This window comes from Protomyctophum parallelum (assembly GCF_964188405.1).
Source record: "Protomyctophum parallelum genome assembly, chromosome: 10".
Taxonomy (NCBI): Eukaryota; Metazoa; Chordata; class Actinopteri; order Myctophiformes; family Myctophidae; genus Protomyctophum; species Protomyctophum parallelum.
Genome location: NC_139704.1, coordinates 9,103,383 through 9,161,796, shown reverse-complemented (window position 1 = coordinate 9,161,796; position 58,414 = coordinate 9,103,383). Strand labels below are relative to the sequence as shown.

The window sequence follows — 58,414 nt, the reverse complement described above, 5'->3', positions numbered from 1 at the left end:
GAGTGCTGTGCACTCTGCCCGGGCTCTGAACCTGATCACCCCTATATCTCCATATATGGAGCTGGCCTGTTCTGACATCACAACACTTTATATTTGGGCATGCCTGACACAGAACTCCATATATAGGAATAAAGGAACACAGAGAGACCGATACAGAAACCTCCATATATGGGCCTCAGCGGTCCAAGCACCTTGGCCGGTAGTCAGAGTCTGGCAGTGTGCCGCGGGTTGGCCGGTAGTCAGAGTCTGGCAGTGTGCCGCGGGTTGGCCGGTAGTCAGAGTCTGGCAGTGTGCCGCGGGTCGGCCGGTAGTCAGAGTCTGGCAGTGTGCCGCGGGTTGGCCGGTAGTCAGAGTCTGGCAGTGTGCCGCGGGTCGGCCGGTAGTCAGAGTCTGGCAGTGTGCCGCGGGTCGGCCGGTAGTCAGAGTCTGGCAGTGTGCCGCGGGTTGGCCGGTAGTCAGAGTCTGGCAGTGTGCCGCGGGTCGGCCGGTAGTCAGAGTCTGGCAGTGTGCCGCGGGTTCCACTCCCGATCCCGACGGCCTTTACTGCATGCCACTCCCCCATCTCTCTCCCCCATTTACGTCAGCCTATACTGTCTGTCTCTCTATAAAAAATATAAAATAAAAAGGCGAAAGCCGCAAAAAAAACATTTAAGAAATCTCCATATATGGGCATAAAAGGGGCAGACAGATGGATGGAACGGGTACCCTGACACGGGTACAACGGGTATTGCCTAGCCGGGTGGGGCATGGATCTCCAACCTCCATTGTTACCGACTCAGTGCTCTACAGCCGGGCACTGGTCTTGTAATTATCCCATTCTGACCTGAGATCAGATTCATACGAGGTTTCCGCCGGACACACACTGGTCTGATTCACCCATTCTGACCTGAGATCAGATTCTAGAAATGTCAGTCGCTCTTCGATTTTTCAAAAATAGCAGACCTACAAGCTCCTATCGCGCCACTCGGTGGCGCGATATGAGCTTGTAGATCTGCTATTTTTAAATAGCCCGCCTGCCCGGTCAGAATGGGTTAAAAAAGAAGCCTATTAGATAGGGCAGGCCATAGTGCCTTACTTATGTGTTCATATAGCCACCTACTTTGCTAGGGATATAGATTATGCGAATTGCTATGAATACCATAACCAACACATCATATTGAACAAATGCGTGATGAATTGATTAGTCTACTTCCTCTTAATTCTGTTTGACATTGGATGCACATTTTGTAGGAATGGAAAATGTATTTATTTATTTCAGTTTAACTGTTGAAGAGCTGCTCCTGTATATGGATGGTTAAGAATTATATTTAGATAGCATGTTGTTTGGACAGATTCTAGCCTAGGTTTTTGATGTTTACATGGTATCCTACTTTCTTTGAAGCACTACATTGTTTTCTTTGCACTATATATTTTTTTGTTCATGCCATTTATTCTTATTTCACATTGTAAGTATTTCCTAAAAACCATAACACTCAAGTAACATCTTTTGAGGGAGGACTTTGTGAATCAAATAAGCTTTCTCTTTAATTGCCTCATTAGTGACCAATAGCCTTCCCCGGAGCTCAATTAATTATTGATAGAAAATACTTGAGAAAGCTCGACTCTACCTATCGTATGGGACCATACAGTACAATATGCACATAACAGTATGCCAGAGGAGGACTCAAAGCAATACTTTTATTTCACACCACATTTACTGTATTCACAGCCACCATGTTCCCTGTTGTCAGCATTTTCCTGAACGTTGAGTGTCACTATTCACAGTGTTGTGTTTCTGTGTTAAGATTTGGTGGTTGGCAGATAAGGTTGCAAGAGGCCACAAATAGTGCAAATGGATTGGTTGGCATGGTGAAACCCACTAGAAAATAACAATCTAGGTGCCTGGTGGATGTTCAGCCAATGTGCGTGTACTGTGGTGTAGCATGTAAGGAGAAAACTGAAGAACTCTTCCTTAGATGTCAATGCAAGACATGATCAGATTTCGTCAGCAAGAGCAGTACGTCAACAACTACATAGAAGCATGCCTCTTATTCAACCTACCTTAGAGTGACCCTTGACAGGACCCTATAACCTTTAAGGAATATCTAAGAGGGAGAGCGGAAAAGGTGAAGTCCAGAAACAAGCTCACTGGGGATGGCAGGCCTCCACACTTTGCAGCTCAGCACTGGTCCTTTCATGATCTGCAGCAGAATATTGTACCCCTGTCTGGTCCAGGTCATCCCATACACAACATGTGGACTAGCTTAACACAACCATGAGAATCATAACTAGGACTATTCGTTTAACACTACTCCCCTGACTCCCTGTCTTATCAAACATAGCCCCTATATCCAGCGAGTAGCATATACTCAAAGAATGCTTCAAAAGGTCAAAGACTCTCCCCATGCAGACATATACAACCCACCCATTGCTCGACTTCTAGAAGAAGACCAAATTGAATGCTCTCAAAAATGTCATTGGCTGGGATGGCGGTTGGCAATGCAAGCATGCACAATCACGCACGAACGCACGCACGCACGCACGCACAGTCGCACACACTGCACAAACACAATCACACATGCGCACGCACGCACACATGCATGTCCAATGGATGTGAGATCAGACATCCTACCAGTTTCTCGCTCTATTTATCTTTTGTCCGTCTGTCACACTCTGTGTCATACATTCCTACATCATTCCTGCTTTCTCTCACATCCACCATTCCTCCCTCTTTCTCCAGTCTCCATGCTTCCTCTCTCTCTTTGTGTCAGACCATGAGAAAGCAGAAAATATCTCATTATCTCTCATAGATCACAGAACATTGGCTTAAGATAGATTGTATCCCTCCCCCCCACACACGCACGCACACAGTGTTGCCCCCTCTCTTCCTCCTTCCCTCAGTCTTTTTCTCTCTCTCTCTCTCTCTCTCAACGTGTCTGTCTGTCTGTCTGTCTGTCTGTCTGTCTGTCTGTCTGTCCTTCCCCACACACGCCCGCACGCTGCGCGCACACACACACACACACACACACACACACACACACACACACACACACACACACACACACACACACACACACAAGGAAATGAAGAGGTTCAAGTATTGTTCTTCAAGTGACTTTCATTTTGAATAGCCTCTTCCTGTTCAACTTCTCTGTCTGTCTGTCTCTATCGTCTCCATTTATCTTTTTCTTCCTGTTTTTGTAACAGTGAGTTGTCTGTCTCTCATCTCCCTCCCTCCCTCCATCTCTTATCGTTGTCTACCCCCTCTCCATTTAAATCAGATCCCAAATAGCTGTGATGGTGGAATGGGAAATCTAACCTACAGTCTAGGTCAGAGCCTGCGTCAGTGGTATTATTGTAAAGCTTTCAGGAGAACCGAGAGAGACCACATACACAAACAGTGAAATGGAGCGTGGCAGTTATAGGTGGTTAGGGGCGGTGTCTGGGGAATTTCCCTCATTTGACTGTCTACACATGGTGATCTGGTGTATCAGCATATAGTCTAGTAAGTCTACTATATACTATTTTACTAATATAACAACCACTCTACTTCACTACTGCTGTATCTCAAATAGGCCTATAAAAAATCAAATTCAACATATTCTGAATATAGATGTAGCCTAGGTTAAAGTGGTTGATTCTGATGCTATAATCTTGCAACCAAGGACCAGGAATCTTCAAAAATAACGTTCCAGCCTGTTGCGTATTCAATGATTAATGGGGACCCCCTGGAAACTCCTCAATGTCCCTTGGGGGTCCCCGGACCCCACTTTGAAAACCACTGGTATAATGCACCAAATACACTTAGTGTATGTCTTTATTATGAACATGATCTTCTATCAATCCAATGGTCAGATAAGGTTAAAGATTTGTTTTGTTTGGCTTGGCCTTATCACCATAGAAATGGTTTCCTCTTCCTACCAGAGTGGAAAGTAACAAACAATAGTTATTTGGTGAAAGCTCTGATCTGTTGAAAATGGACACACATGCAGCCACTCGTGCACACATGCCTAATGTTGCCTCCTACAAATACACCAGGAACATTTATTATTGCAGCTATTACTACATCATGGATAAAGAATATAGAATAAAGTCCAGGTGTGACTTGGAAGTTTGAGACAATGACCACTCATTGAAATATTATACAACTATACAACCAATATTCTTTAATGTACTATATCAGGTCTTTGTGCACTCGTTTACCAATATACAGAGGCAAATTCTATACCCTAATTTAACCATTTTCAACCTGCGTCACTATTTTGGGCATATCATTACAGAAAGGTTAACATTTTAAATAATGTCCTTTTATATTTCGTCATTTATTTTTCTCAAAGTCTGAACTGCACAAATAACAGATCTACAAGACAACATATTACAACATGATGCGATCGAGCTTGTGGATCGGCTATTTCCACTTTCCATTTTAAATGTTTTTAAAACAATAATAAAAAAGGGAAGGTTTTGGACTATAAGTGTGTATGTAATGTGCACAATAAATATCGTTTTGTGACTGAGGGAGAGGGACAAAGCCAGGTCATTTGCCAGGCCTTTGTAAGATAATACAGTGCGTGTATGATGTTGGATTAACCAAGTCCTACACTACAGTATAGGTCAAATATCAAATGTAGCCAATAGCCATAGTCGTATTGCATCACAAGTCACAACGCGTTGAGTCTGTAGATCTGCTATTTTCACTATTTTAGAAAATGTTCAAAATGGGGAAAAACATGTTCAACTCTTCTGACAACGTAATAAAACAATTGAATGCTAAAAAAATGCTGTTGTTCATTCTTTCACAATCCTGACCTCCCAGTGGTCGATCACCAAATGTTCGCCCTCAGCATAGGGATGGCTAGCTTTCAAGTGGTTAAAAGCTATTGATTGAGTAGGTGTTTTTTTCCATACAGGTCTATGGTTAACAATTGACATTTGCTTAACAAAAGGTCCTCTTCATTTTGTTCCACCTCCTTGTGTGTTCACTTCTCACTTTCACTTCTGCAACAGTGAACACTGTGCACCACATTTCTGTGATAGTTATACGCACATTGCACTTTCATTGATGCCGAGCCAAACTGAATTTTAACCACACACACACACACGCCGGCTGGTGCATAGGGCAGCAACAAAGTTCCTCCTCCACTTGTATCTGTCTTTGGCCATCTTCTCTATGGTCCCCAGCTCTGATGTTGTTGCTGGAGCTCCTTCTCCATCGTCCTATACGCCAAGTCATTTTGGGCCTGCCTTTCTTTCTCTTTCCTTCTGGGGTCCAGTGTAGTGCGACTCTTGGTATTGCGTTGATGTCCATTCTGAGCACATGGCCAATCCAGGTCCACCTGTGTTTATTGATTATACTGTGCATGTTGTCTTGTTGGGTGATGTTGAGGAGGTTATTGTTTGAGATATAGTCTTGGGCCAGAATATGTGCAGGATCTTTCGCATGCATGATTTGTGGAAGGTGGATAGTTTATGGATGTCATTTTCTGTTGTTTTCCAGCATTCTGCACCGTATAGTAGTGTGTTGAGAGTACGCAGCTTTGGTAAATCCGGAGTTTTGTTTTTGTGCTGTATTGTTTTGATCATATTTGCTTAAGTCTTATGAAGGTTGTGTATGCTTTGTTGATCCGGTTTTGAATGTCCTTACTAGCTCCCTGAGTCCCCCATCGTGGTGAATGATGCTTCCAAGGTATGTGAAGTGATTTGTATTCTCCAATACCTGCTCCACTATTGTTATATGTGTTGGTGTACTGGTGTTAATGGGCATGATTTTGGTTTTATTGTTGTCGATCAGTCCGACTTGCTGGCCATAGTATTGGAGTCTGTCTGTTTTTTCCTGAAGATGTGTGTGTGTATGTGACATAAGGGCAAGGTCATCCGCAAAGTCAAGGTCTTCAATGGTGGAATGCAGGGTCCATCGTATCCCTCTTGCCTTGTCTTCTGTGGCTCTCCTCATGACCCAGTCTAGGCAATGTAGCTGTGAATAATGGATTCTGGGATGGAAATACACTGCTGAGCTCCTTGGAGGTGTTGCAGGCTTACTGTGGGTTATCTAAGGCCATGTCTGGTTTGCGGTTTCTAGACATCCTGTGTACTGGTAATCTGACATGCCATCAGAGGCAACGTCATAAGTCATATGTGTAGGTCTGTTTTCTAAACGAAAGCTATGAATAAAAATATCTGCAAACTTGCCTTTATTTCAAATGCATATATTACCAAATCTTGACCTATATTGAGAGCAATGGTCACACATAGCTATGGCCATTTGAAGTGTTAAACACTGCAGTAACACTGCTGTAGCGCCCCCTGTGTGTGGAGTTTAGTTTTCTTGGTGTGACCATTCTCATGCCAGACCACTGAACAGTGTTTGTGCCACGTTTGGTGTGGATTGGAGCCAAAGCGTGCATGTGGCCCCTTGTGTAATCTCACAAGACAGATACTGTTAATGAACTACTGATAATCATGATAAAATACCACTTTTTTCCCCTCTATGTCTCATAGGAGAGCTGTGGGCAGTTCAGAAACCCATCCCACAGTGAAATCATCAATCCAAGCTAATAGAAACAGCTGGCTTTCTATTCCTGAAAAGTTGCAATGCGAAAATGGAAGCCATTGTTCTAACGATAATACAAATCTAGAAATCTAAAAATCTTGTTTAAAAACAAATCTATACTATAATTAACATAGGCCTATATGGATGAAATTCAGCTTGGTTGCTAAAAGTTGCTAAAAGTTATACATGTTAATGGTATGGTCACATATTATGCTAATTACTCAAATTGCTCAACGTGCAACTTTTAGCAACCAAACTTAATCTCATCTGCTAAACCTATAGATGACATTTGAATCATAACATTTTATACTAACCAACCTTTTTGTTTTTTACCGAATGGGTTCCCTTGTGTGACTTTTCTCAGGGCAGACACCTGAACAGTGTTGTTTGTGCGAAGTGCCCTGGATTAACTATTGTCATGGCATACCAGTGTATGTCTTAAAAAAGGATTATTACAGTCTCTTATCATCCATATTTCTATACAGTCTAAGGCCAAAACGTGAAGCAGTCTGTTATAGTGCCACCATGAGAACAATTTAAAGCATTTGGGGTGGAGGGGGAGTGTGCATGCAGAGTTTCATGGACGGGCAGGTCCAGCATGGTGTAGAATGTATACTAATCTCTATTCTGTTCTCATTGCTGGATTGCAAAAGTTGAGGCATTCTGTCGAAAATGTATCTATCACATGAGTCTATTTATCTTGCCAATGTCATCTATGAAGTAGCCTGACCTAAGCAGAGACATTTCTGGTCTAGAGGGGCTGGTCGCGCCTCAGAAATGCGCGCACCCTGATTGGATCTCATCGATCTGTCCGTCACCCCCGGCCCCTCCTCTCCCCCCTAGTGCAGCGCTACTTCACATCATTTAGAGCGACGCCCACCCGGAAGGGTTGACTCCCACTTTTAGACTGGTTCAGCCCACGGCTTTTTCCAGGCTTTCATCTTTCGCGCAGACGAAATGAAAGCCTGGGTATCAAGGCTATCTATGAAGTAATAACAGAATTTCCTGCTCGCAACTTCTCTCTCCAAATGTCCAATCCATTGGTGCAATTACCTGGACATGCAGCTGAATTTATGTCTTGTCATTTTGACAGGTGGTCATTAAAGTAGCGGACTTGTGACCACACCATCAACTTTGAAAACATTGACATCCATCATTTGTTTTACATATGAACATAACTACAATTATATGTTCTTTATATAAATGGTCAAATAGCATATATTGAATGAAACGAAATGAGAATGAACTCACTCGCTGATCTGTCTTTCACTTCCTGTTCCAACACACACACACACACACACACACACACACACACACACACACACACACACACACACACACACACACACACACACACACACACACGTTTTTTCCCAACATTGTTGTGAGGTTTCGTTGTTTAGAAAAATAAAACTACTTTTATAAAGTATGCATATCAGAAAACTGATAGTGAGTGACATAAATGTCTTTGTCATTCAAAATCAAAAGACTTTTACAGACTATGATTCCAATTTAATCCTATTTTGACAAAAGGGGGACGGACGGACGGACTGATCCTTATAAATGTTGATGCAGTTTATATCAACACGTATCCTTAACAGGTATACATATTAGGGATGCACCGAAAGGAACCGAATACTGAATATAGGAAACAGTTGGCCGAATACCGAATATCCAAATATGATCCTACCATTGCCGTCATGGCCGTACCTATAAAAGCTACCTGATTTATGGCAAAACTTTACTTAAATAATAATCATTATTATGGGTCCATAAAACATTTATTCAGCTCTTTTGAATGCATTAATTGCATATACTATTTGGTGATAAATTTTCTGCCTATTAGGGCCGAAACTGAATAGGCCGAAAATGCATTTTTAGCCATTTTCTGCTGAATATTTTCTGCAGCCGAATATTCGGTGCATCACTAATACATATGCATACATTCATATGGTGTATATCCATTGATGTCAGCCATATTAATTTATTCATTATTGATGGATTGTTAATAGACAATGCATACACCCCTCCATACAGCTATTGTAAATAGACTATATTATATATTATCTACACACTCTAATAATGGCCTGTGCACTGCAGTATATTCATTTATATATTCACCGGAAACTATTATTGTATGTATGTTCAGGAACCCAGCGCCGATATCTAAGTCTAACTATATTATGTTATAATCATTTATCTTTGGTGTGGCCTTCATTCTTTCTCACCTGTACCTGTGTAACCGCTGTAACGCCCGGGAATCGAACCCCGGTCTCCCATGTGGCAAGCCATCATCTTAAGCTGAATTCCCCCAGCCAGGGGAGATATCAGGCTTTTGTTCATCTGGCAGAGGCTCGGAGCCACTACTGCTATACTCTTATCTTATCTTATCTTATCTTATCTTATCTTATCTTGTGGAATTGATTGAGCTGAAAAGTAAGTACACAATCTCAACCTCGCACAGTTCAGTCCTCAGTGTTAATGTATCCAATTGAAACTCGTCCATTTGCCATTTGGTTACGTTTGTATACTCTCAGAGTTAAATTAATGCTCTTGATTTGACAGTATTATGTGGATCTGATCCCGTCTATGGTCAGATGACCTTGTGATCTGCCAACACTAATAAGTGCAGAGGAGGGTTTGCTTTGATTGTAGAGGATAAATAGACAGGCGGACAGAGTTGGGTGGACAGAAGACCAAGTCACCAGATTCGCGGACGTCGCTACCAGGATCTGGTCAAAGAGCTACAAAGCCTCCATTGTTACATCACGCGGAACTTAAAAGCGACAATTGACACAGAGAATTTCAAAACCTCATTTCATTCAGCTGGAGACATTTGCTGAGAAAGATTCCCTAAACTAATGTGTACCGTGCTTAAATGTTAAAGGGTTGCTGATATTGAGCACCCTTTTATAAGCCTTTGTGTCTTCGGAATGTCCATGTCTGACATTGCCACTTCCCTCAAGGTCACAGACCTGTGTGTGTGTGTGTGTGTGTGTGTGTGTGTGTGTGTGTGTGTGTGTGTGTGTGTGTGTGCGCGTGTGTCAGACAGGAACTTCCTATCATAAACATGGATTCTCTGAACAGTCCACCTCTCTTTACGACTGCCTTTGTTCAAAAGAGAATTATTGTCTTTTGAGTAGAAACAGTAAAACAGGGTCCACCGACCGACGGAACATATTTCTTGTTCTGGTTTGTTAGGAATTTGTTTAAAAAACATCAGATAAGATTACACACTGGAGCAAACATTTGACTAAAATTGCAGATCTACAAGATCATGATCTTTATCTTAGGATATTGATATTGAATAGCTGTTTGCCTGTTTTGAATTGTCAGACATTAATACTAAAACATAATATTAGAGGTTTGTCTGGCTTTCAACTGCAACCTTCGTGAAATTAGTTTCATTTCTTTTGTTTCAGGAAATGACAATTTATCATGATGTCACGAGTGACTCACAACCCTCCTCGTGTCATGACTTCTCAGCATCCTATTTTAGAAACCCAAAAGTGAAGGAAATGACTGCTCTTGCCATCCAAGTCCCTGTGTTTAGAATTTCGTTTTGAGTAATGTCATAGTGCCCTGGGTTTAACATTTTACTTTGTTATCATATGTTTCCACAATAATGGAAGATATTTTGTACACAGAAGGGGGAGTTTGAGCATCCAATTAAATGCACGCACGCACACACGCACGCACACACACTTAACATACACACCTTGAAGACCCTAACAGGAGCCCACAAGGTTTCTTCGACTATGCATGCACCTCTTGGTACCACAGCACCTCAAAGGCCCTTAAAACAAGGCTCCAGACTTCCCAAAACAGACTGGTCAGGCTACTACTTGGTAGCCTAACCAGGCTACTACCCTGCCCACTTTGACAGGCTGCAATGGATTAGGGTTGACGACAGAGTACAGCATCTTGCAATGGGTCTGGTCCACAAGATTTGATACACCACCAAGATACCCATGTACCTGTCTAAAATACTTCCTTAATGTCAGCGAAGTCCACATCCACAACACCAGAGGGAGTTCAACAAACCATGTGCAACCCAGATTTGGCACAAACAAATTAATTTCGCTCCTATGCCACCAAAATGTGGAACGCCCTACCAACAGTCAGGCATGGACAGTTCGGTGGTGTGGTGCTTCTAGCACCCAGACACACTACCTCAAAACAGTTCCCAAACACTGGGTCGGGAACCATTTGTGCGTCGCGGACAGATTTGTCCCTTTATTTTTTGTTTCCTACATTTTCAAAGAATATTTCCAAAAAAGCTAATATTTTCATGATTTAAAAACAAAATGCAATGATTTTCATGAAGAAAGCAAAGAAAAATCTAAGAAATTCCATCAATTATAAAAGAAATGTTTAAGAAGTAATGAAAATAGCCAATCTACTAAGCTCGCAACACGGTCGCGAAGGCGAAGTGATGCGTTGTGAGCTTATAATCTGCTATTTTCACTAGTTTGGGTCCCAGGGAGACATTTCTCTAAAAAGTAGCTAGAAATAGCTGGTGTATGTGGGAATCAAACTTGCGACTATATCCATTATCCACATACAGGACAGTAGACTACCTCTAACCATCAAAAACACTTCCCCAACCCTGCACCAATTTCTATAAATTGAGTTCATATTTTATACACCTATTAACTTTTATCCGTTATTTTATAATCTGCATTATATCTGCACTGCGTCCATGTAATGCACCAGGATTATAGTGTGTATGCATGCTGTTTTATGGTGACATATGCTCTATGCCATTTTACACTGCATGACCACCATCTGCTTCTGTCAGTCAAGTCTCTATTGTATAGGTTGTATAGTCCTCTGTATAGGTTGTGCGTGCATGCGTGCGTGCGTGCGTGCGTGCGTGCGTGCGTGCGTGCGTGCGTGCGTGCATATATGTATACGTTTTGATGGCAAAAGCAGCTTCCAATTGTGTAATAGTTTAATGTCCCATTGGTATGGGGACCAACCGCGAGGAGGAACTACAGTATATTTATTCTGCATTACTGCATCGTCTGCTATAGTCCTGGATGTTTTTAATCAAGCCATCAGTGGATGCTGTTTGTGTCCAGCCATTTCAGGTTTTCAAATGTATAAAGAAGCATCATTTTGTCCAGAAGCATCATTTTGTCCAGCCTCGGACAAGATTATGCCAACCGAGGGACCGAGGCCCTCGGTTGGCTTGTGGCACGTGTGGCATGCCGGTATACCGGTTAAACCAGTCCTCACCAGCATTACTCATGCATTTTACAACCTGTTGAAGTCCAGTCTGAAAATGTCCTCCTGTGACCTCCCTACCAAGAAAGAATACATTAAAAACATTTGGGAGAGAAAAAAAAGAACAAACGGAAACGGTGTTTCCCTATCAGATTTCTCACTGTCTGTCTGAATAAAGAAGATATCCCATGGGGGGAGGCCTGGAAGAAACTAAACCAAAGGGAGGCTCTCAGATTTTGTGTAGCAACATAAAATGCTAGGTTTCCCTACACCTCATACTTTGGATGAATATCTTCTTTTTTCTAAATGGACCACACAAGAAAACATAAAAGTTAGCCCGGGTCACATTAATGAACTGCTTCATTATTTCATTTCACCATGATTTGTCCTATACTGATGAATAGCATATAGTTACAATAAAACCTTTGTCCAATATTGATGAAAGCCATCTAAAACATGTGTGACCGTTGAACTAAGACACTGGGGAGCCTTCATTATGTTAATCCTCTTGAACAGCTCACATGTCCAATCACCGCTCCCTGCCATATCCGATATCGGCAACGCCAGTAGACTTTTTGTCACTCCCCTGCATCATGTGATGCAGGCAAACAACTCAATACCTCCAGGGGCAGTTGGGTGGCGAACCTGTGCCAGCGTGAGCTCTGCAGACACCCTTGAGTGATTGCATACAAGGCCCACGACGCTTCACTGGCCATCTGAGACATGGAGAGGTGAAGGTTGGGAAGGAGAAGGGACGACACCTGAGCCCTATGGCTCATCGTCTGTGCCTTCACACCCCGACGTGGGGAGCTGGTCACCTAATCTCCTCCTCATATCCGTCTTGTTAGTGTGGTTAGCCAGGGTTTAGCACGGTCAAGTCATTGGTCTAGTGACAATCGCATCAGTGTCTTATCAATGCAAAGCAATGACCACACTGCAGGGTGTATGGTCGTAATGGAGCTATATTGCAGTGCACGTCACAGTACGGTTACAGAGATTAATAATGGGGATAAGGTACTTGTTCAACCATTTTGTTCATACTGCTCAATGCTCATGATACTGGCACATATACCTAACCACAGCATCATGTGTCACTCTACTCCAGTGATTCTCAATATTCTTCATTTCAATGACCCCCAGTTTGATGGCTATCAGGTAAAAATAAGATGGTGGCCTGACAGCCCGGGTATCGAAGGAGACTCAAGGCTATCTTCTTCACTCTCCCAATGACTTATTGTGGGCGTTAGCAGAGATGGAGTACTCGTAGAGATCCTGGGGAACTGGGAATTGGCTTAATTGTCAATTGGGATATAAAGGGGAGATTTCTTTTCCCTCTTTTGTCTGGGAGGGGCGTGGGGTGCTCGGCAGCATAGTCCTTTTATCATTTGCCCGCCCCTGAGAATTCTGTCATTGAATTTCAATACAAATATTTTGAAAAGAAAGATATGCATTGGGGCCACACACAATAAAATCCTCAGTGCTGATTTAATGTCTAAATGGAACCCTTTGTACTCTCTCAGAGTTACAGGCCCGTAAGTGTCCATTTTGACCCCTGGTGGTTGCCGGACCCGACAATGAGAAACAGTGCTCTATTCTTTCCTATCATTCTTCATCATGCTATTACTCATCATACTTTATGAGGTAATTAGTCTAACAGGAGGATTAATGATTAAGGGAAAATATGAGCGTAATGTAAATTATGGTGCCGGGCTATAATGAGCCATATGTGGTAATGTAATCTTGTGTAAGACAGTGGTGTTACATGAGGGATTAAACATAATAACATAATTAACATAATTACACTCTAGAGATAAGAGGTGGGTAGGAGATATGACCATCTGGAACCATTTCTAATGAGGAGAATAACATTGGAGAGTTGATAGAGCATCACAAAATCACCATCACAAAATCTCTCTCTTAGAGAGAGTTAGCGTTAGGCTAAGAGATAGTGCTTGACTGCAGCATTAAAGGGGTACTAGTATGTAAACTGCAGTTCTTAATATAACGGTGTAAATACGAAAACCTTGCAGTTCTCTTAAAGCTTCATGCTAAACTGCAAATAGTTTTCATCTGCGTCAAGCTTTCTTGACGCAGATTGACCCATCTCAGAATCCAGTGGAACCAAACTTGTAAACTTCCACTTTAAAGGTGAAAGCCCTGTTCAGTAGTTACGTATACTATAAATTAATAGTCTTACAGTCTTGTGTGAATGGGACAGACATGAGCCGTTCAATAAGAATGTTTCCGGTGTAGAGTCTACTTCATGGTCCACATTGTCCGTGTCGATCCTCACCTCGTCATACAGTGGTATCTCACCTCGTCATACAGTGGTACTGGTACCTCACCTCGTCATACAGTGGTATCTCACCTCGTCATCATCACTCATCAAATTTGACATCCTAAGTTAGTTCTGGCTGTTCTGGCTGGATGGAGACTTGTGTTGTTCCCCACCCTGTCCTCAGGTCCTGTCTTTATACTATAATATAGTATATTATGCTAAATCTAAATAAAGCAAAAATAAATTCTTAAAACAAAAAATCAAACAGATTAGCTATCATTTCTAAGGGATTAAAAATGTATTGATTGATTGATTTAACAACAGTTTACAGATTTAGAGTACATTTCAAGTACAACTCAATACAAAAACTGACACCATAAAGCATTGCACTTATTTACAATAGAGCCCACCATTTTCAATTCATCAAAACATTTAGAGACGTACGAATATACACAAGTGTGAGGGGGAAAGGGGGTGGGTGGGGGATTCAGATTTTACGGGGGCCAGTTTCAAATTGTAGCCGTCCATAGATGCCCTTTGAGAGCAGTTTTGAAGGAGTCAAGGGATTCGCATGTCTTAATGACTGTTGGTAGGGCGTTCCACATTTTGGTGGCATAGCAGCGAAATTAATTTAGTCCCTTGTTTGTGCCGAATCTGGGTTGCACAGATTCAATTTGTTGAACTCCCTCTGGTGTGCTCGGTGTGGACTTCGTTGACATTAAGGAAGTATTTAGACAGGGGTATCTTGGTGGTGTAGCGAATCTTGTGGACCAGACCCATTGCAAGATGCTGTACTCTGTCATCAACCCTAAGCCATTCCAGCCTGTCAAAGTGGGCTGGGGTGAGGTGGGTTCGGGGAGTGAGGCCAAGTAGTAGCCTGACTGAGTCACAACATCTGGGAGTGCAGCTTTCAGAACAAAAATTCTGAGGAATGCGTTTCAGAAGTTGCAAGTGAAATCATGTTGTAGTTGTACCGGAGCTTTCCGACAAAAAGTTCGGTGGTCGGAGAGAGTATATGGACTGCCCTTTAGAGGTGCTGTGGTACCAGAAGGTGCATGCATAGTCGAAGAAACCTTGTACGAGGGCTCCTGTTAGGATCTTCAAGGTGTTTTTGTTGACCAGTGAGGAGATCCTGTATTAGGAATTTTGTTCTTTGGTTGACTTTTTGGATTACGTTGGTGGCCATTCTATCACCGGAAGGATTTGCCTCCAGGATGGAACCTAGGTAGGTAATTTCATCTTTTCGTGTCATAATGTTGTCACCCACTCTAACCAAGAAGCCATCTGCCATGCTGAGATTACTATTTGATCCAAATAGAATGGATTCAGTTTTTCCCAGGTATAAAGATAGTTTGTTATCAGCGAGCCAGGTGCAGATTCTACCGAGTTCAGAGCTGAGGGTCTTTTCAACCTGCAGTTTGTTCCTGTCCGAGACCAGCAGTGCTGAGTCATCTGCGAACAGGAACTATAGCACTGGATAGGATTTTTTTTAACTTTAAAATATGGCCAGTGTTTGTCAGTTGCATTGTGCACTTCAAGTGAGAGTTTGAGCAGCCTAACTGCATGTACGCTGTACAGTAATCCGAAGGATAATATATGATTATGTATGAGTGTGTGAATGCACATGCTGGGTTCTATTGTCTCCTTCGAGGGTCGCAGCTGTGGGTCTGTTAAACAGAAGGGTGCAGAGACATCATTATGTGTGGATAGATTGGGAAAGGTCCCCTGCTGCTGTGAGACTCTCATTTCCCCCAATGTCCCAACTTTAAGTGTGCAAATGCAGACATGTAGCCTACCACGCACGCACACACGCACGCGCGCACACGCACACACACACACACACACACACACACACACACACACACACACACACACACGCACACACACACTCCAAGCCAAGTTAGGCTAGAGGTTGCGTGAAGGTTGGTTAATGTGTGAGAAACTGGCTATTGACCAGACGGCTGCAGATTGGATTCATTTACTTGAGTTTTAAGTTTCATTATTAATTTGCACAAGAACCTTCCCTCTGTAGGCTAGATAAGATAATGTTGCCGTGGCTACGTGTTAGCCATGGAACACACTGTGACTGGACCGTCTGATACAGATATGATATGAGTAGAGATTCAGTTAAGATTCAAGATATACAAAAGAATAAAGAAGTAGTAAGGTAAAAAATATTATATGGGTAAAAAATATTATATGGGAAACAAGTCTTGGGTTGGCTGACCAACTGTTAGCAAAGTTATGGAAATGCTTTAAGGCTCTGATATGAGCCATGAATCTTAATTAAAGGTAGGGTATGTGATTTTCTTTGGATAGTATAGGCTACTCATTGTTACGCACGCACGCACGCACGCACGCACGTACGCACACACACACACACACACACACACACACACACACACACACACACACACACACACACACACACAGGCCCCTGGGCCGGTAATTTTTGCAGGGCGTGTTTTTATCACCTTTTTGACCTAAATTTAACAAAATCAATGACCAATGAAGGGCCCCAGGAGCCCTTTTCAGGGCGTCAAACCCAGTACCTCACGGTCCAATTTCCCTGAAGGCCCCCTGAGAGCCAAGGGCCCCTGGGCCACGGCCCCACTGGCCCAATGGCTAATTTGTCCCTGACACACACACAAAAGTAGGCCTACAGCATATTTCACTTGAGTTGAGTTTGAGTGACTCTGCTGTCTATATCATTAGGAGGATTTTAAGAATGATACAGGAGCACACACGTGTGTTGTTAAACACACACACACACACACACGCACACACACACGCACGCACGCGCGCACACCTGAATTTCCTGAAACCGTCGGGCCAGTTTGTGATGAACCAGATATCTGTCCTGGCAGGCTGGCACCCGGTCTTGCACATTTTTGGTGCTCAGAGTGAGAAAGGCAGAGAGCGAGAGAGAGCGAGAGAGAGAGAAGGTGAGAGACGCGAGACATAACAAACGGGGGTTTGGGGAAGAAAGACAGACAGACAGACAGACAGACAGACAGACAGACAGACACTTAAAGAAGAAGGCCGGGCTGTAATTTTAAGGTAGTGCCCCGCCCTTTTTTTTCCTCCTCCTTGTGAACAACAAAAGCTGCGTCACCGTTTAGGAGGAGTCTGCTCTGCTCTTTTGCTTTCAATCATAACCGCCGAGTCCATGAGGTAAGGAGCGAGCAGCAAGCATTCCAGTCAGTACAACATAAAGTCGATATTTATCCTCTGAGACCCATGGATTTATGGAGTCGTGCTCCGAAAGTGAGAGCGGAGCCCCAGCGAAGTTTGGACGTGAGCGTTTGAAGTGAAAATAAGAAAAAACTAGTATATTTTATTTTCTACGCCGGTGGATGTTGGGGTTGGACTTTTCCTCAAGACGGACTGATCGAGACCAAAAGGAATACGTTTCTTAAACTGTTGAGTGTGCAATCCATGTCGTGTCGTGGGAGCTAGGGGGAAATCCATTTTAAACTACAAGGTATGTTCTCTGTGTGTATATTTATGTGTCCCTTAATCGCCTACAATGACAGTCTTCTCTGGGAAATAATATTCTTTGGTGCGCTAATTAGATCGGCTAAACTTTTCTCGGAAACAAACAGCTGTTGATCCCATCTGATAAAAGTAGCCTGGCATTTGACGCACCGGTGACGGACCACTGAATAGTAGCTTTGTTTGTCTTTTATATATTTTTTTCTAACCCATTTTGGGCAACAAACCTGCCCCAGTGCCCAGTCCCCCCGCCTGTGTCTCTGCCTTTCACTTGGTGATGTCATGGGCTACCCCAACATAAGTTTATTTGAAGTCATTTGCGTAATAAAACCATAAAGTCATTGCGCAGGTGCGTAAAGCTATCATGGCCTTTAAATTGAATCTTAACTGTACCGTAACCAAGAAACGTATACAAAATGTAGTGTTCGTACACTGTATAGACTTATAGAGTTATGGCAGTCCCCTTTACAACCTCGAGTGGAGTCTATCTACTTAGACAGAGTTGATCAGCTGTAGGCTAATATGAAGGCTGAAGGGTCAACTTTTTTTTTAAAGCTCAAAATATAGACCTATAAATGATTTGTATTATTATTATTGAATAATTATTTTCTTTTCATGCCCAAAGCTACATTGAACACATCATACACATGTTAGGTGTATGAGTGAGTGAGCCTGAACATTTCTCATCAATGGCTCTATAGCTTGGTTAGCAGCAAACAAATCAAAACACAAACCAACACACGAATGAAGGGGTTCATTCTAAAATACAATTGCTAAACCACCTTTGGACATGTCTACCTTTGGAAGTTTGGACATGTCTAGGATTGATCAAAATAGACCACATGAAGTGAAACAATTCAATTAATTGATGAGATAGGTCTCATCAGTGAGATAAAGTAAAGTATGAGAGGTGAGTTATCAAACTGGTGGAAAATGGGGAGTGACTGAGTCTGCTGTCCTGACTGAGGGCGTGGGCGAGTTAATTCCACAGCTTGAGATCTAGGATGCTTTGATCGATGGCCAGGGTGTATTAGGAAAGGTAGTGACAGGCGTCCTGTGTTAGCTGATTATTAGATCAAATAGAACGGGATGTCTGGCCAGGGTGTCATTGGGATGGGAGGGATGGACGTGTGGGGTGGTCCCGGGTGGATCATGTCATGGGGGTGCCATCATGGCACTGCCAGATCCCTGATTTCCTAGTCTAGTGGTTATTGAATTGGGGTTTTCTTTGTAGTACATTGGAACTAATCATAAAATAAATGTTAGACCCAGTAATACTAGAGAACAAGAGCGGTGCCTGTTGGGCAATGGCCTACTTGAGGAACGATGCAAGTTGAAATGCATGCCTCTTCTCAGTTATTATGTCCGTGTCCCTTATATGCCCATATATGGAGTTATTTGTCAGGCATGCCCAAATATGGAGTCTATGCAGATGTCAGAACATCATTGTGATGTCAGAACAGGCCAGCTCCATATATGGAGATCTAGGGGTGATCAGGTGTGATCAATTGGCTAATTGGCTTGAGTTACTTGGATTACAGACGTACAGTATGTACACACACGACACTCGTACAGAGACTTGGTGCATTTATAGATAGATAGAGATGTAGAGAATGTGACGTTCAATTCTGATGCACTGAGATTGTTTAAATAACGTTTTATTAAGAGCTTATGCTAACAAAATGCTAGCTAATGTCACTCATTATCAATTATCAACATTGTGGTAATAATAACACATGTGTAGCTATGTGTAGTTACTGTGAGCTTTAACTATACAAATATATAAACCATTTTATTATATTATAATTTAATGAATACATACTGAATATCCCCTGTCACTGCTGCATCTGTCACATTTATTTGCACTAAAATCCTAGTAAGTCTTATTTGTTGCACTGAGCCTTGTGGAAGAAAGTTTTGTACTGCACTGCATATCGTTGGAATGAATACACTTGATTTGACTGCAGTAAATATTTATCTATCTTCTTTAGATTGAGATATGAGGTAGATACGATGAACTCCATGCAGGAGAAAGCCTATTTTTGCTTGAGATGAAGTTTGTTACTTCAAAGATAGCATTAGAGGGCCTGGGCCGTGGCTCAGCGGTCCAGGCACCTTGGCCGGTAGTCCGAGTCTGGCAGTGTGCTGCTGGCTCGACTCCCGATCCCGACGGCCTTTACTGCATGTCACTCACCCATCTCTATCCCCCATTTCCTGTCAGCCTACTACTGTCTGTCCCTCTATAAAAAATATAAAATAAAAGCGAAAGCCGCAAAAAAACCATCTTCTTCAGGCATTTTGGTTTGCTGTGGAGATTTGGGCCAAATGGAGATGAGGGGAGAGGAAAGGAGATAAGAGGAGACGAGGAAAGAAGGAAGGATGAAGTGCAGATGTAGGAAGAGATGAAGAAATGGAGAGAGGCTGGGAGAATGGGGGAGAGCACTCGGAGCAGATATGAGAAAAGACATAGGAGAGGAGATAATTTGGAATGTTAATTGTTTAATTTACTTTGTTGAATTATATTAGTAAATAATTCCAATTTTGTCAATGTTTTTATTCTTGTAATTCTCCAAAGACAATTTTGTATATTTACGGTAGTGTTCCCAGTAACGGTAAGCGGCAGTGGATATTGGATAATAAAATCACACCTGTGTGAATTAATGACGTAAATTAGACACTATTTGATGTAAAATTGTCCATTGTCAATGGGAATTTAATGTTTGTGTAGGACAAGGTTTGGGCACACATCCCACCCCAAAAGCTGGATTTAGGAGGGGCTAGCACCCCTCAATAATAATCTGTGTGAGCAGAGCAGCGCTGTATGTAATATGAAATATTGGCCTGTATATACAGTCATTTTCTTAATTGACTAATTCTAAACAAATGGCTCCTGATACAGTTGGGGCTGAGATGGTTTGGACATGTCCAGAGGATGGATTGTATACCGGTGGCCTAGAGGAAGACCAAAGAGAAGATTTATGGATGTAGTAAAATAGGACATGAAGTTAGTTTGTGTGAGAGAAGAGGAGGCAGATTGTGATAGGGTGAGATGGAGGCAGGTGATTCGCTGTAGCGACACCTGAAGGGAACAGCTGAAAGGAAAAGCAGAAGTCTTTGTGTTGGGCCCCTAGGAGTCATAATAACAATATGTCATGGCTGCTTTTATAAAACGGTTATGGCAAAATATGACAACATACATATCCCCATTAAAACAAAATTGGCAAAGCAACAAGCTGGCTGCAAGCCGTAGCGAACCACCCCATAACCACATCATGAACCCATATCATCCCTATTATGGACATGTCATAATAGGCTAACATTTGGTGAAAATAGATTCACCAAATTCTGAAAACAGGATATCTACAAGTTCCCAAGTGTTCCAGAGCGACGTGACAGTTGCCACACACATTGTGAGCTTGTAGATTGGCTATTTCTGGCGAAGTGTTTTGGGTGGATGGATGGGCAAGTATAGACCCCTGGGGGACCCCAGGCAACAAAGTATGTTGTTTATTTATTTTTTATATAAATTAGCCAATTATCTTCATCCCTTTTGTCTCCCAATTTAGTCGCCATACCAATTCATTCCAACCACTGACTGATTGCCATCTGCCACTGCTGTTGTACTCTACTGGCTCACCTGTCAGTGAGGGGTCTCTAACGGCAGGACGTCGTGTCTCCATCCTAATCCCCACCCGTTCAACATTCTCCCTGCTGACAGGCGCTGCCTCAGACCATAGGGTTATATGCAGTGACAAAGATTTCCCTCCCCCAAACACGGACAATTGTGGTCGTATAGATGCTCTCAGTCTGCAAAAGTATATACTGTAGGTAGGGTAAACTTTTAAGTTCATTGAAGTGCAGTATGTGAGCGAGCGGCAGTGAGCCTTACAGCCTAAATACATTTGCTGCACAATTAAACCTACATGACAACATATGCTCAATTTACCAAACATTCAGAATGGGGACATGAATATCTACATAACCTCCTTGTCAAGTCTAGGCATAATATAACCAAATGACTCAATATGTCATGACTCATGAGATCATGTGCCTCTTCTGTATGCTGAGTTTTTAACACTGCTGTGGACCGGTGTCATGACCTAAGGCAGATGACCTATGAGGAACAATGTCTCATGACTGATTGCATCAGATAAAGTGTGTGTGTGTGTGTGTGGGGGGGGGGGGGTGGTATCTGTGGTATCCTGTTGCCTTCCTTTTTAAGATTTTTTTTTTGCGGCTTGCGCCTTTTATTGTTTATTTATTTATTTAAGGGACAGACAGTAGGCTGACAGGAAACGGTAGAGAGATGGGGGAAGACATGCAGTAAAGGCCGTGTCGGGCTTGGGAGTCGAACCCGCGGCACACTGCGACTGGATTACCAGTCGGGTGCCCAGACGGTTACGCCACCGCCTGGGCCCCTGTTGCCTTCCTTGACTGTAGATATCTAATGAAAGTGTCATAAGCGACAAAAGAAGGGAATTATTTGAACGGTATGTATTGTGAATATATATATCCAAAAGATTATATGGCAGTGATGTAAATAGGTTTTCAATGTAATGAGTCACGGGACCCAGGGTGGTCTTTTAGATGGGTCCCAGGGACATTGCATGAGTCTTACTTCAACAACGTTAGAGTACAGTACTGAGTACAGTACATGATTGTTTGTGTCCTTTCTCAATAGAGCACCGAAGTCTGACGTCAATATAGGTAGAGGGAGCAAATCCACGGGTTCATGGACTTTTTATTTGCATTGTAATCTCCATAGGGGGATTTTAGACCGCCTCATATAAGAACTGTTTGAAGAATAAACATGTCATCCCGGCCGTTACACTCATATGGATATGAAGAATCAACTGACCGAGAGAAAACGCTATTGTTACTGCTACTGAATTAGTTCAGCATCATATATGAGTGACTGACTGTCACCTCCCTGACAATGCAGAGACAGCTTGTTTATTTTCGAACCACAATGCTTATATGAAACGATTTTAAGATGACCCCCATGTTGTTCTCCATAGAGAAATTACTTCCGTGAACCAGGCAGGACCAGGTGATGAGTGAGTGACGTCAGGACTCCGGCGCTCTATTCAGTGAGTCTTAAGGATGCAGGCTATTTGCATTATTGTAATATGGCCTCTGATAATATTCACCCCCTTCTCCCACCCTTGCTTGCTATTCATCATGGTGTAGTCATGTGTTCTATGCATTCAGATTGACCACATGCCTATTAAACAAATTAAGTAGACTAACCATTCCATTCTGTGGCCCAAAAGTAAGCTCTGCCTTCATGACATGTCGTCTACACTGCATTTTGTAGTAAGCATTTTACAATGTTGATTGTCTAATCATCATGTGCAGGTTGGGGAAAAAGGTAGGGGGTTATGAAGAGGTGGGGAGTTATGAAGAGGTGGGGAGTGGTCACTTGTGTAAGGGGGGAGCTGTCATTTCCTCTCTCTTTGGCCTGCTGTAATACCTGGCCTCCTCTGTTCTGTTCCGCCTTCGCAGAATGTTCGCGCCAGAATAGGGACGCTAGGGTTCGTCACATCATGCATCAAATGTAACATTATACATTTCTGTCCAAATAAGTTAACCCACCAACCCCCAATCCTTTCTACAATGTCTCACCTGTCCTGAGTTATGACTGATTAGGATGCTTTTACCTTTACCTAATTTGTGACCGTCGTCCTTTTCAACCCCAAAACGTATCTTCTAATTATGGCAATGTATTGATCATTTCAATTACTATACCTATCCTGTATGTGTTTTTCCATGCCAGGGAAATAATCAGGTTAATTAATTAATTACTTACTCTGTCTAGCACAGTTAAGAAGCATGATTATAAACTACGTCCGTCTCAGACATGGTAACGCCCTGCCTGGCTCCTGCCTCTGATTAGCCTACCGACACTGCCGGTCTTCACCAGACTTTCCTCCGAGGTGGATAGCTATGGTGGATAGTCTGGTGACAGTGACACTGACGCGAGGTTACTCCATGGTGGGAAATAATAGTACGGTATAATAATACAAGGGACAGAGAATGACAGCTTGGCACGCGCGACAGATGACGCTCCAGAATGTAGCCTTGTAACTTTTATTTTTGTAGAGGAGGCAAACTAATATTGTTTATGCTGTTTGCTTTGCTTGAATAATTGATTGAAAGCGTACGCCATAATATGATTTGATTTGGTTGTGTTCTAAATGAAGTGTTTTTGATTATCGTGTATTAATGCAATTATAGAATAGTAAACAAATACTATTATACTAAAAAGGATAAAGATGAAGGGAAAAGGGACCTTTTGACAGTACAATAATGTTTCAGTTTACACATACAAATAAATTACATTAATTAGTGCTGCAGATCAAAATTAAGAACTTTGCGAAATGTATCAAGTCTCTGAGAGCCGATGGAGATCAGATGCAGGCGGGGCGTTACCAAGGGCGGGTCTCTGTCTAGAGACGGACGTAGTTTAGAATCATGTTTTGAAGAATACTGCATCAGTCCAGAGTTTTCATTGGGATTCATATTTAATTATAAGATATTACTTTCAGAACAAAGATTTGTAGTTCATTGTTCACTCGCAGAGCCCCCGAGCATGAATAATGAGGAAGAGATATTGGTTCAAAGGTGGCATAACCGTTACCTTTCCAGTTCAAGGTTTTTTTTAATGGCTTGGCAGCAGATTTGAACCGGAAACGCATAAAGGTGTTGCATGTTTCCAGCGGCATGCCATGCCAAAAATAAATCAACACAAACAATGCAACATGACTAGTCTTGTGGTTAGTCTCTGGCTGTTATTAAGCTATAAAACCCTGACATTGATCCTTGCAAGAATAGACCTTGTAGTAAAAGTGACTTACTTGAGGTAATGTTACGCTAGCTTGTAGATTGTGACTAACACATTTTTCTAAAGTATTGGCATGTATCGTAAAGAAACATTTCTTGGTATGCATGATATTCATTTAGCTATTTACTTAAATCGCCCCAGGCGTGTACCCAGGTGTGCATGCATCCGTCTGGGTGACAGCAGACTGCTGGGCGAGCGCTGGTGCTTTGGAATGGGGGGTCAGATCAACATATCCGCATGGGTGACAGCAGACTGCTGGGCGAGCGCTGGTGCTTTGGAATGGGGGGTCAGATCAACATATCCGCATGGGTGACAGCAGACTGCTGGGCGAGCGCTGGTGCTTTGGAATGGGGGGTCAGATCAACATATCCGCATGGGTGACAGCAGACTGCTGGGTGAGCGCTGGTGCTTTGGAAATGGGGGTCAGATCAACATATCCGCATGGGTGACAGCAGACTGCTGGGCTGGCGCTTTGGCATGGGGGGTCAGATCAACATATGGAATGAATTCTGTACTGGCCATATATGGAGCGTGTCTTGAGTGTACTGAGGTAAGATCAGCATGGAATGTCAGAACAGGTCAGTTCCATATATGGAGATCTAAGGGTGGCAGCAGGGGCAGTGTCTTGAGTGTACAGGGTTTGATGATGGCCCAGGTAGGGCCAGGCCTTAATTTTCGGGCCTGTTGAGAACTCTCAACAGGCCGGGAGCTGCCGGGAGATTTCATTGGGAAATCTAAAGGTCAGAGATCTTTTGCCGAATGACTGAGAGCTTCAGTTCATGACCGATTCTCACGGCACCTCTGCCATATTGCCGAATCTCGTGGAAAACAACAGCACAGAACTGCCAAAACTGCGAAAAATGGCGGAACCTGTACGAAAACAATAAAGGTGCGTTCAGACTTGAATTTAAATATTCGCCTAGGTTCATCCCGTTTGTGCTGCGCCAGGTCGTGCCCGTTCACAGCGCTCGCGCAACTTCTCGTCTTTGCATTGACTTTGCATGTAATCGCGCCGCTCTAACCATCCTGACTGATCCTGTCTGAACACATCTTAAGGGGGCTTCGCCCCTTTCGGCTTGACCCCACATTAGTTTACACTAAAAAGTAAAGTGTTTAATTTAGAAAATGTATACAAAGTTGGTGCAAATTTCCATATAGATGAAGGAATAAACAACTACTTGCATTGCATCCTGTATTTTGGTAGATATACCTTCTTTCAACACTTGGTGGTTGTGTAGTGACAGTAAATAGTTAAAGAGTTAGCTGCTCAGAAGTCACTAATCTTCCTCTCATCTCACTATTTCTTCCTGCCTTCTACCAAGGGAGTTGTTTGGCTCTTTACAATTCATAACATAGACATAACCTACGTAGGCCTACTGTGTGTTTATATACCAGAACCAAATTGGCACTATTTCTTATTTTCTTTTAGTTTTTTTTCATGAAATTACATTGATTTTTATTTATTGATTTATTATTGAAAAACGAAGATGAGGAATTAAGAATATTCCTTTAATTATTGAGAGAGTAAGAAGGGTCAGAGCAGGAGAGAGGCTACACTTTGTTCAGCATCTTGATCCCTACACCATCAAAGCCACAGAACTCCTATTTATTTAATATTGGTGGTTATTTGCAGAAATTCATCTTCGTAGCCATTCATCATCATTGTGTCCGTAATGAGTGTTACGTGGTGCTTTCTGTGTGTGTACCAGATGTCCTCACAAGGAGAAAAGGGGTAAAATCCTGGAAATTTAGGACCTCACTGGTCCTCATTTTCCATAGGTCTTTGTTCGGGTTAGAACTTGATTGGATGCATTGTGAGCTTGTAGATCGGCTAATTTTCAAATGGCCAAAGTATATATAGGGTTGAATTGTTTAATGTAGGTTTTGTAATATTCATCAAAATCTACAAAGTAACTAGTAATAATTGTGGTAGTAATAATGGAGCTTAGCTTAAAAACATGGTGCCAGTGTTGCAGCCTTTATGGTACAAAATGTTGTGTACAAGTCTGACCAGTTGCAGCTACTGCAAGGATGCAAGTGGGTTCTAATTGAATATTTTACAGACCCTCAGGGTAAGACAGAGTGACAGACAACATCCTCCCACTAACACTGAACCGCAGCAACACTAGGGAAGGCTAAGGTGTGTTGGTGAGTGAGGTGTTGACAACTCGAAAACACATATCCATTCATTGCTTAAGCTAAACACACACAATTCAATGGGCTTTATTGGCATACACACTATCCTCTGATATCAATGTTCTCTCCTCTAGTATGATACGGTACTACTGTATGTGCTCAAATGGGGAATAATTCTGACTGTATGTTAGGTACACAAGCCAAGCATTATTCATTCAGAATGACAACTGACTGACAGATCTTTACATGACACGTTTATCATGAGTCATTTACCAGATTTAGACTTGTTTGTGTTACTGGCCCAGCATCACCTAATGAGTGGTGAAATAAATATCACTGGCTAGCTACTGTCTTCTACGATAACAAGCTGCCTACAGTATATCTCTCACTATCTGTCCCTCCAATATCCTATCTGTCTTTACCTCACTCTCTCTCACATGCACAAAAGGCTGATGACAGATCGTAAGTTAGTACAATATGTCCCTTTTGGCTAGAGCTGACATTAGCTACATATTAAGTTACCAGAGGTCTTCGATAATTAATAATTCGATTCCAGGACATCAATCTTGTCTGTGTGCAGGGGTGTTTGTCACAGTGTCTTGTACAGTGATATCGGCTATTTACTTGCCCAGCCAGCCAGACGTTTGTCATTAACATTCAGCTCACCCTATTATCCAAATTATATCAGACCTATGAGTCTATATGAGTCGATATTCATGATTTTAATTAATATCGGTATCAGTGCTAAAAACAAATAATCGGAAAAAAAAACTGCCGATTATTATATTTCTCATAAATGCGCAAACATGGTAAAACAACCACTTTCTTTGAAATCCGGTAGAGTACGGTTGTAAGGAAATGTATAGCTGCGTGTCTGACTCTCCCAGTGCTCCACCCCCGGAGGAGTAGACACGGCTTAGCTCCGCTCTACCATAGAGTATATATATCTATAGAGAAGACACCCGAGTTCTCCTCCCATCCACTTGCATTGAGTTGCTCAAAAGCGCATGAGGTGGATTCACTCCTCCTTCCTGGTAGGAACAGAGTGCATTCTGGGACGGAATTCTGGCCCCAAACACATGAACGCGCTGCTGTTGAACGCGCACGAGCGTCGTCCGTCGTGAACGTGTACAATGATAGTCAACGGACAGCGCGTTCATGTGTTTGGGGCCAGGCTGCAATACCTTCATTAGTTCATTCGGCCACTATGTCCATTTCGCCTCAAGATTTCCTCTGGGTGCCTTCTCTATAAATATATATACTCTAAGCGCTCTACAGACTGACGTCTCCTCTCTCTCACACACACACACACACACACACACACACACACACACACACACACACACACACACACACACACACACAGAGTCAGAGAGAGGGCCACTGCAGGGAGGAGAAAGGATTATAGGCTACTAACCTTGTAACGCCATAAAAAGCTTTGCTGTTTTCATCTTCAATTAACCAAAATAAAATCCACACGTGAGAGGGACAGAGTCACAGAGAGCAGTGGTAGAACTACGTTAGCCAAGCTAGCTGCTGCCTGCTAACACTGCAAACAACAGCTGTAACAAGTTGTATTGATTGCCTGTTGTGTCCGTGTGTGTGTGTGTGTGTGTGTGTGTGTGCGCGTGCGCGTCAGCCAACTGAAGGACAACGTTTTTTTCCCGCATCCTGGCCAGCCTAATATGATTATTGCATGTTGGCTATAATTAGTTGCCACTAATTTTATTGTTGGCCAGTGTTTTGAGACATATTGTCTTTTATTGCTATAAAATGAATGGTAAAAACTAATTCTACATGCATTAAAAAAGTGGCCAGTGATCTTGAAAGTGGCAAACAAGGTCACATGGCTTTGGAGAGTTTGGGCAGCAGATCTACAAGCTCTCAACATGTCATGCTGCAATGTGCTGTGGGCTTGTAGATCACCAATTTTGATAAACTAGTAGTGCCTCTACAGCCCATTGGGCACTGACCTACTTGGAACGATGCAAGTTGGAAATGAATGCCCCACCCAGTAATTATGTCTGTCTCCCTTTTATGCCCATATGGAGTTCTTTGTAAGGCATGCCCAAATAGGGAGTATAGGCAGCCAGCTTGTGGAGTTCTGTCTTCTGTCAGGTCCAAATATGGAGTGCTGTGAGGTCAGAACAGGCCAGCTCCATATATGGACGCTGGCATGGGCCCGGTCCAGAGCCCGGGCAGAGGCCTTTTTGGGGCGGTTCTGGACAATTACACACACACACACACACACACACACACACACACACTTGGTGCATTCATAGATACATACATGCATACATAGATATGCTGCTACAGTACATGCAATAAAAAAAAAAGCTGCATTTGATGGAGGGGGGAAGTGTTACTGAAACGATGTTGGTGCTTCTTGCACTTCCTTTTTTATAAGCGATAAATATCAATAATGCATTTCAAGGGATTCTTGTGTTGGAATTTATTTTTTTAAACTTAAATAATCGGCTCATAATATCGGCTATCGGCTTTTTGATTTGTCCACTAATCAGTGATCGGAAATATCGGCCAAAAACCATATCGGTCGATCACTACCTATGAGTGCAATGAATCATAGGATACACTTCACTTCCTATCATTACAAGCAACCAACGGTAATCTTACCCGTTAAGCGCGCATATATGTTCTTTATCTATTTTTTTTATTGGCATGACAAAACAAACGTTTACATTGCCAAAGCAAGAGTCACAAATACAATACAACAAAAACAGTTGAAAATAACAGTTGGAGGAGGGGGTACCGTATTTTGTAAACGGAGCTATGTCACATTGCATCGTTATATATGCATGTTACGTATGTGTTTGAAACAAATGGCAGCAATTCCTTGCAGACAAATGGCAGCATTTTTCTCTCAGGACTTTAAATAGTATACAGGAAAAACTTTGATTTAAGATCTGTTTAAAGGTAGCAGCTCTGTTTACATGTGCAAGGTCCAGCGGTCTACTTGGTACAGATAGTAGTCCTTAGGGTGGTTGTATTCCATTGGCTATCCTTCTTTTGTCACAACAGTTCACAAATCTTGCTGCTGTGTTTGCACATGTGGTATGGCAGTTTTTTGTCATTGGTCATAGTTTAGAACTGTGTGTGTGTGTAATCTGTGGTCGTTGTGCTTGCGTTTGTGTATATAGTCCCTGGACCAGCTGACTAAGGCCTCAATCACACCTTCGCATCTAGCATACAACATTGTTGGATGCTAGATGTAAACAAAGGGTAAGTGTCATGGCCGCCCCAATGCATTTCCAATGGAAGTCACATGGTTTAACACAACATTTTTATTGTACGGCTTTCGGCTGTGTTTTGACTGTCCCCCTCAAACCATGTGACTCCCATTGGAAATGAATTGCGAGCTTGCATCAGTAAACAAGTCTCATGCATCAGCTATACAACAATCTGTTGTGCATGTCTGAGTGAAGCCTAAGGGGCCATCCCTGTAGGTTTTCTCCGTGATTGAGGGCTATGTTATGGGTTTCTGGGTTGCTTTCTTTTAAGTGGTCATGAAATTGAAGTGCTCTTTTCTTTATTTTGATGATCTAACTCAAGATGACGGCGGACGATGCATTTTATGCGTTTATGCGTTTTAAACTTATACAGTACATGAAAATATGTATCTGAAAACATTTTAGGTTAAAAAAATAAGCACATGTTTGGCCACTTACACCGACCTCGAAACGGACCAATCCTGCAAGCTTTGGAAGGCAATCTTAGCCAATCAGGATGGAATATGAGAAATGAAATGAGACGGATCCATGTTCATCACATGACTATAGAGATAGTGTATACCGATTTGCATGATGTATGGATAAAATGTGTACAAGTAACGTAATGAAAATTTGTTTCGCGAAAATCGGCCTCATGGTGGCGCTATAACAGGCCGTTGTTTGGCCAATGGGCCTAATGGTGCCAGAGATTAGCTGTACACAGACACACGGACGGACGGAGTGCAAAACATACTCTCTCTACAACTATGATAACTGTGATGATATGAGGTTTCTGTGAGAAGACGAGGAGTGTGTGATAGCAGCCCTCCCCTAGCCCATGTCAATACTGGTGCCCTGCCCACTTTAGATATTTGGAGTGCAGACAACAACTTGGACCGTGCCTCCCCTCCTCTCACGCCATGGGTTATTTGTGGCAATGGCTCTCTCTTCACATCATGTGTCTATTACTCCCACACGGCTTTCCCACTGTTTACAGAGCCTCATTTCTTGCCAGACCTGAGTTAAATAGCATGATATACAGTATATAGCCAGTATATGTGTGTTTATTGTATGTATGTGTATATATATATATATATATATATATATAAACATACAATTATATACAGTTGTCAGTTACAGTATATTCTTCTGAGTTCATTGCACTGCTTGAAATACAGTTGTTGATGTAGAGCAGGGGTATTCAATTAGATTAGGCCGGGGGCCACAACTGTAGAATGATTGTGTGTGGGGGGCCGCACAGTGTGCGAGCGAAGCGCGAAAATTTGTGGGTTCTCAAAATGCTTTTTGTGCGCAAACACGAAGATTTATGTATATTTCCGCACAGTAATAAGCAGGATAATAATGTCTATACAAGTATATGCCACCTTAGAATACATGTAGGCCTAAACCTATTTGACAGTGCATAAACAGCATTGCTTTGACATTAACGACCATCAGCTGGACGGACACACACACACACACACACACACACACACACACACACACACACACACACACACTCACTCTGCTGTGGGCAGTTCAGAAACCCGTCCACGACCACCAGTGACATCATCGTTAGGCAGATTGCTTTTTAAACAAGATTTATTTACGTGAGAATAGTTTCAGACTATAAAGATCAGATTACATAGAGCAGTGATTCCCAAAGTGGGGTTCGGGGTCCGGGGACCCTCAGGGTCCTTGAGGCAGTTCCAGGGGGTCCCCAGGGAAATGGTTTGGAACCAAATGGACCCTTATGGGTCTTATGAGTGTATGGAACCAAATGGACCTGGAACAGGGTTTATTATTGTGAGAATGATGGCTTCCATTTTCGCATTGCAACTTTTCAGGACTAGAAAGCCTGCAGTTTCTATTAGCTTGGATTCTCCATTGATGTCACTGTTGGGTGGGTTTCTGAACTGCCCACAGCCCTCCTATGTGACACAGACCGAGTAGAAAAAAACGTGTCATTTTATCATGATTATTAGTGAGGACCTATATATGAAGATAGGTTGAAAAGTGGTCCTTTAATGATTACCGTCATTATGGTAATCTGACTAATCTCACAATTAATATCGCACACACCATACCTGTAACTTTAATTAGCCATCTTATTATTCTAAAAATATTGAATATCCCTGATGTAGAGTTTTTCTGGCACAATCAAGATTTCCCACCACACGGTAAACCCCACCCATGTATACAGTGTAGTCAAACATCAAACAAACAAATAATTAGGACTATTATTGGTAAATATCATTACATCCAGTGTGGATATTGTACAGGTACCCGTCCCCCATTAATGTGTTGAAATTGAAGGTAAATATTAAATAATATTGCCGCTAAAGTGAACCAGGGTTCACTTTAGTGATCGGTTGGTCTGAGTCATGTCTGTCTGTAAACTGATGTCTCTCCTCTTGCCTGTTTGTTGAACCTGTGTGGAGGACTCAGACCATGCATGGTATTCCTGCTGTTTGTCTCCCTATCTGCTGTTGCCGCCACACATTTTGACAGACATTCAGAGACACCTAGACACCGTGTGTGTGTGTGTGTGTGTGTGCACGCGCGCAGACAGTATATATATAGATTACACTGACTGAAACATATGCACTGCAGCACTCTCTGACATTTATATTTAGACTGACAGACATGCAGTGTAAACGCGCGCGTGCACACACAGCAATTATAGAACACTCCCACAGCAATTACAGAACACACCCACACAGCAATTTTAGAACACACACGGCATATGCTTAGGATGCATTGCACACACACCAGTTTATAGTAACATGCACAAAGACGCACACATACTGTAGCTGAGCTGTGTGCGTGTTTGTGTGTACAATACATTATATGTGTCTGGGTACACACACATTTGCAGTGTATGCATGTGTTAGTTTCTCACGCTCTCCGACAGTGACTTGCGTATCATGTAAATCTCTGTTTGGACCAATGAGAGTCTGACTGGGCCAGCTGACGGTCTCTGTTGACCAATGAGAGTCTGACTCTGCCAGCTGACGGTCTCTGTTGACCAATGAGAGTCTGACTCTGCCAGCTGACGGTCTCTGTTGACCAATGAGAGTCTGACTGGGCCCTGTTGACCAATGAGAGTCTGACTCTGCCAGCTGACGGTCTTGGCACCGAGGAGGTGCACATCCGCCTCCCTAGATCTTCATTCGCGAAGCAAAGCTGATGATGACTTATTTTTACTTGCCTTTTTATGGGGGGTGGGGGGGTTGACCGAGGAGGCCGAGGTGACAAATGCTGATTGTACTATACAGAGAGAACCATATTTCTTCTAATGGGTGCAGATGAAATTAAAACAATCCAAAAGGGGCCTATTAAGTATCCGCTTGAATAAAGGACCGATTACAGGCTATAGCTGAACTTGACTAGATAAATTACTGTAATGCATTTTCATTTTATGGGTTTAGCAAAAGTAGAGCCTAGTCATATTTGCAACCCTATAAGACTAAAACATTGGTGATTTTCACCCGGACATTTATATTTCTGTAATTCTCATGATGTTGCTGATGTCTGAGGTGGGTGGGTCTTTCAGTACCTTCATGATGCTCAGTGACATCATGGAAGGTAAGTTTGTTTCCCTACATTCCTGTTTACAGTGGCGGGTGAATTTCACCCGTGTTTAGTGATGGAGGAAAACTCCCATACACCCACAATGGGCTTTTTTCCCCTTTTCTTTCACTGTGACTGTATCATGCTCACGTGTCCCACTTGTTCCTAGCTCCATGCTCCATTTTTCTTTAGGAATATGTTAAAAATAATACCCAAATTTATTAAATCTATTATTTTTCCTTTTTTTGTGAAAAGTGATGTTGGAATATTAAAGAAGAGTAGGTCAAGTTGCCATGTATTGCTGTACTTAGATATATTTCGATGAGAAATATTTTTTATTAACTATTTTACATTGGGTAAAATATATCCGGGTTCATTGATGTTTTGACAAAAGTTAAGTTTAGTGTTCTTAAAGTTACGTTTAGTGTTCTAGGGTTAAAGAGTTCAAGTGATGTTACAGACAGCTATAAGTAAGGAATGCAAGATCAGAATCACAAAGCATTGATAATCAATGTATAGATCATTCCCATTTTCCCATGAATGAGACCCTTTATGGTGTAGTGGCGACTGGCGAAGTATAAGTAAGTTGTGAAAAATTGTTGGAATGTGAAGAAAACTGATTTCTGTTTGAAATGGGAAAGTGCAAACATAGAGGTCATAGAGTTCAAACAAGGGTTACCTAGACAGAGGTGTAATGATATAGTAACTGCATCGAAAAATCGTATCGTTTTCCAATGCAACATTTTTGTGCGTGGTATTTAAGACATTTTTAGAAAGTTTAATTACTTAGTTTAAAATAATGTCAATGTATTTTAACCCATTCTGACCGGGCACCCATTTTGGTGTCAGCATCATGTTATGCTTTAGCTATTTAAAAATAGCAGATCTACAAGCTCATATCGCGCCACCGAGTGGCGCGATACGAGCTTGTAGGTCTGCTATTTTTGAATAATCGAAGAACGACTGACATTTTTAGAATCTGATCTCAGGTCAGAATGGGTTCATCAGACCAGTGTGTGTCCGGCGGAAACCTCGTATGAATCTGATCTCAGGTCAGAATGGGTTAAATAGTTACTGTATCGATTTCAAATCATTGTATCGCCATAATGAACCAAAACTGTCCATGTATCGTGTCGTTAACCATGTATCGTGATACGTATCGTATCGCTGTTAAAATGTATCGTTACACCCCTACTAGACGGGTATAGGAGATTGTGTGAGTGTGAGAGAGAGAGAGAGAGAGTGACAGACAGCATGGTGTATGTGTGTGTATTTAGTTAATCATTCCACACTGTTTGTACATTGACCCACTCACAGTGAGATCATGTCTACTCAGTTTGTTGAGCCCCTGTGTTTGCTGTGACCAAAACACTGGCTTAATGATTAAGTAGCAAATGTGCTAAAAGGAAAACTCTGTCCAATATGGAGCCTCAGCTTAGAGGTTCCTACTTTCTACCCCCCCCCCCCCCCCCCCCCATGTTGTGGGCTAGAGGTTGCGTGAAGGTTGGTTAATGTGTGAGAAACTGACTATTGACCAGAAGGCTGCAGATTGGAATCCCCAGGTAAAGTGCTTTACAGAGTTGAACGTAATCGACGCAGCAAGCGCCAATTAAACTGAAAATGCATTTTCAGGTCGGGATACCAATTTTATCTAATCGGCATAGAGACACAGTCAGGAATCTCAGGATACTGGTTAAACAAATGGAATTTTAAGTGATGACAGAATATAGTGATCTAACATTTTAACAAACATTATTTTTTAACCCAAACATATCACTTACCCTGGTCCCCTATCTTTTAAGGTAATAACAATGAGTGTACTACACATAATATATACAGTTTTAACAGTAGATGTGTTTCACTTTTTTTTTGTCATGTTTTTTTTACCGTTATTGTCATGTGCTTACAGTACAGCTGTTGCAACAGGCTTTGGTTTGCATGGCCCAGTAACTGAAACAATCACTTCGACTTCCCGCAAAGAGTTCAATAAAAAGGAAGTTCGTTTTAAGTATTTCAAAGTTGCATCACACACACACGCACATACACAGTCACACACACACGCACGCGCACACACGCGCGCGCGCGCGCGCGCGCGCGCGCGCGCGCGCGCATGCATGCATTGCACACACACTCTCGTTCTCTCTCTCTCTCTGTTACTCATTCTCACATTGTTCTTTTGCTTAATCTTTAATTCCCAATCGTATTTTCTCCCCTCTTGCTTTCTCTTTCTCTCTGTCGCTTTCTTTAGTTGGTGTACTGTACAGTATATACAGCTCCATCTCAATGAATTTAAATATTGTGTAAAAGTTCATTTTTCACCCTAATATAATTCAAAAACTGAAACTTTCATATATTCTCAATTCATTGTGCATAAAGAATATAATATGGTCTCGTAAAAATATTTTACGAGACCACTAAAAAAATGTTTTTTTTAAACGAGAAATGTATGCAGTCAATACTGCAGCTGCAGGTATTTTTGAACTTAGGTACTTTTGAACAAATTATTTCATCGTGTGGCTTGGCATGGAGGTGATCAGCCTTTCTCACTGTTGAGGTGTTATGGAAGCCCACATTTACTTTGATAACAGCCGTAAATGCATTTGTATTGTTGAGTGTGAGACACACCTTCCTCTTGACAATACAACCTAGATTCTCTGTGGGGTTCAGGTCAGGCCAGTTGGCTGTTCAGTTAAGCACAGTAATACCATGGTCAGTAGTAGTACACCAGTTACTAGTAGTTTTGGCTCTGTGGGCAGGTGCCAAATTGAGCTGGAAAGGAAAATTAGCATCTCCATGAAGCTTGTCAACATACTGAAGCACAATATACTCTGAAAAGATGGCTGTGTTGAAACCTTTCTTAAGGTATTTCCAAAGATTGGAACCAAATGGGACATTTGTACACTCTCTGGAGTTAAATACACTATGGGATTTTACTGTGTATAGTGAGCGTTGTTTACACTTTATGTTTAGTCTTACTGGCACCGTAAACCCGCTAACGCCTGGTCTGTCTTCCTGTCTACAGGGTTTTCCTCCGGTCCCTTCCCATCCCTGCGTCCCTATTGGCTGCGATTTCAGAGAGGGTGGAGCTCAGTATGGGGTAAGGGAGCCAAGAGGAGACACCTGAGCAACAATACCTGAAGACCCCTCACCTGCAAAAGGTAAACTCTTGCATGCGTGCACACACACACCTTCGTTTTATGAATTTAATTATTTACTATATTTATTATGCATGTGTCCCTTTTTATGCCCATATACCGTATGGAGTTCTTTGTCAAATGAGGCTTTTGTGCTGGTTCTGGACAACCAGAAATGCAGACTACCCGTTCCACCCATCTATGTCCCTTTTATGCCCATCTATAGAGATTTCTGAATGTGTCTCTCTGTGTCCCTTTATTCCTATATATGGAGTTCTGTGTCAGGTATGCCCAAATATGGAGTGTTGTGATGTCAGAACAGGCCAGCTTATGGAGTTCTTGTCAGGCATGCCCAAATATGGAGTGCTGTGATGTCAGAACTGGCCAGCTCCATATATGGACCATGGGCAGGGGCCTAAAAGAGCCCGGGCAGAGGCCTTTTGTGGCTATTCTGGACAACCGTGGGTCCGACCGACTCGACACCGGGCACCGCACTCCCTGTGGGGCTGTGGAACGTGTGTGTCGAATCTGAAGCCAGTGGGGGGAACGGTTATCGAGTGCATGCATACAGCCAGACAGAGACGTGGTGCAATTATAGAAAGATTGGGGGTGTGGCGTGTAGTGACGTGCCATAGAGGTAAATATGCATGTGTTGTTATGTAGGCTCCTTCTGTGGACATATTGGTGCCGAGTCGGCTCAGCAGACAAGTCTATGTTCCTTGATGACGCAAATAGTTGACTGACTGTATGGAGACACATCCATCATCATATTCATATATTTGTTCATGTTTCCTGCAGTGCTGCTACATCTTTTAATGTAGCCTGCCTGTCCGGTCCGGTCACATTTCATAATGTGGAAAGGTTACAGTAATTTAGCAATTTTAGCAACAAATGTATTAATGTAATGTCTGGCCTAAGAATTTGACTTGAAACCAAAACTCGCAACACATGACCTTGAAAGTAATTGAAAAGAATATAAAATGAATAACTCAAATTCAGACACGCATTCCATTAAAATGGTGACATTTCTGCTGTCTACCCTTTCACTCCACCCTCCCACTCAGCTATAAAGCCCTACCTCATATGACCTTTTATAGGGTTGAACATGCAGACTCATCAAACAGTTCCTGCCATTATCCAGTGATTACTGCTTTGATCCAATCAATGAGGTTTAGAAGGCCTGCGTTTTTCCACAATGATCGATGACGGATAACATCATGGCCCATCTGGACTTGAGCGTTATTATGCCACTGCTTCCAATCTGCAGTGTCCATTATCATCATTGGGTTATTAAAAGAGAACATTGAGATACTGGCAATGCGCCATTTGTGAAACTCTGTTTTGGTGTTTGCGATGGGAATTGAGATGGCGTGTGGACAGCTGTAATAAAAATAGTAAAACATTGTCTCCCAGATCAGAGGTTCCACACAGGCACACAGCACTGAGAATGACTCGAGAAAACCGGTAGTCATTATCTTGGCTAATTGTGTAGCCAAACCGGAAGACAGCACGCACGTACTGTAGATGTTAGATGGAATAGACAATCTCCACCATCTGTCAGTTCGAGTTACTTGGTATTCAGACTTAGTTTGTTTTGCAACTTATTTTATTCACAAATGTTGATGATTATTGTTATTATACTACTCCAAGAATACTTTCACTATGTGTTTATGAGTAAAACTGCAGCTAGAATAGCCACTACTACTTGTGTATCATGTGCCAAAGTGCAAAGCATACAAGACGTTTACTGTAGGCATACAAAGTATTAAGTAATTGTGTTTATTTTGTGGTATGTCTATATTTGCCGTATGCTTATGTATTTGGTGTGTGCTACTGTAGGTGCGTATTAAATGTGGGATAGGAGTATATTTGGTGTAGCTATTGTAGGGAGGGAGGGAGTTGTTTTTGATCATCTTTAGTTTTTCATTCCATACCGAAATGAACTGAAGACAGTGGCTTCCCCGAAAATCAAACAAACCACAATATGCTATCATGCTTTGGAAAATGGTCGGCAGTACTGTCAAGTATACCATGAGTCATAGTCAGTGGGCCAAACATGCCAGACCACCCGCATGAGCCTGTAGTGCTAGAAACGATGATAAAAAACATTCTATAAAGGCAATTGCATTACATTCTCAAGGTTGTGTTACCAAGATACTGTATCTGTAGTCAGTGTAGTGTACTGCTTTGATGACCTACAGCTGCATCTCCAGTGCCAGTATTTCACTGGATAGCACAACCTTTCATATGTTCATGCTTAAATCTGTCGTGAATCTGCTTTATGTTACTCAATTTGCCATTGTTAATCTTACATGGTGTAAGCATGAGAGGATGAGAGGTTAGGAAAGGCTGAGTGAAGGAGGGAGGGAGGCATATGGAGGAGTTCAAGGAAAGTGATGGGAGCATTGTGCTGGGTGATGGTAATTAAAAGGTATAGGGAAATGGAACAGTTCAGGAGAAGGGAAACAGAAGAGGAGAATGGGATAGGGTTAATAGAGAGGGGAAATAAGGGGAGGACAAACAGAAGGCAGCATGGCTGTGTTGCAGAGATGTTGCTAGTAGGAGGCACACAAGCAGAAACCTAATACAGAGTCATTGAGGCAGTAAGGGGAAATGGCAACAGCGTGGCAGAGAGAGAACCCACCTCAACTCACGTCACCAACCTTTTTACATGTTTATTCACGTAATTATGTTTTGGAGCTGATTGAGAAATCCACTGTGTATTATGATGTCATATCAATTAAAGACAAGTCATTGTCTTCCCTGGAATTAACCCGTTATAATCAGGAAAGCATAGTTTCATAATATTGAAAGAACTACTTATAAGACATTTATAGAATAGGCCTCAGGTCTTAATGGATTAACCTCTATCATGTACTCTGTGGCCCTGCACTAGAAAGCCTGGTGTAACAAATAACAAGCTGTTTAAGCAGCTGTTGAATGAGCTGTTGAAGCAGATTTCTGGTCTACTAGCTAATTTGAGCCAAAGTTGTGTTTGGTGTCATTTTCCTTTGAAAATCTAATCTCTATGGTGTGGTTTTTTTCTTTACTTACATTATACGTTTACACACATTTTATCGCATTTCACATATTAATAACATTTTTTTTGGAAATGAATTAATGTACATACCTAATTCAGTATGATATTCCCACAAGGGTAGAGTGGAATGAATCGATGTATTTGTTTAACAGAAGTTGAGAGCTCTCTGAGACTGCCACATGCAAATACATGTCTCAATATCAGACATGTGTTCCCTTTATATACACTTGTAGATGGATTCTTGTTTAGTGGACAGAGCCATGTCTTTCTACATGACCATGCTAGATTTACAAATAGTTACTCTGACAGGTGAGAACATGGTTAGACCTGCCTAGTGACCAGATGTCCTCTTTAGTAAAGGCTCATAGGAGGCATAACTATAATCACAGACAAAAGTTCAAAACGGTGTAGTATTATCATATCTGACATTTCAATTTTGTAAAAAATAAATATAATGTCATGCCATCAATGTAACTTCTATTAGTTTTTGACCCCATTTCTTTGTCCTAGATTTTTACATTACGTGTCAAAGTTATAGGACACTCATGTACTGTGTAAATGAGGCCACTGTCGAGGTTCTCTGAGCAAAAAGCTTCAACGAGGAATTGAATATACCGGTAATACAGAAACTGACGGGAACGAGGATATAAAAAGAGGGAGAGGTAATGAGAGGACAATGTTATCATGGCAGAACGTGCAAGTGGAGAAACCGGAGTCAGAACCACCTGTGGTGAAAGGCCGTATTGTTCTCTGTTTGCTTCGTTCTTCATTCACCGTCACATTTTTCTCTTTATTAAAATTCATCAGGCTGGAACAGGTACCAGTCAGGTGACGATAAAGCCTCCAAATATTTGGCTTCCTTAAATTCTCTTCATTGTTGTTGGCAAGGCCAGATTTCATCATGCTTTCTAAACATGTCATACTAAACAATGTATGGGAAATTAGCACGTATCGGTTCAGTCCCCATAAAGGACAGTGAGTGTTCATCAACAGCCAGTTTGTCTTGTCTACGTGTCCTTGAACTAGCCCATTCTGACCTGAGATCAGATTCATACGAAGGTTTCCACTGGACACACACTGGTCTGATTAACCCATTCTGACCTGAGATCAGATTCTAAAAAATGTCAGTCATTCTTCGATTTTAGAAAAATAGCAGACCTACAAGCTCGTATCGCGCCACTCGGTGGCGCGATATGAGCTTGTAGATCTGCTATTTTTCAATAGCTAAAGCATAACATGATGCTGACACCAAAATGGGTGCCCGTTCAGAATGGGCTAGACACTGACTCTCTTACCTGCTCACTCATTGTGAGTAACTCAGGATGGAACGTGTCGGCTAAATGCCCTAATGGAACAGTGCTCAGTCTTTATTACCACACGTCCAGGGGCAGTGGAAACTGCTCTCTCTCTATAGCATGGTGAAATGGAACACCTCTGCTGCTCAGAGTACATAGAGCAAACAGAATAGAGCAGCCTTTTATTGCTAAATGACCATGGTCAGCTGAAATGGCTCTTAGTGTGTGTGTGTGTGTGTGTGTGTGTGTGTGTGTGTGTGGATAGATAGATAGATAGATAGATAGATAGATGTTTTTTCCTTCACCTAGTCTGTAGCACTTTCAGATTCACGGCTTTAATTAAAAGTGCACTACACCGCTCCCAGCCAGAAAACTGGTGCTGTGGGAGCACTGGGAGCCAAGTCAGCCAACGTATGTGTGGAGGAAGTACTAAGGTGCAGGGGCAGAAAGTGCTGGCGAGCTTGCCAGATGCATGGAGGATCAAGCTGACTGAAAACCCTGATGGAGGGCTTGTCCAAGGACAACCTACATAGACGAATGAAATGTTATATAATCAGTAATATTAGTAGTAGCAAGGAATAGCTCTCTTACTTTACGACATTAATTAGAATAATATGGAGAAATTTTATATGTTTTAGTTTTAAATATGTACATAATTGGTATACTATATAGAGCGTTTGTTCAGTAACAGGGGTGTCCCCGTCGCTCCACCTCTTTTGTAAACGGAAAATACATTATTAGGCTAAGTCTATTCGGGAATTATGCCAATTGGGAACCCAGTGTACTTTTTGTCAGAGTACCCAGGGCATTACCCACCAGGGTACTTGTTGTTGTCAGAGTACCCAGTGCAGTACCCACCATAGTACTTGTTGTTGTCAGAGTACCCAGTGTAGTACCCACCATAGTACTTGTTGTTGTCAGAGTACCCAGTGCAGTACCCACCATAGTACTTGTTGTTGTCAGAGTACCCATTGCAGTACCCACCATAGTACTTGTTGTTGTCAGAGTACCCAGTGCAGTACCCACCATAGTACTTGTTGTTGTCAGAGTACCCAGTGCATTACCCACCATAGTACTTGTTGTTGTCAGAGTACCCAGTGCAGTACCCACCATAGTACTTGTTGTTGTCAGAGTACCCAGTGTAGTACCCACCATAGTACTTGTTGTTGTCAGAGTACCCAGTGCAGTACCCACCATAGTACTTGTTGTTGTCAGAGTACCCATTGCAGTACCCACCATAGTACTTGTTGTTGTCAGAGTACCCAGTGCAGTACCCACCATAGTACTTGTTGTTGTCAGAGTACCCAGTGCATTACCCACCATAGTACTTGTTGTTGTCAGAGTACCCAGTGCAGTACCCACCATAGTACTTGTTGTTGTCAGAGTACCCAGTGCATTACCCACCATAGTACTTGTTGTTGTCAGAGTACCCAGTGCAGTACCCACCATAGTACTTGTTGTTGTCAGAGTACCCAGTGTAGTACCCACCATAGTACTTGTTGTTGTCAGAGTACCCAGTGCATTACCCACCATAGTACTTGTTGTTGTCAGAGTACCCAGTGTAGTACCCACCATAGTACTTGTTGTTGTCATAGTACCCAGTGCAGTACCCACCATAGTACTTGTTGTTGTCAGAGTACCCAGTGCATTACCCACCATAGTACTTGTTGTTGTCAGAGTACCCAGTGCAGTACCCACCAGGGTACTTGTTGTTGTCAGAGTACCCAGTGCAGTACCCACCATAGTACTTGTTGTTGTCAGAGTACCCAGTGTAGTACCCACCATAGTACTTGTTGTTGTCATAGTACCCAGTGCAGTACCCACCATAGTACTTGTTGTTGTCATAGTACCCAGTGCAGTACCCACCATAGTACTTGTTGTTGTCAGAGTACCCAGTGCAGTACCCACCATAGTACTTGTTGTTGTCAGAGTACCCAGTGCAGTACCCACCATAGTACTTGTTGTTGTCAGAGTACCCAGTGCAGTACCCACCATAGTACTTGTTGTTGTCAGAGTACCCAGTGTAGTACCCACCATAGTACTTGTTGTTGTCAGAGTACCCAGTGCATTACCCACCATAGTACTTGTTGTTGTCAGAGTACCCAGTGTAGTACCCACCATAGTACTTGTTGTTGTCAGAGTACCCAGTGCAGTACCCACCATAGTACTTGTTGTTGTCAGAGTACCCAGTGCAGTACCCACCATAGTACTTGTTGTTGTCAGAGTACCCAGTGTAGTACCCACCAGGGTACTTTGAGGCTAGTCTATGATGTCGGCACTATTTTGGGGACAAGTCATAATGCCAAACACACAAACATCCCGGTTGGTAGATTATCTAATTTATCTTGCATTATAAAACAAAGTAAATATCATGTACAGTTATTGTCTCCATCAGGCCGAAGGCATGGGGAGAGTATGTACAAAACGCAAATCGGTATAGTTATCTGATCAACATCCATCCCAATTGACTAAGAATTCCTTCCAAGTTCCAAAGTTTGCAGGATTGGTCCATTTTGAACAAAATGCCTCACATCTTGAACACATTCTCACTAGGCAGAGGAAGAAATGCGACTTAGCGGTTTAACTGCTTGTGAAGGAACGTTCCACCAGAAGGAATCCAACCGGCAACTGCTTCTGGCGTAATGTTCCGTCTGATGAGCTTTTTTTAATATTCTATTTTTTTTAATTATTTTTTTGGCTTGGCCTTTACTTCTTTAGCGATCCGCAACCACGCTGCCCTCCACCTCCCATTATACAGGCTGACTAAAAAGCTGAATAACTCCTAATCTACGGAGCTGTTTGGATAAAATGCGCGATGTTCAGAGGTCTTTGCTGATTAACCGGTGGTTTAGATGGAAACATTGGCGCTTTCTAGAGCAAGGATGGCTTCATTTTAGCTCACAATGAGGCATCCTTTGGTTAGACATAGCATTGGTTAGACATGAGGGGTGCGTTAGCCGAGGGGCACTTTTTCTAGTTTGTCACTGAGCTTACCGGTATTTATTTTTCAGCAATAAATATCCTACACCTTAACCTCAACACCTATACCACTTAACTCTAGTATCTAGGGCAGATCATTCTAAATGTTTATTACAGTGTCAGTAATAAGGGGTGGTAGTCTAAATTGAATAGACCTAGTAGACCTAGCATTGTCCTTGGCATGAGCCACAATGCAATTGGATTGTGAAAATCAATCAGTAAATGGAGGTCTGTTTGTGGGCTGTTTTTCTTTTACTGGGCTGGCTCTCATCATCAAGGTAGACCTACCCACAAGTCAGCCAACTCAGTTGACCAGACCCTTTTTGGCATAGAGAAATATTTAGCAAATGCCTTCGACACCAGCTTGATAATAGAGCCACACAATAAGTTGCCACAAGGTGTGGCATTTCCTGTCTGAACCTCACTACTAGGCACATTTAATAGGAGGCGGTTTATCTAATTCTCCCTTCCTCTTATGTTTATCTAGGCTAATCCTGCCAGTGAATTTCATTTTATAAGCTTTGTTGGGCAATGTAATAAACCAAGTTGATCACCCTTATCTTATCTAAATGGTTTTGTGGCATTTCCTTTTGGGAAAAGTCATATCGTCTAGTACTCTACTTTATGTTCGTCTTAATGGTTTTCATTGGCTAATTGTTAACATGCAATCTCTTGAACAGTGAGATAATGCTAAGCATAAAGGAATGTACCATTCACTAATTTGCATGTGCCTGATGAGTGCATTTAGTCCGGTTTTCAGGAGTCGGCAGTCCACTTGACCTCTGATTTGTTTACTTTTTCAGGTAGAAATGGGTTAAGGGGGAGAATTTTTCTCCTAGACCAAAAGGCATGCATGTGGTTCTGGAGGATGATAATCTCACAAAAGCACTCTGAGAGTTGCTACACCAACACCACATGCTCCATTAGGGTCATTATAAATATGACATGTATGTACGTAATCTATATATACACGCATAGAGTTGAACTTTGATCTTGTGCTGTGACCTTAACCTTTGACCAACTAGGAGAGAAAAAAAACAGTAGCGCTGGTTTTAACCGTAGGTACATATCTGTCGAGTTTGATCGAGATCCGATTAAAACTGATCTGGATTAAACTCTTTTGGGTGTGGCTGGCTTTCGCTATTACGCCATTTGGGAGACTGTTCTTGTGAAGGGGGAGATAGGATCTTATGCTGTAGGTGTAGTATCAGTGTATGTCAAAGTGCATCTCAGTCACTTCATATATATATATATATATATATATATATATATATATGGGGGGGGCATTCATTAAAACATCAATTCATCGATTTCATTAACAAGTCGATTAAAAAAAAATCTATCGTTTTCCCCATATCATATTTTTTGCTCTGTGTGCGTGTGTACAGAATTCAAACTGTCACGGAAAGAAGTAATTCTTCCCTTTGCATACCGCACCGGAGCGCACTCACCTTTTACTTTGCATTGCATTCAGAACGCGCCCTTAATTAAGAACCTAACTGCAGCTGTGTGTGGCTGTTGAACTGCGCTGTGTCGGGTTTCCAAGGCTACATCCGTGCTGATGCAATGACTGTCCTCAGTGTCCTGTTTCTGGTTTAGCTTTACGGGCGGGACGCATGAATATCCCCGTCTCCCGTCAGTGCGGGTTATTGTTTATTTGCATGGCTCAGAAAATAAGTAACAAACTAACACGAGAACGTTATCGAGTTGTTTGAGGAGGAGGAGAAGGTTCACGTCATTATGCTAGTTTTGTGGATTCATTCATGTTTTTATGCGTGGCCCCCAGATCCCCACCAAATGACCAGAACTACTTCATATTCACCAAAACCTTACCAGTAACTCAACACAGGACTCAGGCAATTAATTAATACTTTTGCAACCACAGAATTGAAGTAACCATGCTAACTATGCTTGGTGGAAGTGCGAAAGGCAAGGTAGTAAAGTGTCATGACAGATGAGTATGTCATTGTTGTGATGATCATGTTCATAAGGGAGTGGTATGTCGCTTGTCAAGTTTGCCTTTAGATCACATTTCCATTGGAATGCCGTCGAAGGAACTGTCTTCCTTACCACTGTTCTTAAAGGGATATTTCACTTTAAAAAAAACTGTTATTATTTTATCATTTACTCTGGCTTATGTGAACACCCAAGACAGTTTTTTAATTGCTCGATTCAGTATTTAGTATATATATATTTGATATTAATTAGGCTGCCCCGCCCCCTTCCTATACAAACCCATTATAACATCAACCAACATTTTAACCATGTTAGATTCATCAAACCCATATCCTTTTTTCTGGTGACTGATACTGCCCTCCTAATACGTGTTGTTGTACTTTTTTTCATTTATTTTTAATAATTATTTTAGATTATGTTATGGAGCTTTGATGCTGCCTGATGCTTTTCCTTTTCCAAAATAAATATTATCGTCATGGTGTTGTATGACTGTTATAATCTCCGTTTCTTTGGGAACAGTTCTGAGCTTGCCCCCCAAAAATGTTAATTTGTATAATTTTTATTTTAGGACGCATGAGGAATTCTGGACACTTAAAAGTTTAATTCCCTGTCAGTCGTGCCTGAAAAATGTATTTCAGGCACGACTGACCCACATATTCTAAATTAATTTGATATGCATGCTAAATTTATACTTTTCTCCTCTATGTACCCTATCTTTCCACTGTGAAAGATAATAGACATATCAAATACTCCTGTGACCCTAGAGTTAGAATGAACAACCAGTCTAGTTAGAATGATAATTTTGTAGACATAAGGCAAGGCAAGTTTATTTGTATAACACATTTCAACGACATGCAAGTCAAGTGCTTTACACAAAACATAAAGATTAAGAGATTAAAACAGAGCATTAAGACACAAAATAAACACATTATAAAAAGACATTTAAAATAACAAGAAGTTAAAATAAAAATTACAGTGCAGAATAAATTATAAAAAAAAGAAAATCATTAAAATGCTGTGACTTGAGCTTCAGCTTTGACATAAAATGTGTTGTAGCAGATCTGCAGTTTTCTATAACATAACAGAGCATTTTATACGTGTGTGTGTGTGTGTGATCCAGGTGGTGAGCGGCGGAGGTGGGCCTTCATCGCTGCCATGGCATTGCTGCGGCGACGGTTAAAGGTGGTGGTGATGGTGATGATGTTCAACCTGTTCATCTTCATCCTGATCTCGCGCAACAGCAGCCAAGACAAGAGTGGCCGCAACAAGGTGCGCGTGCCCACCAAGCGCTTCTGGGCCAAAATGAAGCCAAACAATGCTTTCTGGAATCGCAGGCAGCAGGTTCTAGACCTCCAACAAAACCCCATCCTCATCTTCAATGACAGCACCGCCGAAAGGCCAGACTGGCTTAACGACACAGGGTTGAACTCTGACCCCTGCCAGCCTGACCTCAGGGTCACCACCCAGGTGAAGGACTACAACTCCCTACCTGGCCGCTTCAAGGACTTCCTGCTTTACATGCGCTGCCGTTCGTATCCACTATTGGTGGACCAGCCTCATGTCTGCCAGGAGGACCCGCCTTTTCTGCTGCTGGCCGTCAAATCCCTGGCCTCGCACTTTGACCGCCGCCAGGCCATTCGTCAGTCGTGGGGACGGGCGGGCACGCTGGCCAATCGGACGGTGGCTACGGTTTTCCTCCTCGGCAACGCCACCCCATTCGACCACCACCCGGACCTATCGGAGATGCTACGCTACGAGAGCAAGCGACACCGGGACATCGTCCAGTGGGACTACAGGGACTCGTTCTTCAACCTGACCGTCAAAGAGGTGCTGTTCCAGGAGTGGGTGCAGACTCGCTGCCCGGGGGCACGCTACATCTTCAAAGGGGACGACGACGTCTTCGTCAATACCCACCGCATCCTGGATTTCCTCGCGGGTCTCTCGGGACCTAAGGCCAGGGACCTGTTTGTGGGTGATGTGATTACTAACGCGGGGCCTCACCGTGACAAGAAGGTCAAGTACTTCATCCCAGACACCATGTACGTTGGCACGTATCCTCCATACGCCGGGGGAGGAGGGTACCTGTACTCTGGTGATCTGGCCGCGCGTCTGTACAATGTATCAGAGCATGTGGCGCTTTACCCCATAGATGATGTCTACACGGGCATGTGCCTCAGGAAACTAGGTCTGGCGCCAGAAAAGCACAAGGGCTTCAGGACCTTTGACATAGAGGAGAAGTACAGGTCAAACCCCTGTGCCTATAAGAGTCTGATGCTTGTGCACCCCAGGACGCCACAGGAGATGATACAGATCTGGTCGTGGCTCAGTGACCCTGACTTAAACTGCCAGTAAAAGTCCAACGGTAGCCATTTTGGATATGACTAACTGGGTACATTGTCCAGTGGTATTCGTTTTGGTGTCCAGTGGCTGAGATTGCACAGCTGCCAACATTTGGGGTTCCAACTTCCGGCCATTTGGGATTAACAGTTCACAGACATTGTTTTTGTCAAACTAAAATGGTGAAGTTTGCCAATATGCATTCATTTTTTGTTAGTTCGAAATGGGCAGTATTGCCCAGTAGGAGTCATTTTGTGTCTGATGGAAAGGATATACCTAAGATAACAAATGTTAAGCTTGCCCTGCACTAGTCATTTGGCATCTGACTTGTTGGCATCTGTGTGGTACTGGCCTATATCAGCTATTGTTGATATGTCTGAATGGCCACCATTATTTTATTTTGTGGATACATTTGGCAGCTTTATGTCATTCAAGATATATTTTATGGTGATTTGGGTCACCTGTCTTCTGAGTGCAGGCAAATTAATGCATTGCACCCCTTAAAATAAGGATTGCCTTGCACATTGTTGTTACACAAAAAGAGGCCATCATAGTATTTTCACATAATGTCAGACTTTGGTAGACCCAACTGCTGTCCTTTATTGTTAATGTTGAACGAGCTTCATCCAAAGTGAGCGTGTCTGTCATTTGCGTGCACATATTTATATTACATCTATTTATATGGCCTTTGTGATGCTTTAACACTGTGTATTGGCTCCCCTGTAGAGCCTCTCAATGCTGTATTACAATGAGACTTCGACTTAGGCTTGATTCATACTGAAAATAGCCGATCAACAAGCTCACAACGCATAGCACTGCAACGCATCGTGAGCTTGTGGATCGGCTATTTTTGTTGCCGACACATGTGCGCAACTAAATCGGACATTGGGCTATGTGTCCATTGGAGACCTTTTTTTACAGTGATGGTTTCCTTTTCTCATCATTGAAATGCATTTAGAACTTTCACTCAATTTAGTCGTCTCAATGGATTAGCATATTGTAGCACTCTGTCTTCCTGCTGTTGGTCGTCAAAACCTTTTCAGAGCTTTAACAAAAGGCGATTGGGCTTCAAACCTGTTTTGATTAGTCTCATGGCGATTGGCGACAGCAGGAGCCAGCTCTTACCAAAAGGCCTTCCGCTGAATGCTGAGAAAAAGAGGGTTCCCAGTGGACACTGGCTTAATGGTTGCTTGTGGCTACGCATGTGCTCCTATTCCCATCCACGCTCCCTTAAGTATTTAGTCTTTCTTCTCTCTGCCCAAGCCCCTCACGCCACCCCTTAAGAAAGAAGGATGAAAAAATGTTTCATTGACCGTGTGTTTCAAATTTTGTGAACAGTTTCTTTCCAAACATTTTCAGGATAATCTCTAGATATTGAAATTCCAGTGTATAAAGCATCACCATTTGGTCAACCAAGAAGAACCAAAGTTAATTTAGTTAATGTGCTAACGTTTAAAAGAAAAGTAGCATAACATCTTTCCCATACAAATCCTACACATCAAAATGAAGTGGTGTTTTTGCATCTTGGAATGATTCTCTTCACATTTTTACAATATTTGAAACTGTCCACCATTTTTCTCTTCACTTTTTTACAATAATTGAAACTGTACATAATTTTCTTTTTCAAATGATTGATGTCCCTCTTGGAAATGAAACTAATTACATGTGGTGGATGAAGGGAGCATTTGCTTCAGGGAGGGAAAAAGAGAGTAGGAGCCATGCCTAGCTAAACCCAGCAGGTCTGGGCTTGGTTTGGGATTGGTACGGAAATCTATATGCTGTCTATTTGCTTTAATATCTTGTCAAAGCCATTTTACCCACATGCAAAATGCCAGTATACATGTTTAAAATGCATATTTTCCACAAAGTGGTGATTTATTTTATTTTAACCTACCACACAAAAACCCTAGCTATAGTCTACATATCCCGTGGATTCTTTTAATCATTTGAATCTGTTGGTGTTTTTTACACTCTTACTTCCTTACCTTATCAGTGAGGGGGAAGGGTTTGGGTTTTTAATCATTGAACATAGCTTCAGATCCATAGCTTATAACTCCCGCTTCCATAATCTTCCCATAGAAAATGCCCAAGATGCTTTTTGCCTGACTGTTTTGCATTTTGGGGATCTGGCCATTTTGCTGTTAATGTGGTTGTAAAACTAGTATTGTGGAGGTATCGTGTTGTCAGGTTAAGCTCTTTGCTGTTTGGCTTTTGTCGCACATTTGTTTTAGTTTTTGTGATATATGTCACAAGATGCTGCATATATAAGTTATATATATAATACTGTAATATATATGGTGTGTGTGTGTGTGTGTGTGTGTGTGTGTGTGTGTGTGTGTGTGTGTGTGTGTGTGTGTGTGTGTGTGTGTGTGTGTGTGTGTGTGTGTATATATATATACATACATACATGTGTATGTGTGTGTGTGTGTGTGTGTGTGTGTATAATATATACATACATACACTGTATCGACATGGAATGATTTGTTCACTTCTTCACATCCAACAATTGACTTCACTTTTTGAACTGCACCCTGATACACTGAGTGCATTGTCATATATATCATTGAGAACATTTTTGAATACACTGGTGTGTTTTTCTTTTTTAAGGGTTGTCAATAATTCACTTAACTAAAACACGACATGACCTATGTTCTTGTTCTCCATTCAAATTTGCTAGTGTTTTTAAGTCTGTTTGAAAAGCTTTGACTGAGTGAACGTAAAGCTGATCCCTGCCATGACCCCCAATGGTGGCCTTGACATAGAATGTTAGTTTATACTCCTAAAACCCGGAAGTGCGTTTGCAATGGGTTCACATGGCAGATTTCATATGCTTTTTATTTAGGGTTTTCCTTTCATGCCGAAAGTTTTGTTTGTTGTAATTTATTCCAAACTCAGTGGAAATCTACAGAGCTAATTTCAGGGTTGGCCTACAAAAGGACTTCCCTTTAATATGTGGCCAAGGGACTGTTGTTAGGCTGCCACCTGCTGGTCAGGTTGGTTAACTAACTACAAATGGTAACAGTTGATGCATGTTATTTCTTGAACAGCTCCAATAACCAACAGTTTTAATGCCAGTACGTCTTCCCAGTACTTTTCTTTTTTAAACCGTGTCTCTTCATTTTTGTTCCTTTAAAAAATATATACAATCTACTGATATGGTCGATTGACAGCTGGTTTCTTCATAAATTACATATGCCATATGGCAGCTCGTTTCGTCATAAATTACATATGCCATATGGCAGCTGGTTTCTTTGTAATATAATAATGTACTAAGTTTTAAAAGAGACAGGCCTGGGTTTATTATTTGCAAAATAAATGGCATCCTTATTTTTCTAAACTCCACAGTCTAGTACAGTCTACACCCCATTCCTCCATTCTGCTAAGGAAATGATCATTTGGGGAATGGAGATTACATTGAGGATCCTTGTTAATGGTAGGGTAAGTGATAACACTTTTCTTTTGTGTGTAAAGGCTAGCTCTATATTCTGAAAGTAATCGCTATAGAGTGTTTGTTCAGTAACAGGTGTCTCCCTATCACTCCAGCTCTTTAATTGAATATAATCATGTGGGTTGCAAATTTTCAGCCAATCGGGAGAGACTACCAATTTATCATCTTAAATTCTATAGTGTTCCAATAAAAAAATTGTTTGGTCATTTATTTGTCTCAGCAGTTCCAAATTCACTTGTTTATCCTTTAGTGTTTATCCCTGTGTGAGTTCTCTCTCCTGATTGAATACAATTGGATCCCGACCTGAAAATGTGTTTTCTGTTTACCAAAGAGCTGCGAGACAAGGAAACTCCTGTTACTGAACTGTCCTGTTCTATAGCAATGAGTACTATCAGAATATAGAGCTATTTAACACTTATTCTATGACATATCACTTGCACTACCTTTTAAATATTTAACTTGAGCTGTCTATTAAGCCTGATTTATACTTTGTCGTTCACAACGTGTTGTGTGTTTGTAGATCTGCTATTTTCGACAAGCAAAACCGTTGTGAAGCACTACTGTTGTGCTGCAGGTTCTGTCAGCTTCCACTGTTCTGTTTGTCTGTAGGTCAACCAAAAACGCCATTATAAATTCTAGCCTCCTTACAACATGCTGTATGGTAGGTGACGAGCTGAAATGTTTACAAGTTGAAATGGTAATTTAAAGTAGTTATTTAGTTTTCCTTCACTGCATATTATCATTACTTCAACCTCCACTTCACTTGAAATCCAACCTCTAATCCCCAGCATGTTTATCCAGACATTTCAGCTGGAAACAGTCAAGTGGAGGGCAATGGATGGTGCCCTTGCACATAATTTTTGGACAATGATTACAAGGGATACTTTGGTATTTCACGGGAGTGACAACAAATGGGATGATTTGAAGGTGCTCACATCTTTCACTCTGATGTATTCCACTCCCTTTTCATTGTGTGATTTTGAAAGCCCTTTTGCTGTGCATAAATGAGTGGTTTTCATTATTTAATCGGGGAGGAAATGTGATGGCATTGAAATATTATTCCTTTTGCTGGCAATTCTCCAACATGGTGGCATACCCCAAGTTGTAACCAATGGCAACCATTGTCCAGACATTACATGACATTTTCATTGTTATGCCTGATAGCCTGGGATTACAGCCTTCTCTTTCCCTTTTTGTAAAATTATGATTTCAATTCACTGTTTTGACAAGGAATGTACTATTTTCGTACATTTATCAGTGATGTTAAAGTGATACAGATACTGTCAAATTCAACTTTTCAACTTCTACACAGTAGAATGTCATTTACAAATTAACACTGAGGCTTTTACTGTGCATACTCATTTGAGACCAAGCAACACAATGGCACAGTACTTACAGAGCTTTCTCCTATTGACTTGACAAGAAAAATAATTTACTCAGTCAAGAGTCAATTCTGTCCAAAGGGTATAAGACTTTGAAAATTGTATGTCAGGACACTAAAACTTCAATTGAGACTAGACAGCAGTACGTTGACCATGTCATTTAGTAGGTGAATAATTTTGCGACGCAATCCTAGAATGTTAAAGCTTTTTGTTTCGCATACAAATAGCCAGATGAATATCATTCCTTTGCAACACAGAGACATATAAGGTCCTTAATTGCTGACTCAGAGAATGTTTAACTCTTAAAGCCCAAACCATATCAGTTGCAAGGAGTTGCAACTCCTTGTAACAAAACAGTTCTAAGGCCAAAAACTCCTTGCAACTGCCATTGGGGAATAATGGTTGCAAGGAGTTGCATGGTGAATAATTGGTGTGGTTTGGGCTTTAAACTAGCTTTTGGATCCACAAACCATGATCCCATATTTAGAACTATATATTTATAGTCATGTCATTCACCTTCATATCATACCTGGGTATTTCAGATGCCTGTTGTAATTTCTGTTGTAATATTTTGGACATTCTCTGCACTAATGAAAATGTGTGTATACCAAAAATGTGTATGTATTTAAGATATTCTCAAACCTTGTCACGTGTGATTCCTTTTCTATAACTTTGAGTGTCTTTGATTATTTCAATAAAGTATATTTTGCTGTTTTTGTAAGTTGGAACCCCCTTACTGCTCCCCATTAATCACATCACATGGCCTTGAACTAATGGTTTTCAACTCAGATCTTTAGGTCCCAGAGTGTACTGTTAGTTTTCTAATTGCTTTAAGTGGTTTGCAGTCTTGCAAACCACCGGTTGGACTACTTTAATGACAACCAGCTGTATACTGGATTATTGGGACAATAGTTGAGACAGAAAAGACTGGCCTTCATTGTTGCATACAAACTGCGATAACTGCATTGCTATGCAGTGGTCAGTGCAGTGGACAGTTTCCCAAATAGTGGGTCAGGACCCATTTGTGGGTTTATGTTTGGGAACCACTGCATCATGGTTGAACCACCTGGGTTTTGTTCAGTGTTGTTGTTGCACCAGAAGAGGGCAGCAGTAGTGTACAGACTGCAGACAGGAACCTCACACTGTCACAGCTTGCACAGGGGATTCGAGTGAAAATCAACCATTCGAGCGGTGGCTTGCAAAGTTGCATGACTTTTACACTAGTAGAGACACTGCCAATCACTTAGGGAAAGTAAAGAACTGTACTTGATGGCAAATACGGAATAGATTATAATCAGCACCTGACACTCATGTGTGTACACACGCGCGCACGCACACACACACACACACACACACACACACACACACACACGTCTAGCCAGGATGTTGGCAATCAACAGGCAACCTCTTTCAGGCTACCTCCTGAGGTTTGACCCTCTCTCATCAGAGTCATCACAGAACCACAGGGATGGTGGGATCTGGTTGCCATGACAACCTAGTAGTTCCCGGGGCACTAACAGGCATCTGTGGTTTAAGCCCAGGAAGTAAGAGTGAGTGAGAGTGTGTGTGTGTGTGTGTGTGTGTGTGTGTGTGTTGTCCATACATGTGCACTTTACATTACTCTATGTACATTATGTCTGAATGGCATGTGAGCTCATAAAGTTTGCCTCATAGCAAGTAGTTTTTTTTTGACAAATTGACATGTCTGCCTGACTACTCTCCTAACACTGCTGATTCATTGTGCCTTATTGCCTATATGTCCTCCATCAGAATGCTTATTGTTACATTCCAAAATCACTATCTGCTTAAGTCATTTTAATTAAACTTTTTAACAATGTTGCGTTCACATGGGCAGATGCAAAGACGCAAGTGTGGAGCAGCTACATACCGGTACGTACATCATTTTTGTCTTTGCATCGTCATGACATCGTCATGGCTTCCATTGACAATTAATGGTAGGACTGTATCTTTGCGTCTGACCGTGTGAACGCACCATTAGGCAGATACTATTTTTGAATGTAACAAGCATTCTGATAGGCTGAGAACATTGGCCGCAGTGTTAGGAGAGTAATGTTAGGCAGATATAAATAAAGACAGATAAACGCGACTTAGGCTAAATTAGTTTTTGAGGGGCACAATCATGAGCAATCATGATCGTGTCAGTTTTTGAAAGTCAATTCCTACTGACCGAGATGACTTATGGCCTATTAATTCTCCAGTTTTAGCAGATAAGGTGCACCACCGGTTAGTAAAAACAGATGTGTTTGGGTGAGCGGTGAGTCTTATCACTGCAGCGTGACGTCATGTTGTAGTTGAATAGAGTATGAATAGATACAGATTTTTTATTCTTATTCCTTAAAACCTTACAAATATGACTTGGGCAATTATGCTATGAGGCTAAAGATAATGACATCTGATGTCATGATCTCAACTACAGTAGGCTACTCACTTTATCTTCATTTTTATTTGACTGCAGGGGAGGAGGAGATGGCTGTGGAGGTGTTCACACTGCACCGCAAAGATTCTGTCTGAGTGCAGGTCTGGTTTATATAGAGTAGTAGGATTATAAAACCATGGCATACGAGATACCAATCAATGCATCATTATGACTTTTACAAGCTAGATAAATTGAGTTCACGTGCAAGATATCAAACTATCATATTCACGTTAAGTGCTTTAAGGAGAGGTTTCTCCTGGTAGGGATCATATTGTTCCTATCCCTTAATTTCTCTTTCTGTTTCTACCCTTTTTTGGAAATACTGTAGTGCTCCAGATTAGAAGGTGCTCCAGATGAGACCAGACCTGTGCCAAATGGTATTCCCAAGTAATAGTTCTGTTTCTTTTCATTCTACTGAAGTGCCAGGTGGGCATGGTTTACTGCTGGTCAATGTATGTGTGTGCCAGAGGCTTTAAACAATCAGCAAAGTAAAGGTCCCCTTAGGTTTACTCCACTGTGATTGACAATTTAGAGGAAGTGAAAGAAGGTTGAAAGAAACGCTGTGGCTCACTCACTAAAACACATGCATCATGCACATTGTGAGCTTGTCGATGAGCTATTTAGGAAAATTACAATCCCCCAAAAAGTCAAAGCATTTGAAATCATAACACACATGTACAATGACCTAATCATAATGATAACCCTACATCAAAAGACACTAAGTCAGTCAGTTGGTAGCCTCGGAAACCACAGGCGTTAACCTTGACAGTTGACACTCAAAATGAGAAGTATTTGCATCAGAATTGGACAGATTGTGTAGTGTTTCGGGCAATGCAAAATGCTAAAAATATCTTAGTGAAACATCCTATTTTGTAAAAGTAGGTGTTGGTTCCAATGTAGAGACTGAGTCACAGTGGTGGTACCACTGACACATGCCTCCTCTATTTGAGCGACCACATCAAACACGAGGTGGACGCTGGAAAATACTGCGGCATGGTCATGCTGGACCTCCAAAAGGCTTTTGACACCGTGAACCACTCCATACTGGTTAACAAGCTTAAAGCTATTGGTTTTGATAGCACATCAGTGAGCTGGATGCAATCCTACCTGGAGGGGAGAGAACAGATGGTGGAGGTGAACGGAACACTGTCCCCTCCCCTCCCAGTGAGCTGTGGCGTCCCACAAGGAAGCATACTAGGGCCTTTACTGTTCCTAATATATGTTAACGACATGACTTCAGCTTGTGACTGCAACTTGTTCCTGTTCGCAGATGACTCAGCACTGCTGGTCTCGGACAGGAACAAACTGCAGGTTGAAAAGACCCTCAGCTCTGAACTCGGTAGAATCTGCACCTGGCTCGCTGATAACAAACTATCCTTACACCTGGGAAAAACTGAATCCATCCTCTTCGGATCAAATAGTAATCTCAGCAAGGCAGATGGCTTCTTGGTTAGAGTGGGTGACAATATTATCACACGAAAAGATCAAATTACCTACCTACAGTAGGTTCCATCCTGGAGGCCAATCTTTCCGGTGATAAAATGGCCACCAACGTAATCAAAAAAGTCAATCAAAGAACAAGATTCCTTTACAGGATCTCCTCACTGGTCAGCAAAAACACCTTGAAGACCTTAACAGGAGCCCTCGTACAAGGTTTCTTTGACTATGCATCCACCTCTTGGTACCACAGCACCTCAAAGGCCCTTAAAACAGGGCTCCAGACCTCCCAAAACAAACTGGTCAGGCTCCTACTTGGCCTCACCCCCCGAACCCACCTCACCCCTGCCCACTTTGACAGGCTGGGATGGCTTAGGGTCGACGACAGAGTACAGCATCTTGCAATGGGTCTGGTCCACAAGATTCGATACACCACCAATATACCCATGTACCTGTCTAAATACTTCCTTAATGTAAACGAAGTCCACACCCACAACACCAGAGGGAGTGCAACAAACCATGTCCAACCCAGATTCGGCACAAACAAGGGACTAAATTATTTTCGCTCCTATGCCACCAAAATGTGGAACGCCCTACCAACAGTCATTAAGACATGTGAATCCCTTGACTCCTTCAAAACCGCTCTCAAAGGGCACCTACGGATGGCTGCAATTCGAAACTGGCCTCTGTAAAATCTGAATCCCACCCCCCGCCCCATTTCCCCTCACTGTATATGTATCTTTTCCCTTTTTGCTTCCTATATGATGAATTCCTTTTCTGTTCTTTAGCTACATAGAAGTGTCTATTTGTATGTCTCTAAATGTTTTGATGAATTGAACAATGTGGACCCTGTTGTAAACAAGTGTAATGCTTAATTGGGTCGTCCACTCACAGTTAACAGTCTTTGTATTGAGTTTGTGCTTAAAATGTACTGTAAATTCTACAAACTGTTAATAAATATTTCAATCAATCAATCAATCAAAAAAGTACAGTCATTCTGTCCACTGACTGTACTCTTCCACTGAGCTTTCCAACAGCCTGCTCTTTTGTTTATTTAGCAGAAGAGTGTGTGTGTGTGTGTGTGTGTGTGTGTGTGTGTGTGTGTGTGTGTGTGTGTGTGTGTGTGTGTGTGTGTGTGTGTGTGTGTGTGTGTGTGTGTGTGTGTGTGTGTGTGTGTGTGTGTGTGTGTGTGTGCGTCATTCCATCCATGTTTCAACTCTGTGATAACCCAGACATCTTTGACAGCTAAACACCAGATGTTGTGGTTGATGAAGAGTCCAGGGAAGTGTCGGTATTGGAGATGGCCTGCACCTTTGACCGCAGCCTAGAGGAAGCCTTTATGACCAAGGTCATTAAATACCAACCACTTCTACAGAGCTGGGCTATAGGTGCAGACTATTTGTTTTTATATTTGGCAGCCTATGGTATATGCCACAGCCTGGCTGTTAAAGGATTCCAACAACTTGGGATGCCCAAAAAGGCTGGAAAAGTATTGTAATGTTTCTGCTATAATTGGCAGCCACCACATATGGTGGAGACGCTGCTACTTATACCCACAGATAGAGTACTGGGTGGGTTTCCGAGGCTAAGTACTGTACTGAGTGACATGCCTATTGTACCATGAAAACACGTGCCATGACTTTGTAAATGTAACTCTA

General features: G+C 42.0%; 1 protein-coding gene across 1 annotated transcript; it reads left to right on the top strand.

Moving 5' to 3' along the window:
- Positions 1–17,201: 17,201 nt before the first annotated feature.
- Positions 17,202–50,346, top strand: b3gnt2b (UDP-GlcNAc:betaGal beta-1,3-N-acetylglucosaminyltransferase 2b). Its single transcript, XM_083775209.1, has 4 exons — positions 17,202–17,520; positions 22,550–22,621; positions 36,334–36,467; positions 46,835–50,346. Exon 4 carries the CDS (start codon positions 46,871–46,873, stop codon positions 48,065–48,067), a length of 1,197 nt encoding a protein of 398 aa, XP_083631335.1. The 5' UTR covers positions 17,202–17,520; positions 22,550–22,621; positions 36,334–36,467; positions 46,835–46,870; the 3' UTR covers positions 48,068–50,346.
- The last annotated feature ends 8,068 nt before the right edge of the window (positions 50,347–58,414 follow it).

Coding starts and splice junctions, on each gene's coding strand:
- b3gnt2b (XM_083775209.1), top strand. CDS start 46,871: ATGGCATTGCTGCGGCGACGGTTAAAGGTGGTGGTGATGGTGATGATG.